Source organism: Leptodactylus fuscus, chromosome 7 (genome assembly GCF_031893055.1).
Source record: "Leptodactylus fuscus isolate aLepFus1 chromosome 7, aLepFus1.hap2, whole genome shotgun sequence".
NCBI lineage: Eukaryota > Metazoa > Chordata > Amphibia > Anura > Leptodactylidae > Leptodactylus > Leptodactylus fuscus.
In genome coordinates, this window is record NC_134271.1 from 57,473,748 (window position 1) to 57,545,836 (window position 72,089).

Genomic DNA, 72,089 nt, shown 5'->3' on the forward strand with positions numbered 1-72,089 from the left:
CCACCATTAATTGGTCCAAACTGGGCTGGTTAGAGGCTCCCTCCACCATGAATTTGCCCAAACTGGGCTGTTTAGAGGCTCCCTCCACCATGAATTGGTCCAAACTGGGTTTTTTAGAGGCTCCCTCCACCATGAATTGGTCCAAACTGGGCTGGTTAGAGGCTCCCTCCACCATGAATTTCCCAAAACTTGGCTGTTTAGAGGCTCCCTCCACCATGAATTGGTCCAAACTGGGCTGGTTAGAGGCTCCCTCCACCATTAATTGGTCCAAACTGGGCTGGTTAGAGGCTCCCTCCACCATGAATTTGCCCAAACTGGGCTGTTTAGAGGCTCCCTCCACCATGAATTTGCCCAAACTGGGCTGTTTAGAGGCTCCCTCCACCATGAATTGGTCCAAACTGGGTTTTTTAGAGGCTCCCTCCACCATGAATTGGTCCAAACTGGGCTGGTTAGAGGCTCCCTCCACCATGAATTTCCCAAAACTTGGCTGTTTAGAGGCTCCCTCCACCATGAATTGGTCCAAACTGGGCTGGTTAGAGGCTCCCTCCACCATTAATTGGTCCAAACTGGGCTGGTTAGAGGCTCCCTCCACCATGAATTTGCCCAAACTGGGCTGGTTAGAGGCTCCCTCCACCATGAATTTGCCCAAACTGGGCTGTTTAGAGGCTCACTCCACCATTAATTGGTCCAAACTGGGCTGGTTAGAGGCTCCCTCCACCATGAATTTGCCCAAACTGGGCTGTTTAGAGGCTCCCTCCACCATGAATTTGCCCAAACTGGGCTGTTTAGAGGCTCCCTCCACCATTAATTGGTCCAAACTGGGCTGGTTAGAGGCTCCCTCCACCATGAATTTGCCCAAACTGGGCTGTTTAGAGGCTCCCTCCACCATGAATTGGTCCAAACTGGGTTTTTTAGAGGCTCCCTCCACCATGAATTGGTCCAAACTGGGCTGGTTAGAGGCTCCCTCCACCATGAATTTCCCAAAACTTGGCTGTTTAGAGGCTCCCTCCACCATGAATTGGTCCAAACTGGGCTGGTTAGAGGCTCCCTCCACCATTAATTGGTCCAAACTGGGCTGGTTAGAGGCTCCCTCCACCATGAATTTGCCCAAACTGGGCTGTTTAGAGGCTCCCTCCACCATGAATTTGCCCAAACTGGGCTGGTTAGAGGCTCCCTCCACCATGAATTGGTCCAAACGGGTTTTTAGAGGCTCCCTTCACCATGAATTGGTCCAAACTTGGCTGTTTAGAGGCTCCCTCCACCATGAATTGGTCCAAACTGGGGTGGTTAGAGGCTCCCTCCACCATTAATTGGTCCAAACTGGGCTGGTTAGAGGCTCCCTCCACCATGAATTTGCCCAAACTGGGCTGTTTAGAGGCTCCCTCCACCATGAATTTGCCCAAACTGGGCTGGTTAGAGGCTCCCTCCACCATGAATTGGTCCAAACGGGTTTTTAGAGGCTCCCTTCACCATGAATTGGTCCAAACTTGGCTGTTTAGAGGCTCCCTCCACCATGAATTGGTCCAAACTGGGGTGGTTAGAGGCTCCCTCCACCATTAATTGGTCCAAACTGGGCTGGTTAGAGGCTCCCTCCACCATGAATTTGCCCAAACTGGGCTGGTTAGAGGCTCCCTCCACCATGAATTGGTCCAAACTGGGGTGGTTAGAGGCTCCCTCCACCATTAATTGGTCCAAACTGGGCTGGTTAGAGGCTCCCTCCACCATTAATTGGTCCAAACTGGGCTGGTTAGAGGCTCCCTCCACCATGAATTTGCCCAAACTGGGCTGGTTAGAGGCTCCCTCCACCATGAATTGGTCCAAACTGGGTTTTTTAGAGGCTCCCTCCACCATGAATTTGCCCAAACTGGGCTGGTTAGAGGCTCCCTCCACCATGAATTGGTCCAAACTGGGGTTTTTAGAGGCTCCCTCCACCATGAATTTGCCCAAACTCTGCTGGTTAGAGGCTCAATCCACCCTGATTTTCAAAACAAATGTTGGTGCCAACCTCAACTTACTACAAGGGCCAAATTCACTGCTGGTGACAAGCTCTCCTCACTGCAAGTGCCAAATACACATGTTTCAAGGTGTTTTCCTACTGTCAGAGAGGTGGTATTGAGTGTGTAAAGTGTGTAGTTGTTAGGCTGTGATGTTGGGGTAATAGAGGGTCTTTGGTGTGTTAGATGCCCCCAGACATGCTTCCCCTGCTGTCCCAGTGTCATTCCAGAGGTGTTGGCATCATTTCCTGGGGTGTCATAGTGGACTTGGTGACCCTCCAGACACGGATTTGGGTTTCCCCCTTAACGAGTATCTGTTCCCCATAGACTATAATGGGGTTCGAAACCCGTTCGAACACACGAACATTGAGCGGCTGTTCGAATCGAATTTCGAACCTCGAACATTTTAGTGTTCGCTCATCTCTAGTCATTATGTGTTCTGTTATTTTCTAAGCAAGATTATCCATCCTGATCCACCTAGTTCATGAACAGAATGGATACTACCAACCCTTACACTAGATTTACACTAGTGTTTGGCCTTCTGTTCCTCGGGTCCACTTTGAGACCCAAGAAGTGGAAAACGCCGCTTAAAAAGCTGTTACCTAGGGAAACCCCATAGACTACAATGAGTTCTGCCAGGTTTCCATCTGATTTCCAACTGAAATAACGGAATATGCTGAAAAATGTGGAAAGAAAAGTTCTGCTTACAGGACTTTACTCTCTGAATTTTTCACGCGGATTCTGGGATGGAATCCCCAAGTGGAGAGCAGGTGGTGGTGTGAACTTAGCCTTACACTGGCAGTAGGGGGCAGGGAAAAGAGCGTAGAAAACTACCTTCAATAATAATGTAGTATCTGGAAAGGTTAAAGGGGTTGTCCCATAACAAGGATCCTATCTATACTGCTTGTTAATGTGGATTATCCAATCTTCCTAAATACACTGCTGCAGCAAAACTGCTTTGTTTGTCCACTATCTTAATTTATTCACTTCATTGTTGACACTGCGTTTCTATGGCCCTTGGGATTATCTGCTCAAATGTCAAGTGATGTAGCTGCCTGCTTTCAGGGGGGAGGGAGGAGGGGCTAAGTGCATGGGAGCGAGCCTGTGTCTGTAGCTGTTCCTGTGTCTGTGTCCTGTGACCTAGCTTCCTGCTCTCAGATAAAGGAGGGGGGAAATGAGTGCTGCTTTCTTATATAAAACAGTCTAAATCCTAGTGGGCTAAAGGACCTGGTCCCTCTGCTCACTAGGATTTAGCTTTCTTATATAGAGCAGGCTAAAAGCTAGTGGGCAGAAGGACCTGGTCCCTTAGCCCACTAGGATTTAGCCGACTCTATATAGAACAAGCTAAATCTAAGTGTTTTAGGACCTTTGATGACATCACAGGCCCTTCAGTCGTCCCATAGGATCACGTTATGTGGTGGAATTTGGGGGCGGCATTTGGGTGGCTAATTTGCTGTGCCAGTGATTGTTCCGGCATATCAGCAGCTCTCTGGAACACCATATAATGAGCGTATTGTTGGCGTCGATGATCCACCTGCTCCAGCGTTTCAGCAGCTGTCAAGCTGGCCTGCGGCTGAACTCATGCCTTGCGGCTGTGCCCGTGATTGTTCTGGCATCTCAACAGCTCACTGGTACACCATATAATGAGCGTGTTGTTGGCGCCGATGATCTCCGTCAGCTCCGCTTGAGGAGAACTCTGTTGACTTCTGGCTACCTTCATAGCTGTCCTTGTTTTTGAATTTTGCAACAAATTAGATTTTCTTTTTCCCGGCATGTTTAAAAGTAGCAAACTGCCAATTTGGATTAAAGGTGTTTTCCCATCCAGTGTGTCAGCATGTTGCCTGGAGCATTTATGATGTCTCTCTGTTTAATAGAAAGCTGGGTGACAACTAGCATGAGCAGTGGTATATCCAGACAGATATTTTATGCACCAGGTGAGGTGCATAACATAATAATCCACCACAGATATCCAATATAGAAGAATAGTGTAACACACTCTCAAAGGCAGTTTTCACAGTACTGTCTATCCTGATCTTCCTGCTTCATGAGTAGAATAACAGAAGTACAGTTAACACTGACAGTTACAAAGGCTATGTATATCAATGCAGATTTATATGCCACTGACAGTCTCTATAAAGCTGGGGACAATGTAAACTATAAAGAAGATCAGAATAATCCAGATATAGCAGAATAAAATTTGACTTCTGTTTTCATTGATATGGAAGGAATACAGTCACATATAGCTGACAAGGAACGATGGAACTGTGAATTTTAGTGCACTTCCATCTCATCACCTTCATGCTAAATGGAATAAAATGGATTCTGTTCTGCTAGAACCCTGAATCGGAGTGGGGAGGGGGTGTCTGCTGTCCTGGTACATGATGCTTTGCTTATCTATCTTCAATGACCTTCCTCAAGGTAAATTATACAGGAGGTGATTGTTTCCCTGTTTTTCCCCGCTCTGTTTCCCAGTATAATCACCAGGCTTTCAGACCTCACACAGCGTCTTGCTAGGATACACAAATTGTTGTAATGACATCTATGATCAATAGAAGTCTGGAGAAGCAGAGTATATGTGATCCAAGCAGGCGGGAGAATAACATGGCACCTCACCTTCACAGAATATTACACTATATGCAGGTCCTGGCAGCATTGCAACAGCACGACATAAACAGGTTAACATCCTTATTACTGGCATTGTATGGTCATGTACAGCTAAGGAAAGGACAACAATAACCTGAAATATTCTATATTCCTAGACATATCAGGATTCAGGTTTAATAGATATCAAACTCAGCAATATCTCAAAATGCAGATTAGATATATTACTGACACTTAGATGCATAAGGTATAAGTAGTTCCCACACTGCGTGTGTTGCTGGGAACACAAATAATAGGGGCATCTATGGCTGGTAACCTGCAAACGGCCAGGAAAAATATCAATTTTTCAAATCCGTCTTGCAACTGTGAGGTGGCCATTTTCACGGATCCCCCATACAGTATATGGAGGGACTTGTGAAAAGGACAGAAAATAGGACATGACCTATATTTTGATGGTCCATGACCATGAGAATGGCCCCCATTCACTGACTGACAATGAAACTAATGCTGCCGTGTGATGTCCATTAAACAAAATGTAGCCTAATGGATCCATTGCTAGCACAATAAGGAGGCTTCACACTTGCGCCAATGTCTGCCCTGTGTCATTCTGCCGGGTTTCCGTCCTAAGCCCCAGCAAAACTGGACAGGGGACGGCTTCCCAGCGGTCAATTGTAAAACTCACTCATTTGCATGGGTTTTAAAAGCAAACAGCCTGTCCCCCCTGCAGCCTCTCCACGGGAAAACTTTTTTTTTTTTTTGGATGGACATAAAGTCCTGCATGTACAATGGAATGACACAGGGCGGACACGAGTGCAAGTGTGAACGCCCCCTATTATGGGGGAATCTGAAGAGAAAAAGTGTTATGAGGTCTTCTAAGGGTGCTGCATTATTAATGGGTGACTATGTGGTTGGTGCACTAATATGGAGATACTCAAATATAAGAACACCTAACCTGAGGCTTAGCACATAAGTATGGGGGCATCTGTACTTGAAAATTATAGTAGCATATAGTAGCTGTAGAACCCTTAATGTATTCTTAGGGCTCAGCTACAGCTGCATGCATACTATGGGCACATATATATCTCACTTTAATAAATATTACTGAAGCATTACTGAAACCTGAAGAAAAGCTTACTGTATATACTCAAGTATAAGCCGAGTTTAAAAAAATATATAATAAAAAAATAAAATAAATAAAAGTTCTAAATCCTTCCTTTCCCTAGAATACATATAAAAGTAGAAAATTACTGTGAAACACATAGGTATCCCTGTGTCTGAAAGTGTCCGGTCCACTGAATATAGGGTATCTGCAGTGCGCCTGTTCCATCGGGAAGGGGTTAATAGGAGCACTGCAGATACCCTATATTCAGCCAGGCTGAATTCCAATTGGGGGAAGAAAAAACAGTTCTCAAGCTCAGAGAAGGGGCAGACAGACAACCAAAACACCCCCTCCCCTTAACCAGCACCTAGCAACTACTGCACCCAAAAACTCTACCATTTTAATTTTCGAAATTTTCCAGTAGCTGCTGCATTCCCCCCCCTCCCCCTCGGCTTATACTCAAGTCAATAAGTTTTCCCAGTTTTTTGTGGTAAAATTTGGGGCCTCGGCTTATATTTGGGTCAGCTTATACTTGAGTATATACTGTACTATAGAGGCATCTGTGGATATTATTTCTACAAAGCTAGCCAAACCAAATGGGTTACAGCTTGTCTGTAAACATAAAGGAGTTTCTAGTGCCAGGTCCCCTTTAAATGTACATTATCTATAATATATATATATAGTCATATTTATCTATGTATTATGTTGCACATTACTGTCCTTGTTTGTTTTCCACCCCACTGAATGCAGTCGATCCTTAAGGTTTTTGCAGGTTTGCACCTTTCCAATATGTCGCTGCACTTAGGATCCTCTATATGAAACTTTAATGTTGCTGTCAGAACAACCACTTAAAAGTTGTCATATAGCAACAAAACAGACTTCAACGTAAGATGCATTCTGTTTGTTCCAGTCCCGTAACTGGTTTCCAGTACAGACAGCATTGTCAAAACAACCTTTAATCCAGTCCAGGAGGTGATGTGTCCTCCATTGCCCGCTTCATTCTCATAATTGCCATTTCGTTGCCTTCTCTATGGTTTGGCATTTTCTATTCAGCTGCCATACATAAAACTGCTCACGGAAAATGGGCATATTATATGAAGCGCCTTGAGTCAGCTGTAAGCTTCCATTTGGCCTTATGTCATTGCTGTGTTTTGATGTTTCCTTAGGTTAGTGCTAATACCTGGTTTCCTGATGGAATGAAGCTGGTTTGTGCCGGTGACAAGAGCCTTTTTTTATCTGCCAGAGATACATGGAGTGGCACAGCGGCACAGAGACAGGAATCAGCTGTATCCCAGTGCTCAGGTGTGATGGATACAAGAACTCACCAGTCGCTGCATTTGTACAAATCAGAGGCATCACTTAGACGAGTACCGGGACAAGCTACACATTGTGACAAGGAAAAACTGATGTAGCAGAGCTGAGATTGGTTTGTGCAAAGAAGTTCACCTTGTTACAGTGTAAAGGAGGAGAGGGAGATCATGCAGACCAGCGTAAATAGTCTCTTAATATGAGGACATGACGCTTGTCAACTATGATGCAATGATTTACAGTCTCCCCTTACAACTGCATCCAGTTTAATATCCGTTTCCAGTTGCACAAAGTTTATTTTCCCCTTCTATTTGCCCCCAGTTTAATGCCCCCCCCTCCAGCTGGGGGCACCAGAAGAGGGAGTTTATGCTGTGGAGTCAATTGGAAAGGAACCTTATAATGTGGGGGCATATAATGTTATGGTGACTGTAGGAGCTGATGAGAATGGGTGGAATCAGAATTGGTGGAGCTAAATTTGCTGCGGTGTGCTTTGCTATAGAATTGTCAATCGGCCATCTAGACCAGGAAAGCAACTGCTACATTTGCCTTCTTTAAATCTATGGTCTTGCTCTAACTATGATTAACATATAAATATACATTGCAATACAAAGGTCCGTTGTTCCACGTTGTCTAGCTTATTATACGTCAGAGTACTTTCCATTCCATGAATCAGAAAGCACAGAATGACTAGTCCTCCCAATCCCTCCAAGACATTAAAAAAATAGTTGAAGGACACTGTAAAATGTGATGTGTATCTTTGCAATACACCTTCAACACAAGGATGAAATGTAACTCTTCTTCTCCATGGTAGATAAGTAACTTAAATTGGGATTTTCCCCCTTAGGAGGTGCTGAGCAACCTGCAGATATTGGGGTTGCCGTTGACATTCACAGAATGAGACAAGTGTATTTACCGGAATGAAATCTTTCTTTGCCAGGCTCAGTGAGTCTGACGAACAACATGTACATCTGTCCTCATCTCTATTCCTTGGTGGCAGGCGGCTGTCACATTTGATGGGGGATGCCACAAGGAGATAATGAAATGAAACGCTTGCAAATCCACCACGGGACACTTTAAATGTCAGCTTCTTTTGTGGTTTGCTACATTGTAGTTATTTCAGCTTTGAAAGAGGCCAGCCGTGTATATAACTCTACCTACAGACACAGAGGCTTCAATGTAAAGTGACAGCATTAGTAATATTAATAGTGGAGATTTCCCCTACACTACACACAATAGGCACACAGACGTATTCTGGAGATAAGAATTTCTAGGCAAGGTCTAATCACACAGTGAAACATGCTGTATTGTGTGACCATGATGTCACATTATTTTTATAAGATGCGGACCAATCTCCCACTATGAAAATCACTGGCAAATATAAAATGCTTGGATTCTGTATTATCATATAAGTAATGCAATAAGGAATCATTTCAGTATGTGTAATTCATTACAATGAATATCCATTAAAAAAGCATTTCCCCTTTAAAAAAAAAAATCCTTTTCATATAAGTACAAAGCTATGTTAAGGGGGGCTTCCATATTTGGAAAGTTCCCAGACATTAAGCTGATTAAAGGGTCTCCTATTGCTAGAACCTACAGAAATCGCCTAAAATCCGTGAAGCAAGTGTTCAATTGTCCTGCAGCATCACCACCGGGGGAATGAAGTATTGCACTTGTCTCATTAAAATCAAGGAACTGCCAGGTCCTCCGAAGTAACACCTTACTTAACAATGTTTCAATACTTTAGTTCTCCACTTTTCATGCTGAGTTACTGGCCTTACTTGAGTTACTAGATTAGTCAGTGAAGAGGAGAGATGAAGGAGGAGGCAACTGGAAAAGATACTCAAATAACTGCTGCTGCTACTCTCTGCTATTCTGTGTGTTAGGGATCACTTTTGTTTTAGATAACAGGCTATCTGTGCACAGAATGAGGCAATAAATTAACTAACCAGCCAGCAGCAGCCTCCTCCTCTCCCCTTCCTTCTCCATAAAGTTATATGTGTGCTGTTTATGAACTGATTGAAGCTGTGACATCCTGCATTTGACTGTGACTTGGACTCTGACCTCTGCTTTTAGTTTGGCAATTACCATATTCCCTCATTTTTGACCTTGGTCTGTCTCTCTTTGGGGTTGTCCAGGAAAAAAACACCCAGGGACATTTGCTGGTTATCCGGTGACAATCTGTTAACCCATATCCGGAAATGAAACGTCACTACTATTTCCTTCCCCCCTCTCCAATTCCATGCACTTCATTATACTTACCTCTCTACCTTTCAGACTTCTTCCTGTGGGACAGCTCTTTCCTGTTTTCTGACTGTCGGTGCCCCAGTGCTGCTCTGTGTTCTGTAGCCGATAATCTACCACTACTGCACAGCTCCTACGCCTGCGCAGTACAAGTGGTTCATCGGCTGCAGACCACAGAGCATCGCTGGGACTGTTGCGCATGTCAGGAGAATCAGAAAAGAAGAATGGACCATCCCGCAGGAGGAAGCCTGGAAGGAAGAGAGGCTAGTATAATCGGTTGTGGGTTGGGCTGAGTAGGATGGGAATTGCTAGTAGTTGGTGGGATAGAGGTGAGAGGGAGCTAATGTGGAAGCTACATAGAAGAGATCTGAACCATGTAAACAAATGCAGAAAATACCAAGAGCTCCCAGAGACACCTAGAAATCACATAAAACACTGATAAAGGTATTTGGGTGCATTTATTAACCCATTAATAGCACTAACAGGAAATAGCACTGCCTGGAAATCCCCTTTAATCTGCAAATGCATTTATTTTCTGGCACATTGTCCTAAGGTTGTAAGCTGGGTTCTAAAACAGACAGGCCCATTCTGCTCTTTGGCAAGCACTGGTGAAAACTTTGGGGTAACCTTATCCTTTGCAAGCCAGGGTGGTATTGGATGATAGTTAGCTTCTTTTACTTGCTGTATTTTGTCCTGCTTACAGTACTTGCTTTATACTAGAAAATTGATTAAACAGCAATTCCATCACCTTGGGAATTACTTAAGGGACAATCCCATAACAAAAGACCACATTTGCCCCTTCCCTCTTAGAGGGTCTCATGATACACTTCTAGGTTCACATGGAGGAATCGGACTGTTTTCACAGATGTTGTCACTTTTTTTAATGCAGTGTTTCTCCAGCACACTGTATGGGCCTGGAAACTTCATGAAAACAATAATAGACATGTTGCGGATTTTGCAAAAATTGCATCAAAAACCAGGTCAAAAAACAAATTGAATTTTTTTTCTACAAGGCAGGACTGCTTGTAAAGTTGCAAAAACAGGAAGATTTTTGGAAGCAAGCAATGCTATTCTGCAAGTGGTATGCAGATCCTTAGTTAGGAGCCCATTTGTGAAGGAGTCACCTGCCATGAAGAACCCATCTGTGAAGGAGTCACCTGCCGTGAGGAACCTATCTGCAAAGGGGTCACAGTAGTGAGGCAACAGCTGAGAGGAGAGGAGAGGAAAGTCTAAGGGAACTGTGGAGAGCATATGGGACACAGACACGTCAGAGTTAATAAACACCCTCCAGTATCTTATGTGTGAACAGAAACTTAGTTTCTTTATTAATTTCTACTCCTATAAGACTTGCATCAAGGCAAGAATAGAGCGAATTGACTTCCTGTTCTCCATCAGCAAGAAATTTACCTTTGCAGCTATTTTCTTCATGCACCTTTCTAATAGAACAGAGAATACAATTTTTTGAGGAAGTGCTACTTTAAGACATTAGAAGTTGTAGTTTAATCCCAACTTTAAACATAAAGATCTCATGAAGGGCGCAGCATGATTAGCATGTATTAAAATGTAAGTATATTGAGCACAATTGTGGTATTGTTTCGGAACGACCCTATAACTGATTTGTAATTGCAGGCGGAGAGGTGCACTGCTGTTTGCATATGCCACACTAATTGCAAAATATATTGTTTCTTTCAAATCTTAATGCATCGCCTCAAGTGATCTCTACTTAAGCACCGACAGCCTTGAGTAAATGGAGTGACAGCCAGCAGTCTGGGAGATAATATTACCACCGTCTCCATGTAGCAGGCAATGTCTCACATGCATTAGTATAATTCCGCATGTGGTGTGTCCCAGTTGGATGCTGAGCAGGTGTCAGTGCTTTGAAGTAGAACTATATTTTGTAATGCTGTACCACCTTGTTGTTCCCTTTCTGCCATATGCTCCCTCTCTGATGTAAATTACGCAGGATAATCAATGAAAGATATTTTCCTCTCTCCCCGGGTATGCCTGTTTATGCTATGTAGGTGACTATGTAACCCTTTTAAATAAATGAGCATCTGTTTTTATTACAGCTCGGAATAAAAGAGAGGTAAAGCTTAATAGTTTGTTAATAGGACTATACTCGAAAACTTTAATATCTAGGATTTAAAGGGATCCAATCCTTTTTTATTTTATATTGCAAAGATAGGACCATATCTGAATTTGTTTATCCCAATCTTCCTGATAAATGGAATGGCAGAACTACAATGTATGGTGAAGACAAATGGTAACACAAGCCTCTGATAGAAAAAGTACAATACTCCAACACTATTACTAATACTTAGATTTGTGGGGGATTGTTGTGATTGGATTCAAGAAATTACTGCTGACTTAAAGGTAGTCATAGATGTTAAAAAAAATTTCCTACACCTCTTCTTTATCGTGACTTACAATGAGTCTTTTCAACATATGCGGTAATGGATAACATTACTCCAAGAGAAATCCAAAGAACCTGACCATCTCAAGGATCTGCATTTGAAAATGTCACTGCAGTTAAATCCTAAAACTCTTTAAAGGGTAGTTGAGTTTTGATGAAAATTTTGAATATGTGCAGGGTCTTGCTGGGCAGTCTGTTCTATGACTATATAAGCCTTCATACATGGAATCCTATCCGTATTTCTGTTGCTAATAATCCCATTATGGCTGAAACACATTTTTCATTTGTCTCTCAGGCTGTTGGCATGCACAATAAGAAGTGGTCTGCCCCCTTCCCTATCCGTTATTGATACTTCTCTGCCATTCTGCCAGGAGTAACTATACAATAGCAAACAATTAGCTAAGAAAAGCCCACAATATGTAAATACACTCAAATAACCAGCTAAAACACAGGAAAAATCAATAATCTATGAGCACAGTCAGGAAAGCAGTTTGCTTTCTTAGAATGATATCCCATCTGTAATGACAGAAGCAGAAGTAGATACAGATACATGGACGACTTTATTTACATTGTTAGCTGTAAGAGTTGCAGAATCTTCGGTCCCTTGCATAGTACAGTTTAGAGACCTGCTATGAGGAGAATCAGCCCCTCCCCTCTACATTAACTGTGCGAAGAGAAAAAATAACTGCCTTCCCGCTCCATCTTGCTTCTATCTTTATATCTGGAGAGGTAATTCCTTGGTAACAAAGGGGTAACTACAAATTATCTAGATGGGAGACACCCAGTGGCAGAAACTTTACAACAAATGAAGAAAATAAGCATTCTGAACATTTTCATAAGCATTGTGCTATTTAACTGGAGGAAGGCATCTAAGGTATTTTCGAAACTGTAAGTCCATAGAGTAATGAAGTTGTGTTGCTTTTTTCTCCAGGCTGAGAGAGAGTGCCCCCTTATCTTTTGAGGACAAGGAACAGCTTTTTCCTAACTATAATGAGTGCAATGAAGGATAAAAAAGTTTTTAAAGTACTAAAACAAGATAAGGTAGTAATGTGGCATTAAAAATTATAAAGAGAAAAATACAAAGTGTAAGAGGCCAATATAGGAAGTAAAGATCGAGGCAAAGAGAATAGTTGCCAAGGAAAGTAAAAAATAATCTAAAATTATTCTTCAAGTACATAAATAATAAGAAAATAAAAACTGGCAATGTCGGTCCTCTCAAAAATAATCTGAATGTAATGATGGAGGAGGATGAAAAAAAAGGCAAAACTATTAAATTCCTTCTTCTTGTCTGTGTTTACACATGAAAAAACATGATTTGGGGTAATGTAAATTCTACATGAAATGTCACATGTTTAACCGGGAGGAAGTGCAGCGCTGCCTTCAGAATACTAAAATGAACAAAACGCCGAGTCCAGACAGTATGCACCCAAATTTGGGAATTATGTACAGTGATAGACAGACCCTTATATCTTCTATTTAAGCATTCAGTAATGGCTGAGTCTGTTCCACAGGATTGGTGCATGGTAAATGTGGTGTCAGTATTCAAAAAGGGGTCTGAAAATGATCCTGGCAGCTATAGACCAGTAAGTAAATCAGTTGTGGGTAAAATATATGAAGGTTTTCTAAGAGATTATATTCTGGGGTATCTCACAGTCATTAGTGGGGTACCACTGGGGTTCAGTATTGGGTCCTATCCTTTTTATTTAAGCTTATGAATGACTTGGTAGGTGTTTAACAGAAATGGGTTCCATATTTTCAGATGATACTAAACTGTGTAAAGTAATAAAAAATGAGAAGGATCGTCAAGGGGACCTAAGGAACCGGCAAGCATGGGCAGAGATTTGGCAAATAAAGTTTGATGTAGAAGATGTATGGTGATGCTTTTTTGTTGAAGAATTAACATGTATGACTATGTACTTAATAGTAAATTTCTGAGTAAGACTGCCAATGAAAAAGACTTGGATTTTGGTGGACAGTAAGTTTACCTTTAGTGACCAATGTCAGGCAGCTGCTGCCAAGGCAAATAAAATAATAGGATGCATCAAAAGAGGCCTAGATTCTCATGACAAGGACATAGTTATGCCTCTATACAAATCACTGGTACGGCCACACTTAGACTATTTTATGCAATTTTGGGCCCCAGTGAACAAGAACGACATAAGGACAAGAGAGAGTGCAGAGAAGGGTCACCAAGATAATTAAGGAAATGGGTGGACTGAAGTACTATGGATTAACAAACTTGGGGTTATTCAGGTTAGAGAAAAGACGTCTATGGGAAGTTTTAATAACAATGTATAACTACATGAAGGGACAGCTCAAATAACTTTCTAATGATCTTGTTACTCCTAGGCCAGTGACAGTGACAAGAGGACATCCTTTACATCTAAAGAGAGAACATTTCCTCATAGATGGGGATTCTTTACTGTGAGAGTAGTGTGAATATCAAATTCACTGCCACAAGATGTGGTGATATGTGGTAATGGTGAATATACTGTGCAAGTTCAAAGAGAACTGGGATGCCTTTCTTACACAGAAAAATATTACGAGTTATGGGTTTTAGATTTTAGTAATGACAAGTTGATCCAACGTTTTACGTATGTTGATTGCAAGATTTGAAGTTGGGAGTTTTCTTTTTTCCTCTGACATGAGACAATTGGCCTCATGGGGTATTTTGACTTCCTCTGGATCAACACTGTAGGATTATAGTTTGGACTTGATGGACCTGCGTCTTTATCCCACCTCATCTATTATGTAACTATGTAATTATGTTTCTTGTATGGGCCATTTATATTTGTATACAGGTTTATGTCTCTCCTTAAACACCTCTTCTCAAGGCTTAACAAAATTAATCTCTCCTTATAACTGAGATCTTCCATGTCCTTCCATTGTACCTTTCCAACTCTAGGACATCCTTTCTATAAACTGGTGCCTAGAATTGAACTGCATCTTCCACCAGTGATTCTACCAGCTTTGCCCCCTTGGGACATTTCTTAAATGCAGATTATTTTTATCCAGATGCATAACTTAACACTTATCTACATTGAACTTCTTTTGCCATAGGATGCCCACTTGATTTGTCCAAGTCTGCTTATAATCTACATCCATCTTCCATAGACTGCATTGTACTACATAGCTTGATGTCATCTGCAAAAATAGACAAAGTGCTATTAATCCTATCTTCTATATCATTAATAGATAAGTTAAATAAGAGCGGACCCAACCATTATATCAGAGGACCAGTCATTGACCATGATCCTCTTAACTCTCTAGATGTAACACCTTTAAGTTTCCATTCATTTCAATGGAAAAACAGTCAACTATTATAACACGGTAAAATGCAATGTTTAGATAATATAGAGAGCACCAAGACGCATGCTGTTATTATAGCAGACCAGAGTCATATCTAATGCCAGCGAAAGAATGCAATAATCCAACAACTGCATGTCACGAGTAAAAAAGCGTTCAACAAAGATACAAATATTTTAAAAAGTCCAAAGTGCACAGCATGAAGAAAGAACATCACATGCCGCCTGGAAATGTCATCTGGATGCCACTCTGTCCTGTGTGCCTTGAATAAAGAGAGTGGGAGAAATGTAATTGGTTTGCTGGTTATGACTCACTTGTGGATCATAAGATTTTTAATATCCTGTAGAAGTGCATGTAATGAACAAAAGAATCTCGAGTATACTTGAAGCCACAGAATGTCGCCGCTATTTGATGGAAGGGAAACGACACAGATAAACGGTAAGCAACATAACCTCTGCAACGCTGTTGTTCAACATTGTGGTGACCACTGTTAAAAAGAAAAATGCTTTACACTATTCAACTCATTTAGTGGTCGTTTGAGAAGTTGATAGGGGAAGATATTTGTATTCCTCTTAGATATGGTCAATAGCATCATAAATGTATTTTCTCACGGCAACAGATAGTCCAGAAAGTCTGATAGTTTGACGATTTCTTCCAGGACAGAACTGCAAATAAAGCCAGATTAGTTGCAAATGTATTTATTATTTGCATAAATGACCAAAAAATCTGAGTATCTAAAAATCTGACATGTATCAGACCCCTCTGATGCCATGGTAAGCTCATCTAGCTTTTAGATGCTCTTTAGATGTTTTTAGAACTCTAGGATGAACCTTTGCCTTAAGGCAAAAAAATGCAGCTTTTGAGTTTGGACGTAACTAGAGCTCTTATGATCTCAGGGCACGTTTAGGACTGGTCACATCATCTCTTCCCATTTCCCCTTCTTTCTTCTTCATTCTGCAAGTATGTCATATATCTCAAAGACTACTCAGAAGTAGAGATGAGCGAACACTAAAATGTTCGAGGTTCAAAATCCGATTCGAGTAGCCCCTCAATGTTCGACTACTTGATTCGAATATCGAACCCTATTATAGTCTATGGGGGGAAAATGCTCGTTTCAGGGGTAGGCAACATTCGATCAAATTATACTTACCAAGTCCACGAGTGAGGGTCGGGCTGGATCCTCCGAGAAGTCTTCTCCGTGCAGCGTCCCCGCGGCATCTTCCGGCTCTGAATTCACTCTGCCAGGCATCGGGCCTGGGCAGAGCCGACTGCGCATGTCCGCACTACAAGCAGACATGCGCAGTCGGCTCTGCCCAGGCCCGATGCCTGGCAGAGTGAATTCAGAGCCGGAAGACGCCGCCGGGAAGCTGCACGGAGAAGACTTCTAAAGGTAGGAGAAGAACCAGCGTTGATTGGCTGACTGTATAGCATTCGGCCAATCAATGCTGGTTCTGCATCAAACTTTTCCATTCGAATAGCGAGTGGTACTCGATCGAGTACGAGTATTTCGAATACCGTAGTATTCGATCGAATACCTACTCGATCGAATACTACTCGCTCATCTCTACTCAGAAGACAATTTTTTAGGCATGATAATACACAGTTAAGAGATAACTCCACACCACAAGGAAGGAATAGTTATTATTACCATACTGTAAGGGCCCCTTCACACGGCGTATACGCTCACTGCTTTGGAGCGTGTAAACGTTCCGTAGCAGCGGCGTCTAAAAGCAGATCGCATTGATTTCTATGGGAGCCGGCATACGCGCGCTCGCCATAGAAATGAATGGGCTGCTTTTTCCATTCATTTCTATGGGGAGCGCGCGTCTGCCGACTCCCATAGAAAACAATGGGAAGTGCTTTAGACGCCGCTGCTACGGAACGTTTACACGCTACAAATCAGTGAGCGTATACGCCGTGTGAAGGGGCCCTTATTGAAAATAACTAGTATATCAAGACCAGTAATACCAATATCACGATGTAATGGCCAAACAATACCTCCAGACCATGACAACATATTACCAATATAGGGTGACTTAATACTGCCACTATAGTGACTTTAAATGAAAATCACTGTATCATCTATAGTGTAGTGGTGGACACTAGTTCTATTCAAGCACTCTACAAGACAATATAAGTGAGTAGAATATCGCTATATCCCGTGACTATAAGCCCTATTAGATAGTCACATATTCAGGGCAATAAGCACTAGATACGCTCACCAGCGATGATGCTGTGTAATAGTGCTGCCGATCAGCTGATTATCGGGCAAGCACATGCTGAACAGCCGATTGCATCTGTCATACAGATCATCAGCACCACATTGCCCTGTGTATTCTAGGATGAGCTGCTGACAATCCATGCAGCCAAATGAAGTAGTAACAATCATAGTACGAGTCATCCCTCCCATTTAGTATGCATTAGCCTGTGTAATTAGGCTGATGCAAACGAGGGTAATCAACATGTTTCCCATTGATCGGCGCTCCTGCAGGCCAACATCTGGCTGTGTAATGCAGCCTTTACAGATGATGTCATCTATGAGTGGAGTTCTTTACTTATCCTTTTCTTCTACATCCAGACCAGAACGCCATGACAACTTCTTCCATTCATAATTTGTCTCTGCAGAACTTAATTAACTGACTTGTCTTTGGCTTCTCACTTTTCCAGCACATCTCTACCCTCTACACAATTTCGCCAAGTCGCTATCTGTAGTGCCCCAGGGGGGATAAATGGACCTCTGCTGCCCCACACAGTAAAAGTACCTCTAACCTGTAATTGACAGTACCGGAGTGTAGTAAAATTGTCCCGTATATGGCGATAATGCTCCCCTTTACATACAATACACAAAATATACAGGTAGATATAATACTAACAGTGACCGACTGGCACAGTGGGGTAGAGGGCCCTGCACGCGAGGGCTTACAATCTATGAGGGAAGGGGGGTATAGACAGAAGGAGAGGGGGGACTGTACAGATGGCCCCATTTCTGCCCCATGTAGTAATAATGTTCCCCAATATATGAAAAAGTGTAACTCTCATTTCACTTTTCTGCTGTTGTTTAAGGGAGAGGTTGTTTTATAATATACTTTCTTAACCTATTATACTTTCTTTTACCAGAAAATAAGTTCTAAAGTTCTCCCTAGTAACACAATTACTAAGCATTGCTAGGAGGACCATCCCATATTCAACCTGTATTGCCAGTATATACACATATAGTAAATGCTAAAGGGGAGGTATCACTGGTTATATACAACTTAGGAAAGTGCTTTTATGTTGTGTCCCCTTCTCATCTGGGCCTGGTCGCAGTAACATTCCCTGCAACCATGATCTGCCTTTCTCCATTGGGTTGCTGCACTTATTACACCCCATTTTGGATCAATAATAAGACAAAGCAGACAGACACTTGAAGGCATAGATAGCTGTATCAGTGACACAGACCCCCAAATAAACATGAATGTCCTTTGTTGTGTTCCCTTATCTTTTGCCCTCCTAATGTTTTTCCTGTTAGTCAGTCCTTGTCATGGTTCTGGAATTCTCTTCATGAATGCCTAAAAAGAACATTGCTTTGGCTTCTTTTCAGAAAGAGCTGCAGTACACAGAGCGATGGACGCTATTGAAGATGAATGGTAAAGTGAATAAATTGGATTATCATCAGTAAGCAATGTTGCGTCAGTAACTGCAATGTATGCAATGTAATATTCATATAAAAGGTATGCTAATACATTGTACAGCTCCAACGGGACAGACGTGTATAGATATGAGTGGATGACTGATATATTCCCACTAGAGTTCCATATATTAGCACATTACACAAAAATTTCCTGCCTCCAAGCGTTTACACAAGTCAAGGAGAAAATAAAGTAATGTCAAAATACGTTAGTAATTCTCTGGGTTGTCTTATATGTCACCTTCTGCTTTCTGAGCTCTTTACATCCATAATAAGGTTTTAGTTCTGTTTCACTGTGAACCTATAGAAGAAAATCTAAGGATTTCAGTAGGTTATGTGAGTTTATTATGGAGGAAATGCCCGGCGTGTTTCGTGTACCCTTAAACTCACCTCATCTCATTTCATGCTTTTATCCAATATTCTGTGAATAAGACTGAATGCAGAATGCCAGCAAGTGCAATAGCCTACTTCATTTATTATGTTATCAGGGGGAGAACTTTTACGGGAAGCCTTCACCGACACAGCAGATACGAAATGGTATTCCTATTATGAGGTGAGTTTTGATATCTAGCCAGACAGTTCTGGCAGGAGGACATCAATTATACCTGATTTAGAAAATATGCTAAAGTGAATGTCCAGTCTTCAATACCATTTTTAAAATCAAAATAGTTCCCAAATTGTATGTGGATTAATTTCTTATTATACAGTATCTTAATAGGGACCATAGATCAAACAGTGTTCCAAATCTCCTGCATAGTCATAGATTGAAAGGAGTTTTCCAGGTCTTTTAAATTGATGACCTATCCTTAGGATCTGTTAGTGTCTGGCACCCAGGACCCATGTAGATCAGCCATTTGAACAACAGCAGCACTCCATGGGTGATGCATCCACATTCATCGGTCACATGAACTGTTTGCAGCTCAGTCACAGTCAAATTAATGCAATGAACACAAATGTGTGGGTCTGCGTTTGGTAAGTACAGAAGACATTGCAGCCCTCACCTGAATGCTGCAGCCTCTGTAAAAAGCTTATTGGCCGGAGACTCTTGACAATCTTTAATTGATAAGCTATCCTAAACATGGGTCATCAATTATTTAGCCTAGATAGTCCCTTTAAAACGTATAATTCTGACTGTATACAGTTACCACCAAAAGGAGTTTAGGAGCTTACTGCATACTGTTTAAACATAGATAGCAATTGCTTTCTGTCATTTGTCGTTTCCCTGCTGTGTAGGTCCTAAATCTGCAGCAATATCTGATATCATATAGACACTGACACACGTGGCAGGGGAAAAGCAAAAGGAGAGAAACAAAGAAAATCTCCTGCAAGTACTAACAATAAGAATGTGGGTGGCAACAGCAACAACTGGCACCACCAGTGGCCGCAGGATTATTGTACTTCCTAAGAATGAAGATTAAGTTTTTGATTACTTTGCTTGTTCATCTCAGTCACAGGATGATATTTCATCAAAGAGTGATGGGTGGTTGGGTCTCTGCCTCAGTGTCTACTTAAGCTTGCTTTGTGTCTCGGTGGATGCGAACTCAGGTGTGTGTAATTGTCATCAACCTATCAGGTCTTTCCGGGGTCTGTATTAACCTGACTGCTGGCTTCAGTCTTCACCAATTTTCGTGGTTTCCAGCTAGGATTCTTGGCCCAGTCTAGAAGGAGAGTTTTGTTGGAGTTGTTGCAGAGTGCAGTCACAGAAGAAAGCTTCACAGTAGATTATATGGGTTAATCTCCAGTTTACTTATCAGAACATGAGGTAACATACATCAGCATCTCTATGGCAATATAACAAGGAATACACTGGAAAGGACCTTAACCATAGATATACAGCATTCTGAGATATAGACAAGTCTCCATAGCATATCATTACAAGTATTCAGCACATAACAATAATAACATCGCCATCTAGTGTCCGGAAGCTGTAAGTTCCTCCAACACAGTGTAATACAATAAGTCTATATCTGTTGCATATATGTATATACCAACACCCTTTCTCAACAATAAAGACTTATTCAGTCAAACTTAATTTCTTCATCAGTTTCCGATGTCTTTCAGCATTCAATGCCTTAGTAAGAATATCGGCTGTCATATCTTCAGTTGGACAATACTCTAACTTCAGCATTCCTTGCTCTTGGTAATCCCTCAAAAAATGAAACTTTATATCAATGTGTTTTGTTCTTGGATTAACTCTTTCCGTCTGAGCAAGAACAATACAACCTTGATTGTCTTCATTCAACTTTGTTGGTTCCAACAGTTGTTCTCCTAAGTCTGTCAGTAGTTGTCTCAACCATAAGACTTCTTGAGCTGCTTGTGCTGCGGCAACATACTCCGCTTCTGTTGTCGACAGTGTCACTATTGATTGTTTTTTACTAGCCCAACTAATTGGTCCACCTGAGAGTAAGAAAACATAACCACTGGTAGATTTTCTGTCAAGTGTATCTCCAGCCCAGTCTGCATCCACATATCCTGTTAAAATGCATTTGTTACTTGCAGGTAGTTTTAGTTTAACATCGATAGTTCCTTTCAAGTAACGTATTACTCTCTTTACGGCATTCCAGTCCATTTTATTTGGTTTTGACACCTTTCTGCTCAAAATTCCTACTGCTGCTGCAATGTCTGGTCTTGTAACAGTTGCAATATACAGTAATTTTCCCATTGCCTTTCTGTACTGTTCGTTGTCTGGCAACATATTTTGTTCACTGTTCATCTCCTTCAGATAGTTGATTTCCATTGGAGACTTTATTGGTTTCGCATCTTTCAATCCAAATGTTTCAATGATGTCCTGAATCATGTGACTTTGGTTAAGAAGATAACCCCCGTCTTCTTCTCTTTCTATCTGTATCCCTAGGTACTGTTTCACATTTCCTAAATCTTTGATCTCAAAGTGTTGATCAAGAATTTTCTGTATTTCTGTTATATCCCTTTCTTTTTCAAAACAAACTAAAATATCGTCCACATATATCAGTACATAGATCCATCTGTCTCCCAGTTTCTTGGTGTATAGACACGGATCTGCTTTACTTCTTTGAAAATGTTCATTTGTGAGCACTTCTGTGACTTTATCATTCCAGGCTTTAGCGGCTTGCTTTAAACCATAGATACTTTTCTGTAGCTTACAAACCATGTTTGGTTTTCTTTTATCTTTGTATCCTGGAGGTTGTTCCATGTAGATATCTTCTGTTAAATCTCCATTTAGGAACGCTGTCTTTACATCCAGATGTCTCAATTGCATTTGTTTTGTTGCTGCAACTGCAAACAAGGTTCTAATTGTAGTATGTTTGACGACTGGTGCAAAAACTTCATCATAGTCTTCTCCATATTTCTGAGTATAACCTTTAGCTACGAGTCTCGCTCGATATCGTTCAGCTGTGCCATCCGTTTGATATTTTACCTTAAAAACCCATTTACATCCTATAGTTTTTCTTCCTTCTGGTAATTCTGTCAGTGTCCAGGCCTTATTATCACGCATGGATTTCATTTCTGTTTCTGTTGCTTTTATCCATTTGTTAGCTTCTTCTTCTGAGAGTTTTGATATGTCTTCCCAAGATGTAGGTTCATATATCTTGTTTGTATTCGCCTTGTATGAAAGACGTACAGGTGGTTTTCCCTTGTTCTCTCTTATTGAACGTCTTGGTTCATTGTTTGCCTGTTCTTGTATCTCTTTACTTTCAGAGTTTTGATTCTCGGCAATTTCCACTTCTTTCTCATCAGATATTCCTGCATTGATATCACTGCTTTCATCATTTCTCATTTCCAGTGATGTCATTATGTCATCATTTAGATCCTCAATGAATGTCACACTGTTACTCACTGTAACTCTGTCTGTCTTCGGATCTAGGATTCTGTACCCTTTGCAGTTTTCACAGTATCCAACAAATATTCCTTCTACGGCTCTGTTTTGAAGTTTGGATCGTTTCTCTTCTGGAATAAACACAAAGGCTTTACAACCAAAAACTCTTAAATGCTTCACACTTGGTTTATTACCTTGCCATAGCTCATATGGGGTCTTTTTCAGTTTCCTTGAAAAAAGTCTGTTTTGCAGATAAGTGGCCGTCATTGCTGCTTCACCCTAATATTTCTCTGGTAGTTTGGAGTCTGTCAGCATACATCTTATCATTTCAGTCAAAGTTCTGTTTTTTCTTTCTGCTACCCCATTCTGCTCGGGTGTGTATGGAACAGTCTTTTGATGCTCTATTCCATTCTGTTTTAAGTAGTTTTCTATTTGGTGTCCTGTAAATTCACCTCCATTATCACTTCTAATGATGATTGGCTTCCTTTGAAACTTGTTACTCGACTTTGTCACATAGTCTTGTAATTTACTGAAAACTTCATTTTTGTTCTTTATCAAGTACGTGACTGTGTATCTTGAATAGTCATCTATGAAGGTCACCATGTATCTATTACCTCCTGATGTGGTCACTTTCATGGGTCCACATACGTCAGTATGTACCAAGTCAAGTGGTCTTTTGCTTCTTGTTTCACTTTCTTTGGACATTGACACTCTTGTAGCTTTTGATTTTATACAACACTCACACCTCATGGTCATTGAGCAATTAGATATTAATAGATCTTTTGTCAGATGTTTCTTCTGTAATGCCATTATACTTTCAGGATGTCTGTGTCCTAGACGTCTATGCCATACATGAATACAATTCTTGTGATCATGTGTACATAACTTCACCTGTTCCTGTACTGTGTCTAGATGATATAATTGTTCTCCTGCATTTACACTGACTATAACCTTGTCTCCTGCTAGGATTGTACACGTATCATCTTTGAATTTTACATTATCTGTTAGACGTTTTACGGATAACAATCCTCCTTCTAGTCCTGGAACATACAATACATCCTTTACTAGTACTTTTACATTATTTCCAGATTTATCAGGACAGATCAACATTCCTTGTCCAATACCTTCTGCTGTTATTCTGCTCCCATCTGCAAGATAAATGGCTTCCTTCTTATCTAAATCAAGCTCAGTAAAGAAACTTCTATTACTTGTCATGTGACTTGTTGCTCCTGAGTCAATAAACCAACTTGATGATGATGATGATGACTTTTTATCAGCTGCTTTAAAGGCACCATTGCAGTGATCTGCATGTGAGTTAGAAATGGAGCTTTTCACTTTCTGTTTACTGTCTCTCTGTTGTAATTTTTGTTGTTCTGCTTTCCATATAGTACAATCTTTCTTTAAATGACCCTTTTTCTTACATCTGAAACACTCTCTTGTTTCTGTGTTGTGGCGCTTTTTATCTGTAACCTTAAGAGCATTCCCACTAACCTCTTCTGTGGATTCTTTGGTTTGCTCTTTCCTTCTCTGGTATTCATCTATGAGTCTGGTCTTTACAAACTCTAGTGTGATCTCTGCTTCAGGTCTTGTTTCTAGAGCGTTTATTAGAGCAGTATACGAATCTGGTAAGCTGCATAATAATATCGCTGCTATATGACTTTCCTGAATATCTTCACCAATAGATCTCAGCTGTGTTATCACTTCCATCATGGAGTATATGTGCTCATGCATGTCTTGCTCTGCACTTAATCTCATCTTGTACAGTTTCCTTAGCAGAAATAACTTGTGATTTAAGCTGGATCTTTCATGTAACTTCCTCAAAGCTTGCCACATTCCCATTGCTGTATTCTCATTTCTTATGTGAATGAGCTGATCATCCTCCACTAATAAGCTGATTGTAGCTCTAGCTTGTCTGTTTTTCTTCTCCCATGTCTGATCATTCTCATTGGGTCTATCTGTGGTGATTACCTCCCATAAATCATCCTTAGACAGCAACATCTCCACTTTGAACTTCCATAACTGATAGTTCTCATTGTTCAGCTTAGCTACTGTAAGTCTGAGCTCTGAGCTGCTGTTCATCTTTAACTTATCTTACTTGGTTGTAGAGACTTGTTCTGGAGAATTCTTTTGCATTCACAGAGTCCTCTTGTCTTCTCTGCCTGGTTGCTAGGCCTGGGTGCTGTGTCTGTCTGGGTCCTGGGTTGTCTGGGTTTGTCTGGATGCCTGTGCCTGGGGTGTCTGGGTGCCTGGGCACTGTGCTTGTGCCTGGGCCCATAACCTGTTGCAGAGTGCAGTCACAGAAGAAAGCTTCACAGTAGATTATATGGGTTAATCTCCAGTTTACTTATCAGAACATGAGGTAACATACATCAGCATCTCTATAGCAATATAACAAGGAATACACTGGAAAGGACCTTAACCATAGATATACAGCATTCTGAGATATAGACAAGTCTCCATAGCATATCATTACAAGTATTCAGCACATAACAATAATAACATCGCCATCTAGTGTCCGGAAGCTGTAAGTTCCTCCAACACAGTGTAATACAATAAGTCTATATCTGTTGCATATATGTATATACCAACAGGAGTGGTACAGCTTCTGGAGCTGAATTGGAAGTGGTGTGAATTGTGTTCTGTGTGAGAGTCTGTTTTCCCTAAAACTTTCCTACTCCACCCCTGTCCTGCATTTCTGGCTGCCTGTGACTGTTTGCTATTGGTGAGTTTCTGTTCTGGGTTCCAGGCTAGTTTTGCCCGTCTTGTGATACCTTTCTTCACTACTCCACTCCTCCTCTTCTCAATTCTTGTTGAGTATTGAGGTCGTGCTACACCTGTTAGTTCTCCAGAACGTCCAGTCCTAGCTTGGTACTGTTTGCAGCTGTACTTATCCTTTCACTAGGGGGTGACCACCTTTCGTTTTCCAGTCCCTAGCCTCTTTCATCTCATCCTACCTGTCTATAGGTCTTTGTGTTTAGAGAGCCAGTAGTTGTCAAGCTTAGCTCGGGAACAGCTGACCTACACCCTTAGGCAGGGCCTAGTTAGACGTCGTAACGTTAGGGACAGCCTACCCACCCTGTTTCCTTAGTATTGCAATCAACATTCAATACCCCGGTTATCGGGCATTTTCCTAACCGTGACATCCTCCTCATAACTTATAATTTACTGCAGGGCCTTTCTGGACTGTTAACCATGTCTCCTTCATCTTCTTTACTGATACAGATCCACAGAAATGATGTGGTAACTGCTGAGAAATCCTAGCCAGAGCAGACTACTTCCTGTTCTTGTTGAGCTGGATGATGACAGTCAGCATTGATGTAAGTAGAGGAGAAAGATATGAGTGTTGGTGATAGAGGCAGTAGTGTCAGTGGGTGTGGTACTATCAGTGGTAGTCCTTCTGGTAGTGGAAATTATGAGGGTGTGCAGGAATCCCGTGGCCATGATGTGTCAGAAAAAAGTGGGAAAGACAATGACATAGCCAATGATTTTTTTTTTTTTTCCATTTAGGACCTGACAACTAGGAAATGGTAACAAGGTGAAATCAGATGAAGAGTGTGGTGACCGTGATAATAGTAATGATTGCAGCCAATTCACAGGCTGAACATACAAAAAGCCTGAGGTACATCTACGAAGAGCTTGTGGGGGTTGTGGTAGCACTGGTGGTGATAGTGTCAGATACTACATGTGGTCACCTCTCGTGGGAATTTTTTTTTTTTACAATCCCAAATGATAAATCGATGCCAATGTGTAAGATCTCCAAGATCTCCTTAGCTATGGCTGCACAGGAACATGTGTAGGAATGACATCTCTATGTACTCACATGAAAAGGAATCACCATGTTATTTGGCAAAATAGATTTGCTAGTAGCACTGGCAGGGAAAGTGAGAAAAACTGTTCTATTCCTGCCCGCGATCTTCCTTTTAGGCCACCAAATTTGACAACTGCAGAATCAGCAATGTGACCTCTTTTTTGTATCTTACAGGCAAGATTTATACTCACGCAATGAGAGATCAAAGAGGAGGAACAGCTACCACTTCTTCGTCAATGTTATCATCTTGGGCTGATGAAGGTGGATGTTAAACAATTACCTATGTTGAGAGGTGAAGGAGTCAGTCTTATCAGTGATTGACAAAAAGTTATAATTGACACCTAGTTATAATTTGCTTTGATGGGAAATCCTTTTTAATAACTTGCCATTGGCGTGTGTTGTGACAGTCAGTGTATCGGAGAATTAAATCTATGTCAGCTACAAACTAAAGCCCAACTTTGACTGTCCATACTAAGAGATATATATATATCAGTCTGTGCTTACATTAGTGTTCCTGCTACAAAAGTTCTCTAGTACTTCCATTTTTTCTTAGATAGACCATTATGCCCAGTATTAATCGTGAATGGTCCAACCAGCAGCATGAACTTGCACTGGATGAACTGTCAAGCCTATGTAAGGAGGAACTAAGGCCCCTTTATTGTCTTGATAGTCATGAGGTCTGTAAGCAACCATTATTCATCATTTTATGAATTCCTTATAACCCTTACAATAAAGTAGAGCACTGTACTAATAGTTTAAGGGGGCGTTCACACTACCGTCGGTGTCCGACATGTAGTGTCCGCTCCTAGTGTCCGCTCAAAATCTGTCACGGACACTAGGAGCGGACACTAGATGTGTCCGTGACACCTGTCATTCACTTTAATGGGCATCAGGTGCGTTCTTTTGCACTCCGTGCCCGTCCTTTCCTGTCCGCAAGAGAAGATGTCCGACTTCTCAAGCGGACAGAAAAACCCTGCATGCAGGGTTCCTCTGTCCGCTTGAGAGGTCGGACATCTTCTCTTGCGGACAGGAAAGGATGGGCACGGAGTGCAAAAGAACGCACCCGATGCCCATTAAAGTGAATGACAGGTGTCACGGACACATCTAGTGTCCGCTCCTAGTGTCCGTGACAGATTTTGAGCGGACACTAGGAGCGGACACTACATGTCGGACACCGACGGTAGTGTGAACGCTCCCTAAGTTAGCTAAAATTGTTAACACTACGCATACATGATATACAGTTTTGGCCTCTACCAGACTTCATGAGGTCTGTTGTTCATGGGCCCCATGACATGACATTCCAGGTCCACCTGGATTTCCTCTGGTTCAGGTGGCATAGTCGACCCTGAATAGGATTATACATATCTGTGATATATATATTTCACTCATCTATAGATTTACCCCAAAATACTAAATTCTAATAACCTTCTTATAGGTTTACATTTGAAGCAAAGGAGAAAGGGTCAGCCACAGTACATTTGTGGAAGTCTCACATAAATACTTGGCACAATGGTGTCATTTCTGATAATTGACATTATAATTTCTGGTTGTTTGGGATGCTTCCAGGGTAGTTGGGGCTGTAGCTTAAAATGTTTTCTGATTTCTGATTGAAGTATAACATTGACAACATCTGTCTGATTGTTGCCTCCACATGTGCACCCTTAAGACTCTGCATCTGGATCCTGAATTGTGCTCTTTGTAGTACTAATTTGTTGCAACATTACATTTCATCCTATTGTTCTGTCAGCTTTTCAAGGTGCTTTTGATAATCCTCTTGGCTTTTGCAGCAGAAGGGAACAGCACACAATCAACAAAACAGCAATGTAATTAGTCCATTATGAATATGACTGTATTAGCAGACGCAGCACTCCCCATGATCACAAGAAAGGAAAAAAAAAGACCCTCTGTATTTTGTTTTGACTCGGCATTACTAAACAGCTTGGCTCTTTAATCAAAGCTCATTGTTACCTTTCCCACATTATGCTGCAAATGATTTCTCATTAAGACCAAATGAATTCTATCGCGCATCATTTAAAGGACAACAACGGTACTTGTTACTGAAGTTACCTCTGCAAGGAGGATGAAAGGGAAATGCGGGCAGTGAAAATTTCAGAGAATGAGGACAATTCTATTGTGCTAATGCTTGCGTCATCAATGAATAGGATGTTAGATGTCAGGAAGGGGTTAAGGAGTGTTAAATACTCATTTACCTATCACTAATAACCACCTATCATTTAGTATAACTTTGGGGCACTTAGCAACTTTTTATTTCCAGTTGGATGAACCAAGTCGATTGTTGAACCTCACACAATAAAGCAGGGCAAAACTGCTACCAGCCCTTCCACCAACTATGATGCACACTTCCACTGGCTACAAATCAGCACAATCAACATAATGTTGGTTGTATAAGTTAGACCGCCCTTACCTTACTTTCCATGTCTTAAATCCACTTGGACCACCACTCACCTAATCACTGCACCCAATTACTTTAACATACATTAACCTCCTTGGCGCAACCTCTTTTATTTCTATACCTTACCCCTAGACTACCCAGTGCTGTTATCCATGTGGCTAGCATCAGTTTCCACAAATAAAATCATGTCCTTGCCCTAAACTAACTATACTCCTCCAAACACCCTCTTACCTCCCATTGGTATGACTCCTTAGGGCATTCAGCCCATGTGTCACTCTTTATAGGCTGCAGGTTTTTTTGGTAGCATGTGTCAGGAATTAATGGAGGTCACGTGTAAAAATAAAAAATATACATAATTTTTGGGCTTGTAAAAATAATCAAAGGGTATTGGACAGTACACAAAGATGCCATTAACAGACCTAACCACAGCATATAAGTGGCCTAGAAGCAATTTGATGGTGCTATTCACACTCTATTCCCACAGTGTTCTTGAGGCAAATGCATTGATGGAGGCAACTCCTATTCATATGCCCTATTAGGTCATATCTATCATAGAGAGAACCCCAGCAATGTTCAAGCTGTATATGATCGGGCAAAGTGCTACTGAATTGCTTTTCCCAATCATAGAGAGAACTGTGCACTTCTACAACTACAGCAGCACAGTCCTCTGTATTCCTCCATACACTTATCTTTATGGTCAGTGCAATGAAAAAGCAGGGAGCTGACCACTACACAATGTACACTGTGCAGATCTGATGGCTGCAGCAGCTGATTGGTTGGGGTGCTCGAGGTGGAACCCTCTTAAGGCTCAATGTGGAACCCTCATAAACTATCATAAGGATTTGCCATGAATATCTACTCTTGGACATAGTTAATTACAGTTAATTATTTGACACTACATAGCACTTTCATTACCACTATTTTGGATGGTCCGATTTAGAAGTAAGAGCACCGAGGTTCTTAAAGAGGACCTTTCACCTCCTGGGGCACATGCGGTACCCCCGGTGAAGAGTTATCGGTGCCAGTACTGTAGCTCTTCAATGTCAGAAGGACATTTCTGACAGTCAGTCAGGAACGCCCTTGCTCACAGTAGCGTCTATAGCGCTGTACTGTGAGAATGGTGAGGAACCTCTCCTCCCCTCCTGATAGTTCTCGTCCATAGACGAGTACTGGGGGGGTAGTGTTCCTCACCGCTCAGCGTCATGGCTGAGCAGTAAGAAACACCCCCTCTCACAGTACAGCGCAATAGACGCTACTGTGGGGAAGGGCATTCCTGACTGACTGTCAGAAATGTCCTTCTGACAGTGAAGAGCTACGGTACCGGCACCAATAGCTCTTCACTGGGGGCACAGAATGTGAAAGCCGATAGTGCACTGAATTCAGCACACTGTCAGCTTTCTAGCAGTGTATTACACCGCATGTGCCCCAGGAGGTGAAAGGTCCTCTTTAACGTCCCAGTTCACTATGTAAAAAGGCTTAGAGAAGACACTGGTCCCCATGTCTATGAGTGCAATGTATTAAGGCTGAAGCTGTAAACAGCGGTCTTGATCTAAAGTACATGGCTTAAAGGAATCCTATCATTCAAACTCATTTTTTTCTCACTGACATGTCAGAATAGCCTTAAGAAAGGCTATTCTTCTCCTACCTTTCGATGTCTTCTCTGCGCCGCCATTCGTTTGAAATCCCGTTTTTGTTGGTAGGCAAATGAGTTCTCTCGCAGCACTGGGGGTGGACTCCAGATCTCAAACAGCGTCCCCAATGCTTCGAGAGAACTCTCTCCAGCGCCGTCTCCATCTTCTTCAGCAATGGCCTCTTCCCGCGTCTTCTTCCGGTGCACGGGTGGGGGGTCGAAATTCAAGGCATGGGCAAGTCGGCTCTGCCAGTGGGCCACAGAAGCGCCAACTTCACATGCGTGTGGCCGCTTACCCGAGGAGAACAGTTCTACTCCATAGAACTACAAGAACGTACTGCGCATGCTTGCATAAGCGGTCACAAAAAATGGTCACCCGCATGTGAAGTCAGCTCTGCTAGAGGCCCGCTGGCAGAGAAGAAGACGAGTGAAGAGGCCGTTGCTGAAGAAGATGGAGGCAGCGCTGGAGAGAGTTCTTTTGCAGCATTGGAGACGCCCCCAGTGCTATTTGAGCACTGGGGCCTACACCCAGTGCTGCGAGAAAACTCATTTGCATACCGACAAAAAACGGGATTTCAAGCGAACGGCAGCGCGGAGAAGACATAGAAAGGTAGGAGAAGAATAGCCTTTCTTAAAGCTATTCTGACGTGTTAGTGAGAAAAAAATGAGTTTCAATGATAGGATCCCTTTAAGATGCAACAAATTTGTTAAAAGGTCCACAAATCTTAAAGCGGTTTTCCTATTAAAGCAGGTTATTCTTTATTTATAAAATGGGGATTGCCGATCAGTGGTGTCCAACTGCTCGGACACCACTGATCAGGAGAACGCCATCCACTGTACTTTGGATGTCTTTGGTACTCCCATCTAATGTAATGGAATAGTGTTCCTGTCTGACCACCCCTCTACTCAGAACAGAAGACACCACTCTCCTTATCAGTAGGCGTCTGAGCTGTTGGACCTCCACTGATCTGCAAGTTATACTTTGCTTTGATGGAAAATCCTTTTTAATAACTTGTCATTGGCATGTGTTGTGACAGTCAGTGCATCGAAGAATCTAATCTATGTCAGCTACAAACTAAAGCCCAACGTTTTTTTTTAAAAAAAAGTAACACACGCAGAGGAAAATCACAAAATGGTACAAATTGTGGCACAAATATACAATTCAGTACTTTGGGAAAGATGAGTGTCAATTTCTGTACAAACTACAATGGTGACCTTAGCTGTCACCTAGCCCTAGCTGTCCAAGAGGCAGATACAATTATTAGGGTACTGGCCCTTTAAAGTAATGTCATACGTTGCTCTCATGATTTTTGTAGCGTCTTCCTTTGGCAAGTTCTTAGTGATGTGGTAATTGCAGAATATATCCAGCTATGATTCCCTATGACAGGAATTACATGGAATACAATAGGGAGACATTCACCAGACAACTGAATGGGCATGAAAATGTAAATTCATGCAAATATGTTAAATGTCTGGCCTTCTATATTTAGGAAAAAATAAATGAGTATATTTGACATAACAAAAAGTTGGAGAAACACGATCAGCCGTGTTAGCTAGCCCGGCGCAATAACACGCTGGAATTCATTCCAATTTACTGTGCTCAATTCATAGAAAATGGGCACTTAACAAGCAGCAAATTAAAATGTCAAGACCAATCATGGTAGGAAGCTGTTTACAAGGGGCTTGTTATTTGGGCTGCGAGCACCGGCAGGACCCGCCTGCCCTTTCTGTGGATCGTGGGCCGCTCTCTCCCTGTACAGGAACTCGCTCTGATATGATTCCGCAACTTTATTTTTGACACCTTAATTTAAATTGCAATTCGTCTCCGGCTCGCTAAGTATTGCAAGGCCTTCACTTTCAATTTTAATAAAAAGGCAAAGCCTGGAGCGATACTGTAGGTGTGGGAGGACATGGTCTACAGTGGGAAATGGGCACAGGGTGTTCACACTATTGATGCTGTCAGTCTCTCCTGTTCCCTACAAAGACTCTAATTGCTTTCTGAAAACCTTTAATTGACGAGCATTTCTACCGAAAATTGAAAACATGTAAACATAATTCATCCATTTGTCTCCTTCTGTCAGGTTCTTATCCATAGCAGACTCTGGGAAAGCTGGATGACAACCAATATGACATTCTAAGCTATTAAATCTATTTATTAATAAATCTGCTATATGACTGCATAATAAGGTGAATCTGACATTTAGGGCTCTGGGCTTTCCCACTTTCCCAAAACCAAGAAAGGCATGTTAGCTTAGCTATACAGCCAAACACATGTACATGTATCCCTGGAGTACAAGGTGGGTTTGCCATTTAGGAGCTGAGCTGGATAAGGTTGCAGTTATACCTGATCTATGGAGACTCAGGAGGTCCAAAAGCTCTTTCATATGAGACTAGGACTTTAAATTTGTTGTTTTTACAAATTACACTTACCCCAGCTTACTGTATAAGCAGCCACAAGAAAATGGCTGCTTACACCAGGCGGGTATGCGCAGTCGGCTTTGCCCAAATCCCGACGGCAGAGCCGACTGTGCATGCGTAGAAGTTTGAACCCAGGCCGTTCCTGAGGAAGATGGAGGTGGCGCAACATTGGGGACGCTCCCAGTGCTGTTTGAGCGCTGAGGACCGCCCCCAGTGCTTCGAGAGAACTCATTTGCATAAAGACAAAAAACTGGATTTCTACCGAACAGCAGCACAGAGAAGACATCTAAAGGTAGGAGAAGAATAGTGTTTCTTAAGGCTATTCCTACATGTGATCGAGAAAAAAATGTGATATTATTGATAGAATCCTTTTAAGACTGCCACCTCTCCAGTATACTGTACTACTATCCAGAATGGTACTGTTACAGACAGGAGTCAGTGATATCCTTGCTATCCATGGCAATGCGGCTAGGCAAATATTACCTTTTTTTATTTATGCCACAACTTCTGTGTGTGGGGGGAGGCACTAAAGGAATCATTATGTTGTTTGGGGGCATTATATTGTTTGGTGGCCAAAAAGGGAACATTAAGAACCAAAAAACAAAACCAACCTATTATAATAAATATAAGTCACTCCAAAAAAGTAAAATAAATATAAATTTATTGAAATAAATTACAAAATAGATATCAAAAACAAGAGACTACAGCAGGGCAAGATGGAAATGTCGGAGCAGACACAAAAACACAGGAAAGGGAACATTATACTGTTAGCTGGCCACAAGGGGACCTTATACTGTGTAACGGTACTAAGAGGGCATTAAACTGTATGGGGCAACTAAGGGGGCATTATACTGTATGGGGCCACTAAGGGAACATTATACTGTATGGGGCCACTAAGGGGGCATTATACTGTATGGGGCAACTAAGGGGGCATTATACTGTATGGGGCCACTAAGGGGGCATTGCACTGTATGGGGCCACTAAGGGGGCATTACACTGTCTGTGAGCCTTTAAGGGATCATTATATTATGTGGTGGTGTTATACTCTGTAGAAGCCACTAAAGAAGCATTATATTATGTAGGGGGCATTATACTGTATTGATACATGCCATAATACCAACTTTTCTATACTTTTTCCTCTATGTGTCCACACAGGCAATTTGCCCTTGATATTTTAAAGAGGACCTTTCACCATATCCGGGCACAGGCAGTGTTATATACTGCCGTAAAGCTGACAGTGCGCTGAGTTCAACGCATTGTCGGCTTTCCCGATGTGGGCCCGGTGTGAAGAGCTTACGGTCCCCTTACCGTAGCTCTTCTATGGTCAGAAGGGCGTTTCTGACAGTTAGCCAGAGACGTCCTTCTTCACAGCACAGCCAATCGCGGGGAAAGGTCCTCTTTAATACAAAAATATTTTTCATGATTAAAGGTCTCAAGGATTATAAAAATAGCAGGAAATGGGGTGTAATAGCTGTTTTGTTTTTTTTTCCCCCTGCAGTATTAAGCCATGACTCCAAACCTTGCTCCTTTTTTGGCCTGGTACATATTTTTGTTTATGAAAATGATGAAGCAACCAAGTAATATCAACTGGACTGCATATGTACCTTAAAGGAGAGGGGTTTCTGCTCATTTGCATAGAATAAGGCGGTTTAATTTCATTTCAGGTGTTACTGGTCATTATGGGAGTAAGGAATAAAATGTCTCCTGATTGTAGATTCAGATGTGACTATGTATTTGTGGACCCTCTGACATAGGTGCTTCAGTGTCGACCCTGTATAGAACCTAATAGGTATATCTGCTAACTCAAACAAACCCGGAAATAGGAAAGATCAGTTCTGGGAAGGGCATATTGACCTCCGAATTACGCTAAAAACAAGCTTTTTGAAAAGGTATTTTGGCCCATATTCACCTATTGTGTGTACAATTTTGTAATATATGTGCACAATGCTCAAACTGACACCAGGGGAAATACTCAAACCCACGCCAATGATATACATGATGAGACGCCATATCCCTGTATTTACTGTAACATTATAACTAGAGATGAGCGAACAGTAAAATGTTCGAGATTCGATATTCGTTTCGAGTAGCCCCTCAATATTCAACTACTCGAATCGAATATGGAACCCTATTATAGTCTATGGGGGGAAAATGCTCGTTTCAGGGGTAGGCAACGTTCAATCAAATTATACTTACCAAGTCCACAAGTGAGGGTCGGGCTGGATCCTCCGAGAAGTCTTCTCCTTGCAGCGTCCCCGCAGTCGGCTCTGCCCAGGCCCGATACCTGGCAGAGTGAATGAAGAGCCGGAAGACGCCGTGGGCAGGGTCGGACTGGCCCGCCGGAGCACCGGGGGATCCCCCGGTGGGCCCCCGGGCCCGGACTATACTACTAATCATTTTAGCATAGGCAGGGGCCCGATCGGGCCCCTAACCACCCCATTGATGATCGGGCCCCTGCCTATGCTAAAATGATTTCAATCGGGCCCCTGCCCATGTCAGAGGAGGATTAGGGGAGGCGCTTAGGGCCCCTCCCCTAATCCAAAGAACCAGCGCAAGGAGAGCTACCGATCTCCTTGCGCTTGTTCAGCCATCTACGTATCAGCGTAGGCGACGTCATCACGCCGCCTACGCTGATACACAGACGTCTGACAGAAGAGGATGCGGCAGCAGCAGCGCGCGGTCGGTCGGTAAGTATAATAACTTTTTTTTTTTTTTTTTTATAATAGGCCGCTGCCTGCTGGAGTATCTACCAGCAGGCAGCGGCCTATTTACCAACCCGGACCTGCTCACTGCCGCCCCCTCTTCCCCTTGTACTTTAGGCCGCGGCGGGCGGTAGTGAATAGGCCCGGGCCAGGCCGCGATCCCACTGTCGCTAATATTATACTCAGGGGTCTTTTCAGACCCCCGAGTATAATAATCGGGGCCCCAGGGGAGGTGAGGGAACATAATAAACACTGTTACTCACCTCTCCGGGATCCGGTGTTACTCCTAGCTGGCTTCGGGGCTATATGTTAATGCCCAGACGTCACGTGGTCTGGAATATTACCATATAGGCCCGAAGCCTGTTCTAGCAGTAACATATAGGCCTGAAGCCTGTGGTAGTAGTAATAACCTGTTACTGCGAGCACAGGCTTTGGGCCTGTATGGTAACAGGCTGTTACTGCTACCACAGGCTTTAGGCCTATATGTTACTGCTAGTACAGGCTTTGGGCCTATATGGTAATATCCCAGGCCACGTGACGTCTGACACATTACCATATAGGCCCAAAGCCTACTAGGAGTAAAATCAGATCCCGGCGAGGTGAGTAACAGTGTTTATTATGTTCTCTCACCTCCCCTGGGGCTCCGATTATTATACTCAGGGTCTGAAAAGACCCCCGAGTATAATAATAGTTCATGGGTGTGCAACTGTGGGGCATAATAGAGCTTGAAAGGTCCACTGTGGCCCCTGTAACCTCTATTATGCCCTACAGTGGCCCCCCTGCAACCTCTATTATGCCCCACAGTCTATTGTGCCACCGTGGGGCATAATATAGGCTGCAGGGGCTGCTGTGATATATATATATATATATATATATATATATATATATATATATATATATATATATATATATGGTCTGGATGTGTGGAGAAGTGAGGAGTCAGACGTGTCTGTGTTTCAAACTTTACAGAGTCAAGTCACAGCTGGAAGAAGTGGTCATGGCGGTCCAAAGGGAAGAGACGGGAAATGTGGGAAGACGTCTCCTGTGAGTATTACTGCACAAAATATTACTGCATTGTATTTATTGTAATGTTGTGATTTATTGTAATGGTACTGCTAGCACCCCCAATCCCCCCGCTGTCTGAGGTGGACAATCGAAAGATGCCCCCAAATCTTTCAATTACTACAACTCCCAGCAGCTCCAGATGCCCTGGAACTGTTGAGAGTTGTAGTCCACCCACCCCATAGATAATGTCCCACTCTATTGTTATGCTGGTGCCCTTTTCTAGAGCTCCAGCATAACAATATCCAAGTTTCAGAAACGCTGAGGACTTAGGATATGTTCACACATCAGTATGCCATCCGTCCGTTTGAATTCAGTTTGACACTTCAGAAGGGACTGATGCACATACTGATCTCTACTCTGGTTACAATTGCTACTTTTAATCCCCTTATCTGTCCTCTAGGGGTCGGAGAGCGTTTGCTATCAGTATACAATCAGTATGTGCATCAGTCCGTTTTGAAGTGTCAAACTGAATTCAAACGGACGGATGGCATACTGATGTGTGAACATACCCTTATCTGCCTGAAAATGGCTGACACCTGGCGGACTTCATTATGTTAATGAGGTCTGCCACTGTCTGTGTGTAACCGCCATTTTGATAGTCCACCTCTCCGTCATTCTGGTCCCATGGTGGACCTGTATGACGGAGAGCTTGCCGCTGTTGTGAACCTAGCATAAGGCTATGGCTACACTATAACTTCTGTCATACAACCAAAGATGTGTCGCCCTGTGATTCTTTCACTCATGTTAGTGAATGGAGTCACATTGCAACCTGAGGGACCCAATGCGGCTCCATTCACTAATGTGAAAGAGTCCCAAAGGGACACTGCAATCTTTGGTTGCATGAAGGAAGTAGTAGTGTAGCCATAGCTGTTTTGCACACTGTATTGTGCGTGAAATTGCACTTTAAACGAGTATAATGGCAAAAACTGGACGGGCGATATTACATATGGCAGTAGGGTGGGCCCCTGGAAATAATCCCACTGGTGGGCCCTAGTCACCCCAGTCCGACCCTGTCCGTGGGGATGCTGCGCAGAGAAGACTTCTAAAGGTAGGAGAAGAACCAGCATTGATTGGCCGACTGTATAGCATTCGGCCAATCAATGCTGGTTCTGCATCGAACTTTTACATTCGAACAGCGAGTGGTACTCGATCGAGTACGAGTATTTCGAATACTATAGTATTCGATCGAATACCTACTCGATCGAGTACTACTCACTCATCTCTAATTATAACATTACACTGGCTATTACTGGATCGGTGGTCTGACACTCACATGTATGTAATTCTGTATATGATAGCAGATTCAGTAGCAGGGCAAGGCGAGACCATAAAGCAGGAGTGTTTATAAAAGCGGAGTGCTCCCATAGTAACAGCTAGATAAATTCCTTAATTAATTAAGGTGAGATGATCAGCGGGTGCAGTCAGCGGCTAAAAGAAAGATTAAGCAAGTGATTGTTTTTTACCCAGAGCATCAGGGGAAGTTGGCAAGTGTAATGTATTTGTAGAGCTGCTCCATCTGCAGCTGACAAAGCAGAGTACACCTAGGGAGAGACTGACAGAATAATTTAGTGTTCCCAGGGTGCCAGGGACAAAACTGCACCCATGTGTTATCCTCACATTATCTTTGATTTCTCTGCCAGCGCTGGATAGAATCTACTTAACTGGCACAGAACATTTCTACCAGAATAAAAGAATTAAAGGACTGTCCAGGCAATGCTGATACATTATATTAGGTCAAGTATATGGCTTAAGGGGGCAGTGATTTCTCTGTTCTCTTGAGCTTTAGGTAACTTATTAAAAGTGTTCTCCACTTTGGGCTTTCTTGACAATAAGATGATCACAAAACATGACACCCGCTGGCATCCCCAGAGTCATCTACAGTCTGTGGGAAGACATGACAATAGGTGTTCAGTTTCCCTGCAATGCCACAACAGGGCAAACTCTTGTTGCACAGTGTCCAGTCACATCAATGGGTTGTCTGTCTATCACAGGACAGGACAGATGCTCCAAAGCAGTAACCCGTAATGAATACAAGTCCCAATTGAGTACCCCTAAAGTAGTGATCTCTTATTAATAATAGCAGGTATGTAATGGCACCATGTGCAACATAATGCCCCCCACAGTGCCCCACATTGAACATAATGACCCCCACAGTTCCCCTCGTGTAACATAATGGCCCCCATAGTTCTCCAACATGTAGCATAATGACCCCCACAGTTCCCCTCGTGTAACATAATGGCCCCCACAGTTCTCCAACATGTAGCATAATGGCACCACATGTAACATAAAGGCCACACAGTATATTTTAATGGTGGCTCTCGAAGTAAAGGTTGCCCAGTGGGTGTTCCAATAGGGTCCCAACCATAGTATATAGAAATGAAGAATTGAAGCACTCATCTGCATGAATATTGTAATTTACAGTGTGATAATAAGCGTTTTAGGCAAAAATGCCTTATTATTGAGTGCTGGGAGTCACTCATCGCAATTACTGGCACTCTGGGAGGAGAGGTGAGCTGCAGTCATTCCTCACCGCTTCATGCTCCGCACCAGAAGCAGAGTGATGAATGCAGCTTGCAACTCACTTCTATGGCACTAGTAACTGCAATAAGCACCTCCATCAGTACTTATGTAAGGGCTTATTGCATTTCTAAAGTAAGTAAGGCATCTGTGGTCATGCATGGCTGCCCATTCTAGGCAGTGGGACCTACATACGGTGCAGCATGAAATACAGACCATTGGTTTTTAGCCATGGCATGTACCTCCTGGGGTATGCATACTACAGGGTGAGAACCACTGCTCCAGAGCAAGAGATCCTCTTTGTAACCTTTACCACTATACTGGTGAAGAGACAAGCATACATGAACAAAGGACACCCCTCCAATATTAAAATCTTATGTTCCCCTACGGAGAAGAATTCACTTTATTTTTGCAATATTCCTATTTGGGTGGCTATTTACATGGATATCAGGAATGGGACATGGGAGGAGGAAATCAGCTAAATTCTGAAAGAAGTCCCTGAGATAACCTCTTTAGTATATCACTTTTTTAACACGATACATTAAAATACATTTTCTAAATGGAACAAAACTTCTATTACAGGTTAAACATGGGAGCAATACTCCAGTTGGCGATTCTGGCTAACCACTGTGCAACAGTGTGATAATTCAGAGCGTCGTTCAGAATTCTGCACTTCAGCCCCACGTTGTGGAAAAGCTGCTTTTATTGTTGCAAATTTTCTGCATTTTTTGAGCCAAACACAGGAATAGCTACAAAAAGAAAGGGAAATATAAAAGAAGCTCTTAAACTTTTCCTGTTTGTCCAGTCCGGTCCTTGTTTTGGTTAAAAAAAACACCGCAAAATCTGCAACCAAAAAAGCAGCTTTTTCGGTTCAGTGCACACAGAGTTTTTTGGCGCTGATTTTGGGAGGCTTTTGTTGGAGGCTGATTTTGAGGCGGATTCAACATCAAAATCCTTGCCAAAAAACTCAGAGTGAACTGACCCTCAGCCTGAGGCCCCATATTACGGAAACGCAGCCTTTTTTGTTGCAGATTTTGCTGCCTTTTTTTTTAGTCAAAGCCAAGAATGGCTACAAAAGGAATAGGAGATATATAGGAAGATCTTGTGGGTCTCCCTTCTGATCAGTCACTCCTGGCTTTGTACCAAAAAACTACAACAAAATCTGCAAGAAAAAAGCTGCGTTTCTGCAACGTGGGGCCTCAGCCTTACACTTTTCTGTTATATTATTAAAATTTCTTTGCAGCCGTTTCTAAATTATATCTGTTCCTTAAAAGGCTTTGTAGCAGCCTATATATCCACCAAAAGGGTTGGCAAATAGGCAAGCATCTAGATACTAATACAGAGCAGTTAGTGACGTGTTTACTTGTGTGCTATGATTATTATTGTGCAACACTACCCCCATTATTCCCCTATCCCCTATCTCCTCAAATGGTTTTCTTTTTTTTTTCCTTACAAAGGGCAGGGTGATCCACAATAGTGCCACCTATATGTAAGCCCCCTTCAACTACCATAGCCTACGTATAACTGCTACCCGTCCACCAACTATAGCTACACCCTTGTGCAAACACAAAAAAATCTATTGCCCCCTGTGAGCCAAGCTGCAACCACCTCAATAAGGTGCTCCATATTTGACAATTCTTTAGGTAATATTATCTGCTACCCCCCACTATGTCCATATCAATCCAAGTAACACTAGTGTCTATCTATACCCAATCTCTTCCTATAATAGGTTTAACATTTACACTACGGAAAGTTACTATAATCTGAAACCTTCCTTCTGTTATCGGTAATATGGTGGTTTCATATAAATCATCTGAGGAAATGTACATCTTATTGACTGCGGCAAAGAAGAAATTCACTTTGAGATGGCACAAGAGACATCCCCTGTAATAGCTATCTGCAAACGATTACAGTCAGCAATGAGGCCTGGCATTACAGACAGGACCTGATATTCCATGCTTACAGATACTTACACTTATTAACCACTGCCCATAACACACTGGTGCCATATATTCATTTACAGTGACATACAAAGTGCTTTATTATATTTATCATATAAGATAAATCGGATTCCGCCCATATACAGAATGGGATACGCATCCTATTTATGGTTGGAATCAGACTGGACTATAGTCCATCTACCATGTCCTTCATTTCTGAGATGATGGCAAACGTATCTCTGTAGACTAAGCAAGAGAAAATAGCGACGTATGTTTTGCAACATTAATGGAGAAATAAATGCTTCTATCACGCATCGCTTTAGCAGCTGTTTAGCTTCTGATGTTTCATGCGCAGCGGCTCTTGCCGTGTTTTCGCTTTTTTACTACTCTTTATTTACCTCCCAATATCTGGAGGTCTCACGTTAAGAGGTCTCTTTATTAAAGTTGTCATACGCTTGTTGGATTATTGTAATCATATTACAATCCACTAACAAGTCAAAAGTGCAGTGACTCGAAATTAACAGCTTCTTTTCATTTACAGCATTTGTGAAGCCTCTTAATAAATGTGTCTGGAAAAACGTCCTATTAGAGCTAAAAGCTGCTGCAAATCTGCTCTATAATGAGCTGAAGAGCAAACTGGAAGCAGATCTCAGCACATCAATGGGAGGCAGGATTTGGGGAATTATACAGTAACGCTATCCTGGCATGTACTGAGCTGCAATACCACACATGACCTATGGACAAGAGTGGCGCTGTTTATGGAAGAGAAAATACATGTTTTTAGAATCTTATAACGTCCTCTAAATGGTGAGCCATCTTTGTTATCATATTTTGTGATTCTTCAAGGGTTCTGCTATGTAAAGAATTAGACTAAGGCCCCACATTGCGGAAATGCAACTTTTTTTGTTGCCGATTTTACTGGGTTTTTTTAAGTCAAAGCCAAGAGTGGCTACATAAGGAATGGGAAATATATAGGAAGTTCTTATACCACTGCTTTCTGCTCAATCCACTCCTGTTATAGCTCAAAAAAAGCTTCTTTTCCGCAACATGGGGCCTCTTTGTTGACCAGAGACACCATGAAGGTCTCGTCATTGGGACTCCCAGTGACATCTTAAATGAAGGAGACATGGCATTTTTTGAAATCTTTTTAAGGCTATTTTGACCAGGTACTGTGTCTGGACTATAAGAGAACACCATTCATTTGTCACTGGTTCGGAATACCACTATTCAGGAAAATGTGAACATCTGTAGCTTATTTTGAGGCAAAGCCTTGAAAATTCAGTATCCCTAGAATTTACACCATATCCCCAACCTAGTGGTGATGATAGGTCTTACATAGCCCTACAGTAATAAGTAGAGAACCATCACTCTCTGGAACATAATCTCCTTTATGGCTTGGTGTGAATGACTGGCACATAGGCTTGAGCGATCGGGATCAGAAAAGATTGGATTCCGATCGGCGATTGAGTAAATATCGCGATTGCAATTCCGATCTTTTCTGGCGGGATCGAGGTTGGAGGTTATCCCAGGATCGGCTCAACCCCATTCATGTATATGTCATTAATAGGGTTGAGCGATCGGGATCGGGAAAGATCGGATTCCGATCGGCGATCAAGCAAATTTTTCGATCTTGATCAGCTTGAAAATGATCAAAAATCGGATTTTAACCCTATAGAGACACAGCTCAAAAGTGACTTGAGGACCAGGCCTCTTTTTTCAAAACTGACATGTGTCACTTTAAATGGCAATAACTTTGAGACGCTTTAACTTACACAAGTGATTCTGAGATTGTTTTTTCGTAACACATTGTACTTCATGTCAGTAGTAAATTTTAGTCGATATGTTTTGTCTTTCATTATGAAAAAATAGGAAATTTGGTGAAAATTTTGAAAAAAATGCAGTTTTCAAACTTTGAAATTGCAAGCGTTTCAAATAGAAATCCATACTACCCAAATTTTTTCATAAATATAATTAACCATGTCTCTGATTTATGTAGCAATCAAATTTTAATCACCCTTTCATTTTTTTCAGATATTATAAGGCTTACAAGTCAAGCAGTAATTTTCCAAATTTTCAAGAAAATTTCCAAAACACATTTTTCAAGGGACCAGTTCAGTTCTGAAGGGTACTTGAAAGGCCTCTCTAATAAAACCCCCCGAAAGTCACTCCATTCTAAAAACTGCACTCTTGAAAGAATCCAAAACAGCAGTTAGAAAGTTTCTTAACCCTTTCAGCATTTCACAACAATTACAACAAAATGGAGGTCAAATTTACATTTTTCAATTTCTGTCACTAATATATTCATTTAGCCCTAGAATTTACACATTTACTAAGGGTTAAAGGAGAAACTGCACCCCACATTTTGTTACACAATTTCTCCCGAACACGCTAATACCCCATATGTGCTGGTACCCTAATGTACGGGCACACGATCGCTCTCAGAACGGATGGAGCGCTAATTGGATTTTGTAGGCCAGATTTTGCTACAATACTTTTCAGGCGCCATGTCCCGTTTGCAAAGCCCCCAAGGTGCCAAAACAGTGGAAACCCCCAAAATGTCACATCATTTTGGAAACTAGACCCCTCAAGGAATTTATCAAGGGGTATAGTGAGCCCTTGGACCCTACAGGTGTTTCACAGATTTTTTTACCATTGAGATGTGAAAATGAAAAATTACTTTTTTTATAATAAAATGTGACTGTAGCCCCAAAATTTTCATCTTCACCAGGGGTTAAAGGAAAAATTGCACCCCAAATTTTGTTACACAATTTGTCCGGAACACGACAATACCCCATATGTGCTGGTACCCTAATGTACGGGCACACGGTCGCTTTCAGAGCGGATGGAGCGCTAATTGGATTTTGTAGGCCAGATTTTGCTACAATACTTTTCAGGCACCATGTCCCGTTTGCAGAGCTCTCAAAGTGCCAAAACAGTGGAAACCCCCAAATGTGACCCCATTTTGGAAACTATACCCCTCAAGGAATTTACTAAGGGGTATAGTGAGCCCTTTGACCCTACAGGAGTGTAACAGAATTGGCCCAACAAAAGGAAAAGTGACATTTTTTGCTATAAAATGTTGCTTTAACCCCAAATTTTGCATTTCCACAAGGGGTTAAAAGAGAAAATGCACCCCACAAATTGTCAAGCATTTTCTCCCAACTACAGAAATGCCTCATATGTGGATGTAAAGTGATGTATGGGCACACTGTAAGGTCCAGAGCTGAAGGATCGCTATTGGGAAATCTGTTTCAGGCACCATGTTGCATTTGGAGAGCCCCTGAAGTGCTAGAACAGTGGACCCCCCCCCCCCCCAAATGACCCCATTTTGAAAACTAGACCCCTCAAGGAATTTATCAAGGGGTTTAGAGAGCACTTGGACCCTACAGGTGTTTCACAGATTTTTTTACCATTGAGATGTGAAAATGAAAAATTACTTTTTTCCAATAAATTGTCCATTTAGCGCCATATTTTTAATTTTTACAAGTAGTTAGAGAATTAAAAGCCCCCCACACACACACACAGTTTGTCACACAATGTCTCCTGAACACGGCAATACCCCATATGTGGCCATAATCTGCTGTATGGGAACATGGCGGGGCTCAGAATGGAAAGAGGGCTATTTGGCTTTTGAGGGCAGTTTTCTGGTGCCATGTCGCATTTGCAGAGCCCCTAAAGTACCAATACAATGGAAACCCCTCAAAAGTGACCCCATTTTAGAAACTACACCTGTCAAGGAATGAATAAAGGGGTATTATCATTTTGAGCCTAAAAATACTTCCCAAAAATTAATGTACAAAATGAAAATTTTAATTTTTAAAGAAATATGTCATTTCGGTGCCCAATACGTTGCACCCACTTCGTGTTGTCAGAGACCTGCACTCCTAAAACTATTAAGTGGGCGATCCCGTGGGGCAAAAAATTATATACGTGGGTATAAACTGCTGCTTGGGCACACAGCAGGGCTCAGAAGGGAAGGAGCACTGCGCTTTTTAGCTTTTGGGGTACAGATTTAGAGGGACTTTCTGGGTGCCATGATGTTTTTGCAGAGCCCTGGAGGTGCCAGTGAACTGGAATTCCCCAAGAAGTGACCCCATTCTGTAAGGGCAATTTTAGGGTCTCTGCAAAAGTGTCATGGCATCCAAAAAAAAAAACCCCAAACCGTCTAAGTCTGTGCTACAAAAACCCAATAACCCTTCTTCCCTTCTGTGTCTGGCTGTGCCCTAATATCAATTTATACCCACATATGACATTACGTGCATTATCCGGGGTACACCAGTATCATACATGTGTCATACATGTGGCATAAAATGCAGTTTGGGCACACAGCAGGGCGCAGAAGGGAAGGAGCGCTATGTGGCTTTTGGAGCGCAGATTCAGATGTTTGGTATCTGGACGCCATGTCATGTTTGTAGAGCCTGTAAGGTACCAGAAAAGTGGATTCCCCAAAGGAGTGACCCCAGTTTGAAAACTGCACCCCTCAAAGAATTTATCAGGGGGTGTAGTGAGTATTAGTATCCCAGACGGGACTGCACAGCGGATGGCGAAGAGGGAATATATAAGCTGTGCGGAGGACATTGCAAACACCGAATTCCCTACTATGTCCCAGTAGCTCCTATGATTGGGGGAGTCACTATGGGGGTCACTTTGGGGTCACTTCTGGTGTCTTTTCGCTCATAAACTGTAAATCTGGGGTGTTCCCTGATATCCACTCGCACAGCTTATATATTCCCTTCCTGACGCAGCCAGTTGAGTTCTAATAATTTGGCGATTTTTGCAGGTTTTTGTTCTTGCATTACTAGATGCTATATTTTCTTTATTTTTCTGGTGACGCGGCCATATAAGGGCTTGTTGTTTGCGGGATGAGATGTATTTTGTAATGACACCATTTTTGGGTGCCTACAACTTACTGAATACATTTTATTAACTCTTTTTTTGCTGGATTTAAATAAAAAAAAATCAATTCCGGTATTGCGCTTTACCTTGTAAATTTTTCGCCATGCAGCGTACAGTATAAGTAACATATTATCTTTATTCTGTGGGTCGGTACGGTTACGGCGATACCTCATTTATATTATTTTTTTATGCGTAACTAATTCTGCAGAACAAAAACACATTTGGAGACATAAATCAATGTTTTTTGCATCGCCATCTTCTGAGAGGCGTAACATTTTTATTTTTTGGTTGACAGTGTTGGTTGGGGGCTTATTTTTTGCGGGACAATGTGTGCTTTTTATTGGTACTGTTGTGAGGTACATTTGACTTTTTGATCACTTTTTATAGCACATTCTGTAAGGTGAGATGGCGAAAAATCACTACTTCCGGCGGGTTTTTTCCGGTTTTTTTTTCCGTCATTCACCGTGTACATTAAATATTGTTTCAGTTTTATTGTACAGATTGCTACGGACACGGCGATACCAAATATGTATGTATTTTTTATTAATTTTTAGGGTTTTTTTATATAATTCATTTTCTATAGAAAAAAAGGGTTTTTGGGGCTTGATAACTTTATTAATTGTTTCAAAACACTTTTTTTTTCCACTTTTTTTTTTAACTTTTTCATGTGTCCCTATGGGACACTTAGATGAGTGATGATTGCATCACCTACTCCTCTGTTACAGAGTGAGTCACAGGCTGCAGTAAGAGCCTGCACGTCTCACTCTGTAAACAGGAAGTGAGGGCTCTCGGCTCGTGCGGACGGGACAGCTTATCTCCAGGAGATCCCGGCCAGGATACAAGAGGTAAGTGGGACTCAGGACTGCCAGGGGTGACTAATCAGACCCCTGGCCACATAGTAGGGATACCAGCACCCCCCGATCTCGCAGCGGGGGGTGCCGGGGATCCCTACAAGATCGGGCAACCCGTTGTTTGCCGTGATCATGTTTGATCACGGCAATCAACGGGTTAAAACCCAAAATCGGCACTCATGTCCGATGGAGGGGGATGGAGCAGGGTGTTAGTTGTCAGATACAACTAACACCCGCTCCAAGAACGCCCGCACTGCGCTGCAGGGATTGTTTACATCCATGACGTACTATTACTTCATGGGTCGTTAAGTACCTAGCACCCATGAAGTAATAGTACGTCATGGGTCGCTAAGGGGTTAAAAACGATCCTAAAATTTCAAGATCAGCTCAAGCGTGTGTGTATTAAAGACCCAGTCCTATTATGCAGATGGAATACAGATGAGTCCACTCTTACCCTTAATTGATTTACATTAAAGACTCCAATTCTTTCACAAACCAAATTCTATATAATATTGCACCATTCTGGCAAAACTATTGACAGGCTGCAATTCACATCACAGCATCTAGGTGGCCGCACATGTCTCACATTAGAGATCTTGTGACAGATTATCAGGAGATTGTGCTGTTTTTTCCAAAAACTAGTCATTTTCAGCCACACACAAAATGTTGAACCAAGAGCAGAGGTGAGAAGCAACTCATCTGTATTTTATTGTGAATAGGAGGAAGTAGCTAGTTAAAAAAAAAAAAAAAAAATCTGGCCTTCAATGGTACCATACTTGTTCAGTCCCTCAAATACAACATACCCTGGTCAGAAAAGGAGGCATGGCATACAAAGCAATATGTCATAATAGGCAATCGATGCACATTTAGGAGTGGGACCATATAGTAGAAGGCGAAGTCAGGGGTTGGGTTACTTGTCAAAGTTGGTAAGTATGCAGCACTGGTTGGCACCAGGGCCGGCGTCAGCGCACGGCATAGTCGGGCAAGTGCCGGGGCCCACAGAGCCTCTGGGGGCCCCCCGGCACTTGCCTGTCACAATTTCAGTTCATCAGCGTCTGTCCGCCAATGAGCTGGAATACATACGCGATGCAGGAGCTGAGAGATCAGCTCCTGCTTTAAAGCTCCGGCCCGGCTTGCGTGTGTAGGTGTGATGACGTCATCACATCATGCTTACACACGCAAGCCGGGCCGGAGCTAAGCAGGAGCTGATCTCACAGCTCCTGCATCGCGTATGTGACTGGAGAGAGGAGCATCGGGGGAACGATGGAAGGTGAGTGATAGAAGGTGAGTGTAAGTGTTTGTTTTGTATTACATATTAAGGTGAAACATAATGAAGGGGGCCCATGAAACTGGGGGGCAAATGAAGGGGAGGGGGGGAACGGCATGACACTGGGGAAGATGAAGGTGGTGGGGAGAGAACGGCATGAAACTGGGGACAGAGATGGAGGGGGCCCAAAGAAACTGGGGGGCAAATGAAGGGGGGGGGAGCAGCATGACACTGGGGCAGATGGAGGGGGGGAAAACAGCATGACACTGGGGCAGATGGAGGGGGTGGGGAGAGAACGGCATGGAACTGGGGACAGAGATTGAGGGGGCCCAATGAAACTGAAGGGGCAAATGAAGGGGAGGGGGGGAACGGCATGACACTGGGGCAGAGACGGGGGACATGAAACTGTGGGCAGATGAAGGGGGAGAACGTGATGAAACTGGGGACAGAGATGGAGGGGGGACACGAAACTGGGGGCAGAGGAAGGGTGTATATGAAACTGGAGGAGAGATGGAGGGGGGGCATATAATTTACAGGTGACTGTAGGAGGATTATACTGTGTGGGAGCACATAATAAATGAATGAGAATGGGTGGAATCAACATAAAAGTGGGTGGAGCTAAATTTGCAGCGGCGCGCAGAGCGCGCCGCACATTTTGCCCCTCTTTCTACTCTTTAAAAGATTGGGAGGTATGGCGTTGGTGACGGCACACTCCTGCATGACGTCACTCGCTTCATCTGCAACGCACAGTGTCTCGACTCCCCCACCTCCTTTACAAGGGGGCCCACTGAGGCTCTGTCGCCCAAGGGCCCATAAAAACCTGGAGCCGGCCCTGGTTGGCACTACCCATACAGTAGCTAGCTATATATAGCTGAAAGCTAATAAAAGCTGTGCCATTTAATGTATTCAGATCTAAGCACTCACTCCATCCTGTTGCATTCATATAACATAGTTTTATATTCTGTTACACATTACTTTGCATGTACATTTGTATGTACATAATTATTATATATATAGCAAGCATTTATTTAGCGCCACATAACGCTGTGATACAAAACTACATTTATTCTGTAACAGCAGAAAGGTATTTTTCTAGTTTATAGCACATAATTTATAGCTTTATATTTAATGATGTAGAAGAAATATTAACTGACGGGCTCTTAAGATGCCAGTAAGTGATTCAGTATCATTTTAGAACCACTCACTCGTCATTTCATGCCTGCGATGCGTCATTTTGTAAGATCACATGACTTATATTTTATACTGGATACCTCTTCTTTTTCCGTGCTAATTTAGGCTGATGAGTACATATCTAATTTCTGGCAAAGCAGCTTCGCGGTGTCATAACATTCAGCATGCTGCAGATGTACATTGGCATCATGAGCTGTAATTACAGAGGGAAAAATATATCTTGAAATGAAAGAATATTGCACTGGTAATAGGGGTGTTTATAAGAACCACAAACAAACTACTTATTAGGCTAATATGGGACTGAATAACATCTGCCACACATGCCCAGCATACTTAGCTGTGATCGTAAATGGTTAGAACTGGACACTGGGGATTTCAGTAAACTATTGTTTGGATTGTAATGGTTGGGGGTAGTGCGTATTGTTTTCTAAAAATCAAAAAGGTAATTTTAATTGACCCCATTTATATCCTTCCAGTAACCTTCACCATTGGCTTGCTTCTACCTGATTTCATGACATAATATTTTACAACCTTCAAAGTTAAACAAAGAAGAGGGCAGGAGGCGCACTGGTCCAAGTCAATTCCTTTTATTTAAAACACAACCCTTTTTCAAGTGTGTACACATCCAATCAGAGAGGTTCCTCCTACAGGTTGGAGACCCCCAACTATATATCTGCATAGTGGTTGTGAGCTATTATCACACGCACAGAAGGTGAGCCTTCACTCATGTGATTTTCATATGTCCTTATCCATCACAGTATCACACTATTAGCGCTTGATGCTGTGCATTTTTTTCTCTTCTCGGTACATATTTTGTCAGGTTATCCAGGACATTAAAAATGCATATGGCTTTATTAGATCCTATAACTATTGAGCACTGATACTTTGGGTACAATAACAATGGAGCAGTTGCAACTGGGGTATGTAATAACTGAGCACCAACACTATAACAATTAAACCCCTTGCACAGCACCGTGCCAGGTTTTTCCAGATAGAAGATTGACCCATTCATTTCTGTGGGTCCATACACATAACTATGAATCCCACCTTAGGGTCTTACAATAGTAGAGCTCAGACATTTAGTGCTTTCTAACAAAGCAACGCTGACACCAAGGGTGTTATAACAATGGATCTCTAAACTTCAGTATCTCCTAACAATGTAGTGGTGATACTTGTGGCCCTAGAAGAATAGCTGATTGTCCAACATGGCATTAACATAAATCTCTTGTTGGTGTCAAAAGCAATGAACCCCAATACTCTGCTGAATTCTTGGTCTCCTCCATTAGTCTTTCTTCATAGACTAACATTCATGTGCATCGTTCAACAATTCCGATAAGGCTCTGTAAGATCTATTCCATTTTCATTCTAAAGCATGTCAATGAAATCTTATGTGAAAAGTGTGAATAATGCCAGGAAATTATTCTTCAAATCACATCCCTTTGTGTGTATCTAGTTCAGCTGTATATTGCTGTAGCTGAATGACTTGCGAAGGGAATGTTTCAAAGACAGGTGTAAAAATATATTTTAAATGCCATTGCAATAAAGATGCATAGAAAGGGACAGTCACATATATAACTATATACATGTATCTTCTGCCACTCTGTATCTCTAATACACCACTTATATGCTAATATAAAATAATATACAATTGTGTAACAATGATAAGAAGTAGAATACTAACATTAAATTGTTGATTTCCTATATATTTATTGCTACTCTATAGACGTAGACCTGTATAGTATTTCCACACATAATAGAAAAATCACATGCAAATTTATAGATGGATCAGCATGGCCTCTGTAATGAAAGTGGTAGGGCACACCCCCATTTGCAAATCCCCTTATTTGGCCCCCATACAGTACTCAACCCCTCTTTTTTGGCCATCTTTTTACCCTCTATGATTTGGCCCAAAGCAGTTTATGACCCCCTTTTTTTAGCCCCCCACACAGTATATTACCACCTCTTTAAATATTCTATATGATGGTTTAGAATTCGAGAAAAACTGTGCAATGTGCGCTCTGGATTGTGTTTGGAGCTGAATTCTACTGCATTATGACAACTTATATATTTATGCGGCTTTAGCTGATAAGTAAAATCATGGAATTTTTATACAATTGATTAAATAAGCAAGCTCAGAAAACAATCTGGAGTGCTGTCTATTTTTCGTGTATACACTGAAGTTGTCTGCAGGGATTCTATTGGTCCCCTGTGGAAATTGTGCACCTATCTGCATCCTTTGGAGAGTGCTGCTCACACACTATATTCATTTTTACAGCATTTACTGGCAAAATCACATCACCTGTATTCTGTGAATTGGTAGATTGTGGTGATACTAAATTTATATAGGTGTTTTAAATTTTAACCCCTTGGAGATGCCATATTCTGACACCCATAACTGTTCATAAACCCACTTAAAGCCTCTAATTCCCACCCAATGGACAGAAATACCGGGAAGACCAAGGGAGAGGCCGCCTGGACGCACCACCGCTCTGCACTCAGCCCAGAAAACGTACGAATGGCCCAGGATCCACACAGAGACAGGCACGAGACGGAGACAGAGACGGACCTGAAAAAGAAAACCAAAAACAAGAGTAAAAGAGCATCGAAAAAAATCACACAAGCATTAAATTGGGTCTGACATAACGACGGAAACAATTTCCACCTACCCAGCCTCTTAGTGGACTCTGGATCCAAACCACAAAGGTCGGCTGTAGTGGCCGCCCCTATGCAGAAAGAATGCGTGCCAAACTCCTCTGGATTCAAACCCAAAAACGCAAGGCAGAGCGAAATACCGCTGAAAATTGAAAGTGCGTAAGCAGAATGCCCGAACTATGCACCAAAAATACAGGAGACTGAAAACGGCGCTCTAAAAAAGCCCCAACGAAATGTACAGGACAAAAAAAAAAAATCGACCAAGTAGGGCGAATTGGGACCCATGACCCCTGTCCATACACATCCATCTTCAAACGATGTATACAGATCTGTACACCCGAGTTGGAAGGAAGGAGTTCACCAATCTGCAAGGCACAGAAGAAAGCCAGGGAAAAGGCGACTTTAAAAAGAAGGACTTCGCTGTCATTAACACACACACTCGGGAGAATATGTAACAGTTTTTCCAACAATCGGAAGGAAACGGGGCGACGCATGTCGCAGCGACCCGACTCCTTCCTCCACCCCTTCATAATCTGCCTAACCAGAAAAGACTTAGAAACGTCTAGGCGACCAAGGAGTTTAAACATAAAGGCGATCCCCGCAAGCAGCCACCGTGGCTGAAACCCCCGATTGCAAAGACTAGCTAAAAAAAGACAGGACCTGCTGAGACAAAAAGTGCTGCCAGGCTCTTTGACCCCGCCAAGTGGACGGGGCCACCGACTTCCGAACCAGGAACATCAGATCGTCTCCAACAAGGTCCATAAGAAGGCCGGAAACGGCGTCCCCTCCTCCTCCGCTGACGGGTGCAAAGAGCGAAACAGCTGAAAGTTAGAATGGGACAAGGCATCAGCAATGGCATTCTGAGCACCCGGAACATGCCAGGCACAAAACCAGATGTTGGCCTTCAGGCAGTGAAGAACTAAGTGCCTAAGAAGGGCTAACACCTCCAAAGAGGAGGACGATAAGCTGTTCACTGCCTGCATGACCGATATGTTGTCAGACCAAAAACATATTCGACAATCGCTGAGGTCATGCCCCCACAACTCCACGGCAACTACAATAGGAAAGAGCTAGAGGAGCGTAAATTTTTAACCAAACCCCTGTCGACCCAGGAGGGGGACCATTGTGCCCTACACCACTTTTTGCCTAGAATCGCACCAAAACTGTTGCTCCCCGCAGCGTCACTAAAAAGGGAAAGGTCAGAATTTGCCACTAACTGGGATTGACAGACCGCTTGACTGTTAAACGATGGCAAAAAACACTGCTACACCTTCAAATCCTCCCGTAGCGTCCTAGTAATTCTAATAAAATGGTGTGGCTACGCTATGCCCTTAGTGGCCAAGGACAAGCGACGGCAAAAGGTACGACCCATAGGAATGACTTTGCATGTGAAATTCAGGAGACCTAACAGAACCTGCATTTGATGCAAAGTAACTTTTTTAGAAGGCGCAGCTGTATCAACCTCCGGCACCAGGCAATCTAGTGTGTCGTCCGGTAGGCGGAAGACCATAGCGACCGAATCTATTTCTATTCCAAGAAAAGAAAGGCAGGTCAAAGGCCCGACCGTCTTTTCCTTGGAAAGGGGGACCCCACACGAATCCATTAACGACTGGAAAGATTGTAACAAAAAATAGCAAACTGGGGAATCGGGCGGCCCAACAAAAAGGAAATCATCCAAATAATGCAGGCTGGATTGATGTCCAGTCTCGAAGTGCACAACCCATTCCAAAAAAAGAGAAAAAAAGTTAAAAATAGGAAAAGGAAATTGAACACCCCATTGGCAGACACATGTCCACAAAAAAATGTTCGCGTAATGAACAGCCAAGGAAGTGAAAACAGTCAGGATGAATGGGGAGTAACGTAAAAGCAGATTCAATATCAGATATTGCTAACAGGGCTCCCCTACCCGCCTGACGGACTAACTCAACGGCTTTGTCGAAAGACGTGTAAGAAACCACCGACACCTCCCTAGCAATACCATCGTTGACCGACTCACCCTTTTGGTAGGACAGGTGATGACTGAGGCGAAATTTACCGGGTTCCTGCTTGGATACTAAACCCAAAGGAGAAACCCTCTAATTGTCGAAGGGGGGCTCGTCAAATGGGCCCGCCATCCTACGCAAAGACACTTCCTTCATCACCTTATCCCAAGCCAAAGGCTCGTCGGCCGAAACAGAACGAAGGTTACTGGAAAAGGAGGAGACCAGCGAGTCCTCAAACGGGATGACAAAACCATAACTAAAGCCGTCCTCAAGCAGTCTTGCCTCCTGCTTCCGCGGGTACAGCCTTAGCCACTGCTGAAGAACCAAGCTTCTCACCGGAGTTCTCGCCTGCGCCGGCAGAACCCACCTTGGATAGATTTTTTCCCCAACGTGAGCATTTAAGGGCCGCATGATTACCCCCACAGATTGAGCAATCATGCCGGAATCTGCAGGAGTTGAAGAACCTACAGTGTCTTTCATTGTAAAGCCAACAGGATCCTGTCGGCTTGTGGGGGATGGAGCGCTGACTGGAGGATGAACCTCCAGAACTAGCTGGAAAGGACTTTTGTAAGAGGATGAGATGGACCCAGACGTCCATTGCCTTAGACGCCCAGCCAACGGCTGGGGTCATCGCCAATCGATGTCTGAATTCCTCATCATAACGCCACCAAGCCGCACCTCCGTTCATCTTGTGGGCGCCGTAGATAGTATCCAGATAAATAAAAAGTTCTGGACCTTTGCCCGGGTGGTGCTGGCACATAATGTGCGCAAAAATCGCAATGGCTTCAAGTCAATTACCGAAAGTCTTTGCAACTTTCGGCTTACTTTCCGAACCTCTCTCAAAAATCGTTTCTTTATCAACTGTCCCAACGGAGCCGAGAGGAAGGGACCATGTGTTCCCGACACGCGTCGCTTTTCTTGACTGACTAACCGCAATAGTTACTATTTAACTTTTTTATTTGTGTATGGAAAATAAAAGTTAAATTTTAATTACCATGGAGTTTACTTGACCGTCTTCCTGGATATAGCTGGTTTCCTTTACTTCCTTCACTACCATAAGCTGGGAGACAGTTCAACTCACCGTCAGATCTGGTCCCGTGACTGGCCCAGTCAGCTGCATTCCAGATGTGGGATCTTGAACAGACGTTGTAGCAGGGCGGTGAGACGCCACTGCCGGAGGTCGTGAGCCAGAAGGAGCCGGAGGCGAGGAGCGAGGTAACTGTGGGCTGCAGGACGCAGTGTGACTTTGATCCCTACGATGTGAAGTGCGAGAAGGCTCTCTGGAGTATTGCCACCCGTGTCCAGCTGTGACAACGCTGGTGTGATACATCTCTCCTATGACGATGGTGAGGACAGGAAGTGCTGACACCTGAGGAAAGAGAAAAACAAGAGGAGGCATTTAAACGGGACCTGCGATCAGACCCCGCTGAAAAACGCCCTCCAGATCCTCCTATGCAACGAACCCACCCGGGTAACCTCTGACCCTGGAGACTGAGGGTGCTGGTGGGGTGTACGGTAGGGTTCCTTGCCCAGATGTGAAAACCCCACCGGTGTACTTTGTGAATAGACTGCAGTATCCCTAAGGTGGCCCTGATTGGGAGAACTGGTGTGACGCATTGGTGGCAGCAGGGAGAGAGACAAGGCGGGGGGGGGGGGGGAATTAGGTCTGGGCTACTACCATTTGTGCCCTGAGTGTAGTAGGCCCTGCCGCCCTCCTGACCCTGTGACTGCCCAACTACACCAACCGGGAGCAGGGGCTGCTGACCACCTGCCCCGGGTAAACACAGCTCACCCGGTTCCTTGTCTTCACCACCTGCTCCTGCAGGAGGCCTGAGATCCGTGTGGGGAGGAAGAACTGCTTTTGTAAGCTGGCGGCCCACTCTGCTCCGAGGTTGCGGCCTAGCGGGGGGCGTGGCTCCAGCTCCTGTAGCGGGTCATGCCAGTTTTTGGCAAGATGGCGCCTGACACTACTACCAGGCTCTGGTCTGGTAGGGGGCGCGGCTTCACCTCCTGCTCCAGCAGGAGGCCAGGATCCAACGACACGGTGCTGAGTATGGGCAGTGACCCCGGCTCCTGGCATGGCCAGAGGGCTTCCCCCCCCCCCCTCCCCAGGTCCCACTGGCACGCTCCGCTTATCACCACGCGCCATTGGGCTGGGGCTGAGGCGGGCAGGCCTCCGAACCTGGCGGTGAGGCTTACCAGGAGCCTGGGAGACCCTACAGGAATCCTGGGTCTCCGATTCTTCTCCTGGGTGAAGCTGGGCAGAAGCCCTGTGGATGACCTCTTGGAGCCAGCTACCACCTCCTGCCTGCACCTTCTCAAAAATCAGCCTTTCCAGGTCTGCCATAGTGAACGGGTTCTGGAAAGCAGTTTCCTCACAACCGACTGCTGGAAGGTAAGCGCCTGACCCACATGCCCCCTAGATATTATATAAACTAACTTTGTTTATGATATATATGACCTAATCAAAACATGGGGCAGAGACAAACTATTTAAAAAAATAACATAGCAACCCCCATCACAGCAGTCAAAGCCCTTTTGCCTATACGGTGCAAGGGCTGCTATTCTTGCAGGGCCAGATCTACTTTTAATTTATACTATTTTGAGGAATGTCTATTGTCTTGATTGGTTTGTAAGCTAATTTTTATGGGAGGAAAAAATTTCAGTTTGGCTCTTTTGATTTTTTCTCCCGCTACAGCATTTGCAAGAAGGTGACAAGCAGAGTGCTGGAATCACACTATATCTCTCCCAGGTTTCTGATATACTGTATGTGTGGTCCAGTGTGGTTCTTGAATAGGCCTCAGCCCCAGGTTGGGGTCTTGGGCTCATTAATAGGCCATAAAAAGCTGCAGAGCCTGTACTTCAAGATAGATCCTGGGAGTGAGAGGAGGCACCTGGGTCTGTCCAGGAATACTGGTAGTCTGGTGAGACCGTACTGTGCTGTTTTGTTTGATCATGTGGTAGGTAGTAAGCCACATGTATAGTTAGTTTTATACTGTTTAGTTATTGTTCGGACGAGCAAGGTTTTCTTTGACGTTTTGCCTGAAGTTAATGCTGTATTTTATTTTGTACGTCTGTATTTTGTACTTCTGTACCTGAAGTGAAGGTTTATTTAATTTTGCTGTTTTTCCAAATAAACCTGTTTGCACCAGACATTGTGTCACTGTCTTTGATTGTCTCTGGTGTCCAAACCATTGCTGCTACTGAGCTACCTTCCCCACACCATATAGATAAAAACTTTTTATAAATTTGTAGACTGGGAGTTTACCAGCACAGGGATACCTAATGTATATGTGCTTTACTTTAGTTATTTCCTTCTATCTGTATACTAGGGGAAGAGGATGTGAATGATTATCTTGAACCCCAGGAGGTCTGATTGCTAATTCAACAGACTGCAATGCTAACATATTGCAATGTATTGTGAAATACCTATGCACAGCCTGTAATAGAAGCATTATAATGGCAAGCATTGGTTCCTTCAATAGGTTTTGGCCTGTCATAATAACAGATCTGAAACTGAAACGGAACTGAAATCCACCCCAAAATACCGATGCCCATGAGCCACAATGAAAATGGCATGCGGTCATCTTTGATAAAAAGTGTGTGACACATCTCTATTGTATAACAGCTCCTGAGTGTCCACCATATCTAAACATCCAACGTAATTGTATGATGGATGTAAGGAAGCTGTAATGTGTGTACATGGGGAAAAACAGAAACAATCTGTCATTTTTTGACTTTTCTTCCTGCTTTTTAGCAGTTTTGCCTCTGTAAATTCAAATTCTGTCATTTCCATCTGATATAATGGGTGTAGACTAGCTGCTATGATATCTCCCATAGATAGAACATGAAGAATAAAGTCTCTCTCACTCAAAAACATCAATGAGGACAGTATATAAAAGTACTGAACAGTACTGATGAAAATAAAGTCTGGGCTCAGGCAGGAAAAACTTACTTTGTAAGGAGAGGCAAGGCTTGGCGGGAGATCATTCTGCACAGCTAAAAATAACTGAAATCAGAAGAGATGTATTAAAAGAACAAAACAAGCCCAAACTTTACTTGGAAATTTCCTTACGTCAAATGTAGACAGACAGTTCACAAAAATAACACTCATCTGCTCTGCTACTTCAGCAGTTACTCAATAAACTTCTCTTCACGCAGCGCTTTAAAGAGGACCTTTCATGTCCTCATGCACATACAGTTTTACAAACCGCTAGAAAACTGATAGTGCGCTGAATTCAGGGCACTGTTGGGTTTCCCGTTGTGTGCCCCGGGGCTGGAGATATCAATTCGGTGCCGTTAGTTTTGGCACAGATCTCTGCTCACCGCCAGAAGGCCGTTACTGACAGTCTAGCTGGGTTGTGAGGAACGTCCCCCCTGACAGTACTCGGCCATAGCCCTGTACTGTTAGAGGGGGCGTTTCTTACCACCCAGTGATGATGCTGAGCTGTGAGGAACGCCACCCCAGTACAAGTCTTTGGACAAGTGCTGTCAGGAGAGGCGTTCCTCACAGCCCAGCTAGACTGTCAGAAACGTCCTTCTGACGGTGAGCAGAGATCGGTGCCAAAACTAACAGCACTGATACCTCCAGCCCCAGGGCACATAACGAGAAAACCGACAGAGTGCTGAATTCAGTGCACTGTCAGCTTTATCACGGCAGGGGCATAACTACTGGGGTAGCAATGATAGCAGCTGACATAGGGCCGGGGACATTAGGGGGCCCGGCCACAGCCACTACTGCTGCGTTTTTGTATTTTTAATAGGCCATTACCAGCTGGAGTTACTCCAGCCGGTAACAGGCCCTATTTATTTACTACTACTTCTGTGACATCCTTGACATCACATGACCGAGGCCTGCGTCCTTTTGCAACGCGATGCAGGCCCTGGGTCATGTGACATCCTGTACGTCATTAAAGATGACCGCCATCACTGGGGAGTGCGTCAGAGCGCAGGGAGAGGTAAGTATCAGTGTTTTTTATGTTTGTATTACCCCTCGGTCTCTGATTATTATACTCTGGGGTCTGAAAAGACCCCAGAGTATAACTATTGTTCATGGGTGTCCACAATGGGACATAATACTGTGTGCAAGGGCCACTTTGGTCATTATACTGTGTGTGCAGGGGCCTCTATGGGGCACCATACTGTGTGTGCAGGGACCACTATGGGACATCATACTGTGTGTGCAGGGGCCACTATGGGGCACCATACTGTGTGTGCAGGGACCACTATGGGACATCATACTGTGTGTGCAGGGGCCACTATGGGGCATCATAATGTGTGTGCAGGGGCCACTACGGGGCTTCATACTGTGTACAAAGGCCACTATGGGGCATAATAGTGTGTGCAGGAATTCGAGGGAAAGTCGGTCAGTCGTGGTCTTTGGCATCGGTTGGAGGGGAGGCCCCATGTCAAAAGTTCGCCACGGGATCCCACCCTTCCTAGTTACGCCACTGTTTAGCGGTATATAAAACCGCATGTGCAGGAAGACATGAAAGGTCCTCTTTAAGTCTCTTGTCTCTTTATGGCAGTTTCATGTAGCTGGGCATTATCCCTCCTCAAGCTACAGCCAACAGTCATTCAGCCGCTATCTTTCTAAGCTTGGCAGATTTCATTTTCTGCTGTTGCGCACAACAGTATCTTTTAACAGCACCCCCTCAGAGTGTGCCGTTGAAAGGGGCTTCCAATTCTCCATTCATTATAAAGCATGTCCTATCCTGTGGTTCGTGAAATTAGGTCGGAACGCCCCACTTAAATCAATGTGTTACAGAAGGCACTCAAGCAAATGTGCACATAAGGTAACATTGGACGAGCCTAAACCCATACATTTACACCTCTCTTTCTCTCACATAGCCCCCCTTCCCCTTTCAATAGACTTCTATAGTAATTTGACACTTCAGTGAGCTTCAGTCCACCTTGGGAGACCAAGTCTGATTTAGCTACAATTAAGAATGCATGTCAGGTTAAAAAGGAGAGTTTGGAGGAAAGAGCCTGGTAAGTGAAGAAAGAAGCAGTTTTCTTATATTCACTTATACTATTGATTTATGCAATCATTAAGACAAACTCTTCCCATATGCCCTATCAGGCTTTATGGGTATTATATTGTGGGTTCTCCGCTCATGGGTCAGAGAAGATACTGGCTAACATTTCCCTTTTGGATAACATCTGATCACTAAGGGTTTTTCACACCAGACTTGCACCAATTAATTGATCGTCAGGTATGGTTGCCATCTTGAAATAGCCCCTTTAATCCTTAAGTACTGTCATGGTGTCTATCATAATGATATGTGTATGATAGTGGTGTAAGATAGACACCATGATAGTACTTAAAGGGGTATTCTATGACGCTTGTTCACTAACCTGCAGGCTGTTGTGCTCTCTTCAATTCCTACTTTTCTCAGCACATAGGTGGGCGGGGTTTCACTTGCACAGGATTGGTTGTAAATGAATTACCACAGTGTGAAGCTGATGTAGCAGAGCTGGATTTGAGTAAGTTTGCATTACATACAGAGGTAATGGACTCCCTATCTCAGCCCTTATCAGCCAAATTCAATTAAACCGACTGATAAGAGCTCAGAAATCCCGGAGCTCTCTGAGAAGCTCCGCTACTTATCAGACACAAACAGCTCAGAGCTGTTCCCAGCCCCTCCCTCCCTCCCTCCCCCCTGAGAGCAGGCAGCTACATCACTTGACAAATGAGCAGATAATCCCAAGGGCCATAGAAACCGAGTGTAAACAATGAGGTGAATAAATTAAGATAGCGTCCAAACAAAGCAGTTTTGATAAAGCAATGCATTTAGAAAAAGTCTTAAGTCCATATAAACTAGCAGTATAAATAGGATCCTTGTGATGGGACAACCCCTTTAAGGGTTAAGGACACAATGACCTTACATTGTTGAATCAGCCCCCAGTCTAGATTTCATAGATTCAGCCCTATCTAATAGTAACAGTTCCTGACCTATAGAAATCACAGAACATATACAAATGAAAGAGCTTACCCGTGAAGGCTCCATTGCATGGGGCAGACTCATATGTACTATGGTTGATTACATTTTATATTTACAGCAATATAGAACATTTTCATTACCATAGCCTTCATTTAATTGCTGAACATTTCCTATGCATGGCTTGTTTAGGGAAATCACATTATGAGAACAGTTTTCCCACCACAGCTCTCTCATAAGTTGGTAAATTAAACACTCAGAGAGGACCCCATGTTCGAGAACTTGAGTTACCTACGAGATCATCACACATACTGGGCAGTGGGAATTATCAGTAATTGAATTGTCCTCAGCACATCTGTTCCAAAATAATCAGACAAAGAAATATTCAATTAGTTTTATAAAGCAGACGCTTCCTGCTCCTTGCTGAATCTTCTATTATGAAATATTTACCATCAGGCTCTGCCGAGATCAATGAGACAAAGGGCATAATTCACTAAACAACCATGAGCTCTCCTGAGAATATGAACAATTAAAATGACGTAAATTGCCAACAGCAATACATTGTATAATAGCACATATAATTACATTGGCCGTAGAGATGGAATATATAGATAGCTATAGAATACTGCAATTCTGGATGTTTCTAGAATATTATTCTTCTAAGGGGGCTAAGGAGATCAACAAGATGACAATGGATAAAATGTGGACTGCCATCTTTGGTACATTGCTATGAGATCCATTACTGCATCCATGAAGGAAATATTGGAATAAATGGAATTTAAGATTGTAGCCCCACGCTAGTCACCCTAAGTCCCTCTAACGCTAGGTTCACCCTAGCATTTGGCTATCCGTTTTTTGGTTCCACATAAGGATTTGAAAGATGGAGAGCCTGTCCGCTAAAAAAGCGTTACCACAGACTATAATGGGATCCGCGGGTGTCTCCTCTGATTCTATACTGAAACTGGCAGAGAGATAAGTCCTCTCTGAAAGACTCTTTCTCTCTGTCGATGGAATCTGCGGAGAACTCCAACGCAGATGTAACGTATCCTTACTTGGCTGCTAGTGTGCCACTTTGCTCTGAATGCATCATCTTTTCAAGCCTTGGTAAGTGCTCTTGTCTTAGGTTGAGCCCTAGGAACAAAAGATCTTTCAAGGTAATCTGTTAGCTGGATTTTCAGCTAGAACCCACCATTACCATGTTATCAGCCTCTAAGAACTGTATTAGCTTTTAGTTATGCTTGCTAATAACATAAACTTCAGAAAAGAAACTTTTAACCATACAGAAGCTGGTTCATTGTTAAGCCTGACCTAAATACTAGGTAGGTACTTATGTAGTGAGAAGAATGGGGGGAGGGTAATCCCAGCTGTTTAACCCTCTCTGGATAGCCATCATTGCTGATATAAGCATGGACAAAAGGAGGGGTTCCTTTTTGTCAACTCACCATTAACCCCTGTTATGCGATTGTTGGTGATGACGTTGCCCAAGTTGTGCAGACAGCACAGACTATAACCCACTGAGTACTAAAGTCTTCATAAGTAGAAGAGTGGTGTTCAGATTCTCATAGTAACCACAATACTATGTAAGCGGCCATTTTCTTGTGCAGTCGGCTTTGCCCTAGGCCCGAGGCCTAGAAGTTTGAAGCTACCGCCAGAAGAAGACGTAAAGAAGATCCCGTTCCTGAAGAAGATGGAGGCGGCGCTGGAGAGTTCTCTTGCAGCATTGGGGACGCCCCCAGTGCTGTTTGGGCACTGGGGACCGCCCCCAGTGCTGTGAGAGAACTCATTTGCATACCGGCAAATCCGGGATTTCTACCGAACTGCGTCCTGGAGAAGACATCTAAAGGTAGGAGAAGAATAGTCTTTCTTAAAAAATTCAGTTTAAATGATAGGATCCCTTTGAGGTTAAGGTTCCATGTAGCAAAATATAGTAAAAAATTTCTGTGGTAAAAATGAGGTTTTCATCGAGTTTTCCTCTGCAGACTTTCTTCCATTATCAGCATCGCACTTCTAATGAGGCGACCTGAGGCAACTGCCTCAGGCGGCATTATGCCGGGGGGTGGCCTTTTTACTGACCTAGGCCAGTCCAGGACAAGCTGCGTGCGAACTGTCCTGGACTGGCTTAGTGTTACGGCAGCCCGGCAGGGGAAGCGAGCGGTGGCTTGGGGCAGGCCTGTGGACACAGCGCTGCTTTAACTCTCACCTATTAGCAGCAGTGCTGCTCCAGCGGCCGCCCCTCAACCCTAGCAGAGAGCAGGTCGTCTCCCTGCCTGCTCTCTGCATGCTAATGCCGCCCCCTCCTCCCTCTCCTCCCCACACATCGGGTGACGTGGCCATGTAATCAGGTCCGCACCCGACGTGTGCCTGCGCTCCTACGCAGTCTCACAAGACTGCTGCGCAGGCTGAACATCAGACAGCAGTAAGTACGCTGCTGCTGAAAAAAAGCACAGAGATAAAAGTGATTTTTCAAGTATTTATCCCCTATCCTACAGATAGGGGATAAATATGAGATTGATGATGATGATGATGATGGGGGGGGGGGTTGGAGTGCTGGGGGGGTTTGGGGTGCTGGGGGAGGGGGCTTTGAATGTCTGTCTGGCCCCTGAGGACTGTTTTTTTCCCACCCACTTGTAATTCTTGCACTTGGGGGTTAATAGGAACACTACAGACTGTAGTGCTCCTTTTAACCCTCAAGTGCAAGAATTGCAAGTTCGTGGAAAAAAAAAATAGTCCTCAAGCCCAAGGAAGGACCAGACAGACATTCAAAAGCCCCCCTCCCCAGCACTCCAACCCTCCCCCCGTGTATTAATAATGTTCCTAATAGCCCTTATATAAATACTGCATATCATTAATACAAGGGGGTGTTATATAGGGACTGTAAGGGGCATTATTAATATAGGGGGGTATTATTAATATGGGGCACTATTTAAAGAGGACCTTTCATGAGTTGGGGCACATGCGGTTTTATATACCACTGGAAAGCCGACAGTGCTCTGAATTCAGCATACTGTCGGCTTTCCCATTCTGTGTCCCCAGTGAAGAGCTATCGGTCCCGGTACCATTGCTCTTCACAGTCAGAAGGGCATTTCTCACAGTCAGTCAGGAACGTCCTTCCTCACAGCAGCACCTACAGCGCTGTACTGTGAGAAACGCCTCCTCCCCTCATGATAGTGCTCGTCCATAGACAAGTACTGGGGGGGCGTTCCTCCACGTTCCCACAGTACAGCGCTATAGGCGCTGCTGTGAGGAAGGACTTTCCTGACTGATTGTGAGAAACACCCTTCTGACAGTGAAGAGCTACAGTACCGGGACCAATAGCTCTTCACTGGGGGCACAGAACGGGAAAGCCGACAGTGCGCTGAATTCATTGCACTGTCGGCTTTCCAGCGGTGTATAAAACCGCATGTGCCCCAACTCATGAAAGGTCCTCTTTAAGGGGCTTTGTGTAGGTGAGGATAAAATGGGTCAGGTGCCTGGAGAAGTGAGGAGTCAAACATGTCTGTGTTGCAAACTTTACAGAGACAAATCACAGCTGGAAGAAGTGGTCATGGCGGTCCAGAGGGAAGAGACGGGAAATGTGAGCGATTAGTCAGGGACGTCTCCGGTAAGTCATCACAAAATGTTACGCACTACTGTACCATTGTATTCACTGTAATGTTACTGCTAGCAGCCCCGTCCGGTATTCAGTCCAGGGGGGAAGGGGGCCCTTTCTGTCATCCTCCTCAGGCAGCAGAAAGGCTAGGTTCACCACTGTCTCTTATTATACCTATAAGGAAAACACCAGCGTATTAATTGACATGCTGCAATTTTCAAAAACAGGCATTTTTGAAAATGCAGCATTTCCACTGCAGATTTTTTCCTGCAACGTGTGGATGGGATTAGTATTTTCACAAAAACTTTGAATTTTCGCAAAGTGGGGCTTCACCCTAATAGTTATTAGCTCACATGTGCATTCTCATCTGTGTCTCACTGATGGACTTGCCCAACTGGCTATAAAACAACCGTCATTACATAAATAGATGGAAATCAAGGGGTCTCTTGCATGGAGCCCCACTATTTTCAATGTCATTGAATGGCCCTATGCAATGGATCCAGACAGTTCTTCATAGGGTTACCATGTCATTTGTTTATTAGGTTCTTGACTTCAAGAAAGTAGACTACCAAAAAAAAACTTATATTGGCCCAACTGAGTGTAATGCGAGCTGACTGTATTCACTGACATTCTGCTTTCCAAGCAGACCTAACTGAAGGGGCTACCTCCATGAGCACTCCTGTAACTTTGAGAATTAGTGTTTGCCTGCAAGTTTCCTTCCTGAATTTGCCCCCAACTGCTTTCAATAGGAGGCAAAGATCGCAGCAGAACCCTGAAAAAATCAGTGTCCTGCTCGGTCTTGCCGCTGATGTAGCTGCGGATTCCACGGATCAAGGCTCCCTACTGATAAGTTCCATTCATCTGGGCCTATCAGCAGAGGCAAGACCTGCACCGGCATCCCGTCATGGCTAGAATGCGGACGAATTTATCGGCGGAAAATGAACATGAGTTTTTATTCATTTGCTATGTGAACTTACCCTAACTCTCTGTATACCAAAAACATTCACTGTTAGCAAGCAGAAAATCCTTGAAGTGCTGAGGAATTGAAACAAAAAGTAGCAGAAACTTGCAAAACTGGTAAATGATGATTCTTCTTACAACCTTTGTAAGATCTGATAGAATACACAATATCATATCATATCGCACAAATGCAGCAGTCACTTGTATGGCCAGTCCACGCCATACACAACATCCATGCTAGTAATGGGTTAAGCGGCTGATGGATGTGATCAGCTTCCTTAATCATGGCAGAAACGGCAGCCAGAGTCCATGTCAGCGCCTCTCACCGCTCTCTACATCTGACTGAATCAGGATGGCAGAGCCGTGACGCTGTCACATCTGCTGCTAATGTGAACGTGGAGCTCATCACTCCATATCTCTCAATGTGACAACTGAAATGACCCAGAGCCAAGACCACCTGTAAATGTGCCAGCCCGCGTTACATAGAGCTGCTAAGAGTCACTGATGCCATTTAAACATATGCTGCATTCTGAAATCCAGGATTCCAATGGGAATTGTTTGAAATTGGTTTGATGTTGGAAGAATCCGTCAAACATACATTATTAATATATATTTGTTTAGTAAATATACTGTATATATACAGTACACCTAAAAACAATACGACGCTATACAAGGGACATTATCAGGGGTGATCCTGCCCCTTTCGCCGCCCGAGGCGAACTGAAGAAAGCCCCCCCCCCCGCCGGGGAGGGGGCGGAGCGGGGGCGTGGCTTAGCGGAGGGGCATGGCGAATCGAAGGGGCGGGGCTTACCGGCAGAGAGCAGGCCCGGAGACTGCCGGCGCTCTGCCTGAGCGTGAGGGAAGGCTGCTGGAGCAGCGCTGCTCCAGTGGCCTCCCCAAACCACCGCTCGGTGCTAAGCCAGTCCAGGACAGCTTGTCCTGGACTGGCTTAGGTTAGCAAAAATGCCGCCCTCCCTGGGGCCCTGTCATAGCGCCGCCTGAAGCGCTCGCTTCAGGTCGCCTCATGGGAGGTGCGGCGCTGGACATTATGTATTCTATAAAATACTACAACATGTATAGGTGTTTAGTCAAAATACGGTAACAGAGTGTGCGAACAGTTTATCATCGATCACCCCCTTACATACTATATTCTACTAAGGCCTCGTTCACATCTGCGTTTAGATTCCATCCGGGGGAGTCCGCATGAGAACCCCCCCCCCCCCCAGAGAATACCAAACGCAACTACAAGCGGTGTGCCAGTAAAAGCACATGGACCCCATAGACTATAATGGGGTCTGTGTGCTTGCCACCAGATCTCCGCAAGGATCATGCAGACAGGAAAGTAGTTCACAATCTACTTTCCTGTCCGTATGATTTGTGCAGGCAGCGCACGCAAGCACACAGACTCCATTATAGTCTAAGGGGTCTGTGTGCTTTTACTGCACAGCGCTTCCAGTTGTGTTCGGTATTCCGTTCGGGGGGGTCCCCATGCGGACTCCCCGAACAGAATACTGAATGCAGATGTGAACGAGGGTTAAGCAGGACTATTTCTTGAGAATTTAGCGACCAAGGACAAGGGATGTCTACAACATTTTATCTTGCTTTATTCAGTAATATTAAAGCTGGGGCCCCAAGTGGTGTACATGTTGTAGTTTGGCCACCAAAATACGTTTCACAGTCACGAATCCCAACTACACATTGTGGAAAAATATGCACAGCGGACACACGGAATTCACAGCATGTCAAATAAACCTACAGATACGATGGCAGTTTTCCTATAGGTTTAATGGTACCTATAGAAGTGCTGCCAGGAAAATCACATTGCTTTTTTTTTTGCTACAGCCCATTATGTGGGGCCTTAGCCTAAAATTGACATAGCTGCTTTCCAAAAACAATATATTGCTTGTATAAGGGTTGTGTCTGGTATACTGTATAAGTGAATGGGTTGCAATAGGCAACAGCTATGGCTACATGGGAACTTCTGCCACATATCCAGGGGCGTAGGTACAGGGGGTGTAGAGATAGCAATTGCTACTGGGCCCTGGAGCCTCATTGTGCCCAAAGACCTCTCTTCAACATAAGAAAACTGTATAGCTCTTTGCCCGTTGTCACGCTCTCTCGGCATACTGAGTCTGGCTGTAGCTCACTCTGTGAGGTTTCTGATTCTCCAGGCTGCTGCGTGTTCCGTCTTGTTGCTGCACTTGGTTCAAACCATAAGGTTTAAAGGGATTCTACTATTAAAACATGTTTTTTTCTAATGACCACGTCGGAATAGCCTTAAGAAAGGCTATTCGTCTCCTACCTTTTGATGTGGTCTCCGCCGCACCGGTCATCCGAAATACTGGTTTTTGCCGGTATGCTAATTAGTGTCCGGCAGCAATGAGGGCGGGCACCAGCGCTCATACGCCGATGGAGGCGTCCCCACTGCTGCTGGAACTGGGCAATCCAGCCACGCCTTCTTCCTGATCTGCCTCCTCCCCTTCTGTGTCCTCTTCTTTCATCGTCATGGGTGACGCATGCGCAGTCGGCTCTGGCAGCAAGACCCTGTTAGAGCCGACTGCGCATGCCGGCCGGCGGCCATATTTGCGAGGCCGCAATTGCACGCATGCGCGAAGTATTTGCTGAACAGAGTATATTGCGCATGCTCAGTAAGGTCTCTTTAGAGTGCCATATAAGTGCCTTTTCTCCATGTCTTGTGGAAAATTAAGGCTAAACTCACATCAATTTCATTTTCATCCATTGCTCTGATCCATCCTAGAATGAGAACAATGAACTGAAAATTGGTAGATAGATTCTAGATAGAAAATAAAATCATATCTGCTGGAGTTCTGAAGAGTAAACACCAAAGCTTCTGTCTTGTTTTTTATATTACAATGAATGGGCTCCATCTAAGGGCTCGTTCACACGGTGTAACGTGCCGCGTGATGTGGCACGTGTACGCCGCGTGACCCTTTGCATGCCGTACACGCTCCCATTCATTTGAATGGGAGCGGGGATCGTATGCGCCGCTCTAGTTTGCGGCCGTGCATTTATTCACGGCCGCAAACTAGCGCGGCGCATATGATCCCCGCTCCCATTCAAATGAATGGGAGCGTGTACGGCACGCAAAGGGTCACGCGGCGTAAACGTGCCACATCACGCGGCACGTTACACTGTGTGAACGAGCCCTAAACTTGTCATTCTGTTGGCGTTTAGACCGTTGTTCTGATCCTATGATGAAACTTACTACAGTCTCACACTCTACTGTTCTTTTACTTTTGTCTGCACATAATTGGACAATATGTATCTGTATATTTTTTGGTAAAGCTGAAGCAGTAAAATATGTAGCGTTTGTATACGTGCTTCTTATTTAATGCCTAGGTTGGCACAAGGGTGTAGAAGACCCTTTGCACACTGAAATCTATGCAGCAGTTTGTTGGATGTTTATCCTATTGATGTCTCCTGTTTCAGATTATATCCACCCAAAAAATCCCAATGTGCTTGCCGTCATAGTCATTCCTATATCGTTGTATCTATTTTATGACCCGTATGATTAAGACAAATTCATAGAACCTCCATTAAAAAGAATTTTGTGGTCACTTTGCATCCAAAGTGATATCCCCACAGAATAATATACAGTTTAATGTTACATCTCTCTTGATATTTTCCAGATGAAACATTTCCACATATTAATGAATATTGAAAAATGACCTTTACTCTGTATACTCTCATCGCTCATGTGCTGTGCGCCAGTGTCACTTGATGGTAAAATCCTTATTCACAGTCCCTGGCAGGTGCCATATCAGACCTCTAGTTGCTGTCTGCACTTGCCTTTCCTCTGTCTTATTTCACACAATTATATAGAAGCAGTTTAGTTTTGATATGTTTATCTCACAGTTATATTTTAGCATGTATCATTGGTGAGCGTACAAGGTTCATAAACCAGCATCTGCCAGTATGTGCTGTGCAAAAAATAGGAAGAAAATTATGTTACAACTGGAGCAAGCTAAAAGAACACAGTACCATGTACAACAGAGAACATAGAGAGATCCCAAAACCGATATCAAACATCCTTGTATTTGCCCCAAATGTATTTGCCCCTTTTAACTTCCTAGTCCCCGAATACAGACAAAGGCCTCTATTGATCAGCATTAAATGGTCCAGATCATTGGGGTCCACCAGCACTGTCCAACATGCAACCTGCACTGTCATGGTTTCTGTTTATATAGAAGACCACAATGCGGATGGGATGTCACAATACAACAATAGAGAAGGTCAGATTTGTGATTCACATAGAGGCAGAATTTCATGTGCTCCAAAGGTTTTATGCTAAGTTCGCACTAGTGTTCAGGTCCACATGGGGACCCAAAAGACGGAGACCCTGTCCGCTTAAAAGCTGAAACGCGCGGTCCCCATAACTGTACTGGGGTCCATTGGGTTTCCAACGTTTTAAGTGGACTTTCTGTGGTGGAGTCTCCTACAGAGACTCCAATGCAGATTTATACCTAGCCTTAGACACTTTGTATGTCTCACTAGCAATGTATCGCAATGTATCTTAAAAAGTGAGTATAGCTAGGTGGATTCTTAAAATCTACCAGATATGTACCAGTTCTTAGCACATAATGATGCTAAAAGGTAAGCCAGCATTGAAAGTATAGAAAGTGTTTACTTTCACCACACTGTGATACATTTGATGCATCCTGTGACAACCTTTTTTATACTATAGAAAACTATATTTACCAGCCACAATGCCATCATAAGTGCTAGCCCACTATCAACCCTAGTATGGTCAGTGCTCTATAAGTATCATCCATAATGTTTCTATAAGTGCCAGGCATAAAATCATTATTAGTCCTAACTAGTGTATCCATAAGTGCCCGCCATAATGCCCTCATATGTAACCTAGTGGAAGGCTAGGCATTATCTTCATCCACTGTGTCCTTTTACCAGCCATAATTGGCTAAATTGAGGACAACCAAAAAAAGGAATCATATATCTTGTGGTGGCCCAAGCCAGACAAATTCTGTACTTTTGTTTATTTAATGTAGTGGTACATGGAATGTACCCACATAGATTGCATCAAGTGGGCAGAGGGATGACTCCTTGGGCATTCTGGTCATCCTAGTCAAACTCATCATTAAACCTGAGATTCCTGAGTATTTGGATACCATGCCTAGCGTCACAATAAGCATCACGTAATGGCATATGGTAGAATAGCCTACCTGTTGGGTTCCCTCAGTCATGGAAGAAATGTAACTAGCCCAAGGTCCATCATCATTGGTATCCTAAGCCAGATATAATGCAGTTCTCACTGCTATGGTATGGACTACAATAGATTCCTTACATAATACTCTGCTGCTACGTAGAGATGAGCAGCTGGAGCAACAGTTTGAACCTTGTGCACGGCAGGAAAAAGAAAATATAACAGGGAGGTGATAGGAATAAAGAATGACTTAAAAAGGAAGCTAGATGGATAATGCAACTCAAAGGTCTAGAGCCGATAGGATTCAATGAATCATAATGATCTTAGCGCTAGTTCACATGCAAAATTACGCGTGTTGTACGCCCGTAACGACACATTGAAATGAATGTGATCTGTTTTGAGCGCTCACACTCTGACATGACGTGTATACGTGCCAGTATGCGCGCGCGTTAACTCCGTGTGAACTAGCCCTTAGTGTTTTCCTTAATCACATTTAAGGTGGAACGTTAGACAACTTTAATGCTCTGTATGGTTTTTGACATTTAGTGCATTTATGATACTCATTTGGGCGCCTGTTCTCTCCTCCATGTACTGGTGACCGGGAAGGCATGGAGCAGTCACCTGACTGACACATTGCCATGGATAAACAGACATAGCTAAGTCCCAATGACATCATTACGTCTGTGCGTTCCTTCGAGTGAAGATTTAGGGAAGATGGCGGCACCATGTTGTATACAACACAGGGCTGTGAGAAGCTTGGATACACAAAACGGCCATTGTCTGTCAAGTTGGTTTTATTGGCAAACTGCAATACCGTGCTTATCCTGCTATGAGCCACAAATAAAGCGTGAAGATGTTTTATCCTACCTTGAGTGCCGCTTCGCTTTTCTCTACCTCGCACTTGTTTTGATGGACTGTCTTGGGAGACATGAGGCAAAGCACCTTGGTATAAACAAACAATTGCAGACCTCCTAAATCAACCAGCAAAAAGTTAAGTAGTGCCGACCTATTTTTTCTTCTTTTTATACGTTCTCATGGTGTGAAATGTAACTCACCCAAGGTCCATCATCATTGGTACCCAAAGCTAGATATAGCAGTTCTCACTGCTATGGTATGAGCCACAATGGGCTCCTTACATAATACTCTGTTGCTATGTAGAGGTGAGCAGCTGGAGCAATAGACTGAACCTTGTACACGACTGGAAAAAGAAAACATAATTCCAGGTTAAATATCCTATGAAGCTTGCCCTCTTTAACGTGCCTGATTAAATCTAGAGCTCCTCCGGGGCAAACAATGATGTGAATGATCACGTTCTCTGTACAGCACTGCAGAACATGTCAGAGATATATCTAAAATATAATAAGGGATGTTGCAGCCTCCGTGCACTGCCCTGTTTCTCTACTTCTCTTTATTAAAAATTCATATTCACTAGTCATTCTCTTCATCCTGGCAGATAAGGCAAGTCTGTAACTGCTCATTTATGCATTTCGTGCCCTTTCTATATGAACATTTGCATCGCTGCATCTCCAGCCTCTGTAATTCATATATTTTACATTATTACTTGGAAGTCCCTTGACAATTTCCAAGCATGAAGACAGTAGCTATTTTAAATCAACAAAAGTAACCCAAATTGAGGCTTAGAGGAAAAAGAAGTGGC